At 45.0% G+C, this 60,948-nt stretch overlaps 1 long non-coding RNA gene across 1 annotated transcript; it reads right to left on the reverse strand.

The window, feature by feature from the left end:
- Positions 1-47,184: 47,184 nt before the first annotated feature.
- LOC146858331 (uncharacterized) lies at positions 47,185-58,635 on the reverse strand. Its single transcript, XR_014979679.1, has 2 exons — positions 58,565-58,635; positions 47,185-48,106 (listed from the first exon to the last, which is right to left on the reverse strand). It is a non-coding gene; the product is annotated as an uncharacterized LOC146858331 (long non-coding RNA).
- Positions 58,636-60,948: the final 2,313 nt, after the last annotated feature.

Below are 60,948 nucleotides of genomic sequence, written 5' to 3' on the forward strand. Positions count from 1 at the left end.
AGACCTGGCACCATTGGCGTGGATCTCCCTTCCATTTTTTGCTGTTGTGTCCTGTGTTTTTGCTATATGTTTTGCTGGTCTAGATGCTTTGGGCACTGTGCCACTGATATTCAGTGCCCCAGTGCAAGTGCTCCCTATTGTAAATTGTTGTAATGGATTAGTGACTCCATGATTGGCTTATTTGGTTTACTTGTCAGACCCTAATACAGTGCACTGTGTGTGCCCAGGGCTTGTAAAGCAAATGCTGCTGGTGGGCTAGCAGCACTGATTGTGCCACCCACCGGAGCAGCTTGTAACCTGTGGCTCAGGCCTGCCATTGCAGAGTCTGTGTGCAGCCTATCCTTGGATGCTACTATGGCATTCAACACAATCGAATGGCCTTACCTTTTTGCTGTCTTGGGAAAGTTGGGTTTCGGCCCTAATTTTACTAGTTGGATAAAGCTCCTATATATACGGACCCTCTGGCACAGGTAGTTGTAAACAATAAAAAATCAGCACTTTTCGCCCTTAAAAGAGGGACCAGACAGGGCTGTCCTCTGTCCCCATTGCTTTTCGCGTTGACACTGAAGCCCCTCGCAGCATGGATTCGGAAAGACCCCATTATACGAGGTTTGAGATGGTCGGAGGACTGGGAAGACTGCATCTCCCTTTACACCGACGATATTTTGTTGTACCTGGTGTCGCCTAGGGTCTCCCTACACAGAGTCCTAAACATATTTACAAACTTTGGCAAATACGCAGGATACATTATTAATTGGACTAAGTCGCTGATCTATGTACTTTAGGGAGAGACTCCCTCCCCTATCTAGATGATGCACAGTGGCTACCTACCTAGAGGATCCAAAGATGGCGTCAAATACCTAGGCATATACATCACCACCGATCTCAGGTTGAGCTATGATCGCAATCTCCAACCCCCGCTGCAGCGGTTAAAAAACGATGTAGAACATTGGAGGGCCCTACCCCTGTCATGGTTGGGTAGAGCCTCACTATTTAAAATGCCAAGTTTCTTATTTGTTTTACACAATTCCCCTAATCCTGTACCTGCAACATACTTTAAGGCTAAAGAAAGTGCTCAGAGAGAGCTACTCTTGGTGGGAGGGTGACCTCAAATATCGTTTCAGAAATTGGTGAGGGGGTGGTATGACAGGGGAGTGGGACTCCCGGACATCAGAAAGTGTACTGGGCTGCACACTTAACCGCCATCACCACTGAACATATCAGAATTTTCATTACCCAGGGTATAGAATGGACAGATGGCTCTTATTGGGTGGGAGTTATGTTCGGGCGCTCTACTCCAGGCCCACCACAAAGCCTGAGCTTACGGGACCCACGGCACACTCTGTCCAGGTGTGGCACACCGCCAATAAGAGTCTGGGCTGGGCAAAGAGAATTACGCAGGCCATTCCATTGTGGGATTCGGAGCAGTTGGGCACGCTAAGGAAGACAAGGGGCTTTGATCTCTGGGATATTATTGGAATATCCAGGGTGGGAGATCTATGGAAGAAGGGGGAGGTGATATCATTCCCCTTCCTCCAACAAGAATATGAAATGGCAGAGACAGAGAGATTTAGATACTTGCAGGTACGACATGCCCTACAGGGGCAAATCCTGAGGGGGGAGACTCCTCCAGAGGCCTCGCTGCTGGAAGATAGACTCCTAGACGGATATATACCCAAAAAAGCAATATCCCTGACCTACCAGAAGCTAATTAACCACACTCCTGACCCCCTTGCGTAACTCCGTAGCAACTGGGAAACGGATATATCGGAACTGGACGATGATGAATGGCAGGAAGCACTGACCTCTCCCAGAGAAGTTGCAATCTCTTCCAGACTTAAGCTGGTACAATTAAAAATACTCCACAGAATATATTTCACCGGGCCAGCAAAGGTCAAGATGGGCTACAGGGAAGATCCTGAGTTTGGGAGGCAGTGTGGCCAGGAGGGCACGTTTCTGCACATAATATGGGAGTGCGCCCACATCAGAGGGTACGGAAGGGAGGTACTCCATTGCATGGAGGAGGCTCTGGGGTTGAGGTTGGAGCTTGAAGTTAAAAGAAGCTTGTTGAATATTTGGGAACCCACAGACCTAAATAGCAAAGTAAAAGCACGGGAAACGTTGGGTATGATGGCCGTCAAATTAAATATTGCTAGAATGTGGGGGTCATGAGCGGTGCCAACGGTGAGTGCATGGAAGAAAGACATGGACTGGTGCATGATAAGGGAAAAAAACGTATAGGTAGCCAGAGGATGTCCGTGAAAGTGGTCACAAATATGGGGCAAATAGAATGTATATCAAGGGAACATCTGTATTCCACCCTTGCTCCCTCCCTCCACCTCACCTGTTGTACAGGGACTGTAGGACTGAGCTAACAAACACCATTGGCGTGGATCTCCCTTCCATTTTTTGCTGATGTGTCCTGTGTTTTTGTTATAAGTTTTGCTGGTATAGATGCTTTGGGCACTGTGCCACTGATATTCAGTGCCCCAGTGCAAGTGCTCCCTATTGTAAATTGTTGTAATGGATTAGTGACTCCATCATTGGCTTATTTGGTTTACTTGTCAGACCCTGATACAGTGCACCGTGTGTGCCCAGGGCTTGTAAAGCAAATGCTGCTGGTGGGCTAGCAGCACTGATTGTGCCACCCACCGGAGCAGCTTGTAACCTGTGGCTCAGGCCTGCCATTGCAGAGTCTGTGTGCAGCCTAGTACTGCCATGTTGACTTGGTAAGTGCACCCACTTGCCAGTCCCCAAACCTTTCCTTTTCTACATGTTAGGCACCCATAAAGTAGTCCCAAGGGCAGGGTGCATTGTATGCAAAAGGTAGGACATGCCCTGATGTGTGTGGCATGTCCTGATTGTGAATTACAGCCACTTTCGTTTTCCACTATTGCAAGGACACCTGCTCCCATAGGCCAGAATGGGCAGTTTGATTATAACATCTTATAATCCTAACTGACTCAGGGAACTAGGTAGAAATGTGAGTTTAGTATGCCTGAACTCAGAATGATAAAATACATTTTTTAGTGAAGTTAGTTTTAACATTCTGTGTTTGAAAATACCACTTTTAGAAAGTAGGTATTTTCTTGCCTAACCATTCAAGCCTGCCTCTGCTAGGTTGTGTATTGCATGTCTGGTTTGTGAGTGACAGGGGCTGGGGTGGCTCCAGGAGACACGGTGAGTCAGCACAAGGCTGAATAGACCTATCTGCATTGGGAGTGGTGGGAGGAGTAGCGCCTGGGCCTGAATAGGGTTGTGCCTGCCTTTCACAATGCTGGCTCCACCTACTGTGGTGCGTCTGATGACCCTGGCCCACACTGGCAAAGGAAGAAGTTGGGAACAGGCAGAATGCACCCTGAACTGGTTTGGACTAGGTACATACACTCTCTGCCTTCAGAGACAAAGGATTTGATGATATAAAAAGGGTGACCCAGACCCCAGAACTTTAGATCACTTCTGGGAATCAAGACTAACCTTTGATGAGGAGAAGAACCAGGAATCTGAAGGAGGAGACTACCCTTGTGCTGTGTATTTGGGGGTTGTAGTGGTTGCTTCATTGCCAAAGAAAGGAGAAGAGGACTGAGTGTGCTTTCATCATCTTGCAGAAGATCTCCAAGGGCTTGAACTTTGAGCTTGCCTCCTGCCTGAAATCACAGGGATACAAGACTTCACCACCTCCCCCCTGAATTTCCTTGCTGGGAATTGAAGTGCCTGCTGTTGTGCCGCCGCCGCTGCCTCCATTGCATCACCGAAGCACATCGAATCACCAGAGAAGCGTGCCGCCGCCGAAGAGGTCGCAGTCGCATCACCGAAGAAGCATGTGCAGGGCATGTCGTGGCTCAGAAGATCACCGAATCGCCGCACGGCCGTGCACGCATCACATCTACGTTGTCGCATCGTAACCAAGGCGCCATTTGTCGCATCACACTGGATCGTCCCCTGAGTGTAAGGAACCAACGCATCACCTTCCCTGCGACCCTTTTGTTTGTTTTGCGTTACGCATCCAAGGTACTTTGAGAGCCGCTCGTAGGCGCTACTGTTGCAGCTACTCACCTCCTGCTTGGTGCTTCATCGTAGAGGTTGTTCCCCAGCCACACCGGGACAATCACAATCATCGGACCAGCGCACCTTCCGGGACAGCGAGGACCAGGTAGCCCGGCGTCGAGCCGCCCGCCACACCTGAATCCTCTTCCCGGCTCCTCCTTGCCACGCGGCCCCCGCTTCGCGGGTGCCGCTCGTAGGCGCTACTGTTGCAGCTACTCACCTCCTGCTTGGTGCTTCATCGTAGAGGTTGTTCCCCAGCCACACCGGGACAATCACAATCATCGGACCAGCGCACCTTCCGGGACTGCGAGGACCAGGTAGCCCGGCGTCGAGCCGCCCGCCACACCTGAATCCTCTTCCCGGCTCCTCCCTGCCAGCTTATTGGAATATAACGTGGCCTCTCACTGAACGCGCCAGCGGTACGCGCGCGGAGCTCATCCCGGAGCGAAGACCGGGCAAAGAGCGGGCCCTCTGAGGCCCTCAGAGACACGAGGAGACCGGACCGGGGTAACCCCCTGCACTTTCCAGTAACCGTGAGTTGTGTGTTTGACATTGTTAGTATTACCATGGCCGAGACTGTACCTACCAATGCACCCATAACAAATGGTACTCCAATCAAAGGTACACTGGTCGACTATTTCAAAAAGGTTGCTGCGGCATCGGTCAAGGAGACTATGCTCTTTGAACGAAGGGCTGAGCGACGTCGCTCCATAGAGTGTATTAAAAATAGGATACCATTAGATAATATGTCTCCTATAACTCCGGCTCACATTGTGCTAAGTTCTCCTACTCTTACGCAGGAGGCATTAGCTATTGATAATGTCCCTGTGCTGCTTAGGACAATTGATCCTACATTTGACAACCTCAATTGTTCGCTTGGTGCAACTGATCTGCTTTCTTCCAGTTCTAGTATTCCTATTAAAGAAACTGACATTGTCACTATTCCCTCTCAACCTAAGGCAAAGGCCCCTAGCAAGAAGGTGGGGAGGGTGCTGAAGCCTAAAGCTCCAAGGCCCCCTCCCTCCAAAAGAAGAAAGAGGCTAGGTGATATCCCAAAAGATAAGATCAATCACACTGACTTTGGTAAGGGACCCATCCAAATTCCAGGTATAACATCTCTGACAAAGGTCCCACCCACGTTACCAATATCACACGCCAAGGCCACAACACCTTCTACCACTTTGGCATCCCCCCCTTCTGATCTGACTTGTCCTCCGTTGCCCCTACCCGATCTAGGCCCGATGCCACCATACCTTGAGGGCATTGAGCAATTGATAAGGTCATTTGTTCTACCCATCATCGAATGATTAAAAAACATAGAGCTACGCCTAGGGGACCTAGAATCTTTAATTATAAAACAGCCGGGGTTACGTAAAGATCTTGCTCACCCAGACTTGCCCCCTCCTGTAGTTTCAGCTCCACCTCCTACTTACATCAGGAAAAACGACATGGGTAGCTCTAATTGCCAGCACAGGGCCAAGTTCTCTCACACCATAGCTCATCAACACCATGGACAAAGTGATGTCGGTGAACAAATAAAGGAAGCAACAAACCCTATCACAGAAACGATTCCAAATGAGAGGGGTGGGAATCAGCATTTAGCTAGGGCAAGAGACCGACCTGGCCACCTAGTCGATCTACCCCCAGAGGCGGTTCCATACGTGGTAGTGCTCACAGAAGTCCCGCCTCTGGAAAAGGGCAAAACTGAAGGCTTCTACGAACTTAAAAATAAAACCATGCACTGGCTTAGGTCAAACAGACCCCTCCCTTATAACATCAATGGGGAGATACTGCATGTCCGGAGACTTACTTGGTTAGGGCGTAGAACCAAGGATCTCGAAGGGGATGTAATTATTATCAACTTCAGAGACCCCAGAGCAGTCAATTACATCTTAGACTACCCTTTGGGTAATACCTGTGGGTCCATAACTCCCCATGAATTGTCATACTTTTACCCAAGACGTGTAGTTTCTTACAACGTGTATCCCAGGGCCTCAGCACAAATGTCGTCAGATCCCCACACATTTTCTACAATCTCTGTTCCCCCTGCTAAATATTGTAATATCTATGCATCCACCTCTGCGACTTACGGAAACGCATCAAAATGGGTTACGATGCTCCCTGGGAGTCACAGATCTGGCCCATGGAAGGTGAACCATGGGCCACCTTTTACTCCCCTTGAAGTCGCAAATAGATTCGGGGCCTTATCAGGAGTCGATGATTGCGACTGACATAGGAGTTTTGTTGAGCACGGGCTTAGCACCTTGGTATCCCAGGTTGAGGACATGGATCCGATTCCCAAGCTGCAGATTTTTTGCCCACAATATGCCACCACTCCTGGGCTACCCCTGCCCCTGCCTGAGACTCATACAGCGTCCCATGAATATGCTCCGGCAGTCGCAGATGAAACAGCGGTAAAGGCGCAGGGTGGTTGTCTGTCAAGACAGATCATTTTGACACAGGGTTCCTTACCTAAGGTACGAGATGATGTGGGGGATTGTGCCCTTTCAAGGCCGCTAGAAAGCACTCTGTATGAGACTGTAACGACCGCACGTAGGGCTATGAGGTCATTGGAAATACTATCATGGAACGTGGCTGGCTTACCTAATAAGTTGGATAATAGTGACTGGGAAACTTTTATTAAAGAATATGACATATGCATGTTCCAAGAGACGTGGGCCAGAGAAAACCATTGTTACCCTGGGTTCGTAACTTTCAACGTCCCAGCCAGATGGGGTGGGAAGGGACGCCCGTCTGGAGGTTTATCAATATGGATCGCTTGCCATCTAGGCTGTATGGCTGAGATGGTAGAAACAAACTCATCCGACATCCTGTGTGTGGTCTTGCGTTGGCCCACTGGGATGGGCTTGACCTTGGTAAATATATATTCTAGACCAGTTGGAATTACGGCCACCTCAAGGACAATGGAGGACTTAGTGACTTTTCTTGATTCTCTCATTGGTTCAGAAACACTACTGGTTGGAGGGGATTTTAACATCCAGTTTGAACCACTCCCGATTCACCTAGATGGGATTAGTAGTGAGGAGGATGATCTCTGGGAAATCCCAAGCATTGTAGGACCGCCAGCTAGGTCATCATCACTTCTCTTACTGCAAGTTTTAACATTGTCTCTGGCAAATTCACTTAGAGCATGGAATGGTAGGTTCCAAGGGGACATTCCGCCGCAACCAACTTTTAACAGACCAGGCCAGGAGTCCCGGATAGATTATATAATGATCAAACTCCAGGATTGGAAACGGGTTCAAGATTTTAAAATAGTCCCTAGGTTAGACAGCGACCACAATGCCCTAATCCTTTCACTAGCCGCTGACGGTTTCCTAAATGGTGCTGCTCTAGGAAACAGACTATCTGCCCCCAGTCTCACCTTATCCAGTAATAGGCGAAGAATAAGGTGGGACAAACTGCTAGAGAAACCGACTTGCATAAGGAGCATATATGAGCAAGTGGCATCAGCCCTTGAAAAAGTGGAAAGTCTCCTCTCTCAAATGCACTCGCAAGATGGTTGTCTCCCCCTTGAGGACATTCACCAGACCCTCTGTGATAACCTTGCCGAGGTATTGAACCCTGTGGTCCGGGATAGGAAAGTGAGGAGAGAAAGAGCCTCATGGTTCAATGCTAGTTGCAGGGGAGCTAAGAAAGATCTCTTCCGAGCGTTTAAAAACAAGGAGGCCCCCTCGGTAATCAGGGAAAAGAGGGTTGCCTATAAGCACCTCCTTGAAAACGCTAAAATCGACTGCGACTGGGAGAATTGGGCAGAAATCACAACTGCACTTAAAACTAGAGACTCAAGGAAATTTTGGCATATAGTCAAACATGGCTCAGCCGAACCTGTTATGGCTATAGAGGGCAATATTGCGCCTGAAGTTTGGGAGGAACACTTCACATCGCTTTATAGTAGGACTGGGCTAGACCAAATAGGAATCCAGGCCGGGACCCCAGCCGCCCTAATCATTGATAATTCCTCTGAGATGGAAGATTTTAACTTGGAGGAATTGGAAATGGCAATTACTCGCCTTTCCACAGGAAAAGCGCCAGGCCTTGATAAGCTCCCAGGTGACCTCTTAAAGCATGAGGTAAAAATTTGGGCACCATACCTTTTGGTATTGTTTAATGCCATCATCCATGGGATGTCGGTCCCTCCAACTTGGCTCGGGGCGGAGATTGTGCCCATTTTTAAAAGGGGCTCACCTCTGCTCCCTGCCAATTACAGACCGATCAGTCTGATAGACGTCCCACAGAAGCTTTTCGCGAGGCTTCTGCTGGATCGACTCTTGGATTGGATCGAAGAGAGGGACATCCTGAGCCCCTTTCAGGCTGGGTTTCGTCAGAAGACCTCTACCATAGACCAGGTCTTTAGGCTGTCCCTTCTATACTGGAAAACAATACAGCTGGAGGGTGGCAGTCTCTATACTGTATTTGTGGACTTAAGGGCAGCCTTTGACCTGGTTCCACGCGGTAAGCTCTGGGAAGTGCTGGCGAATGTTGGGGTGCCAGCTGATCTCTTGACCATGATCATCCGCCTCCACACTAACACCTATGCTCGTGTGAGGTGTGGCAGACATGGAGCACTGTCAAATAAGTTTCCCGTTGACAGAGGGGTAAGACAGGGGTGCGTACTCGCACCAACCCTGTTCTGCCTCTTTGTCAACGGCGTTATCGATCACCTCAACGGGGTCCCCAATTCGGATGTCCCGAAGCTGGCGGGAAGGAGGGTTCCGGCAATTATGTTTGCGGACGACACCCTCCTTGTCACCGATGGGAATCCAGCGTGTGTTGGATGGATTTGGGGACTTCTGTAGGGAGCATGGATTGGAGATCAATACTCTGAAGACTAAATTTATGGCCTTCAATCCGCCACCCAGGTTCCACCGCATCCCACGTATAGGGAATAACATACTTGAACGAGTAAACACCTTTGAATACCTTGGTGTTACCCTCAACGAGGAATTGGGGTGGGGTCCACACCAGGAGAAAGCCAGGATGAAATTAGTGCAACATACCAGTGGAATACTAAGGATGATAGGGAAGAATAGGTCGACCCTCAAACCTATAGGCCCTCCCCTTCATATTTATAGGGTACAAGCCAGAGGGGCAGTCACATACGGTAGCGAACTATGGGGTCACAAAGTCTTGGATAGTCTGGGAAAGGAGGAGAACAGATTCCTTAGGTGTCTAGTAGCTCTTCCTCCGAGTACACCTCTAGTGCCTTTAAGACTTGACCTTGGCATTAGACCCCTGGAGGAAGAGTTGGCACTTCGCCCCGTGATCTATTGGCGTAGATTATGGACGGTGCCTGAACTGATCCATTATAGACAGGGTTTACAGGAAGTTCTTGGCTTCCCAAATTCGGGGAACATTGCCTGGCTCAAGTTTGTAAGGAATAGTTTGGTGAGCCTAGGTCTAGACGCACTTTGGAACGAACCTTGGAACGCCTGTTCCAAGCTTCCTAAAAAAGCTCTTACCAAAATGTATTACGATTCCAAGGCTCCTTCTCTTCGACCTTCAAAATCTTTAGGGTCTTTAACACACCAATTCCTTTACATGAAGACTACATATAGCTTTGAACTAGCCCTTGACAATGTCTACCCCGTAATAATCAGGAAGCTTTATTTGCAATGGAGGCACGGGTCATTGCCAATCCGTGCTCTCACCAGCCTTTGGTCGGTGCCGACACCGAGTATCTGCCCGGCATGTAGAGCAAGCGATGAAACCGAGCTGCATCTTATATTCTTTTGTCCGGGCTATACCGAGGCACGCAGAAAATGGATCATTCCCGCTTGCAGGAATCTGGGTTTTACCAGATGCCACGAGGCCTTTAGAATTCTTAAGAGCGAAATGGCTGTACACATTGTGTTTGCTGTGGCAAAATTTCTGGGGGCCTTATGGCACAAACGGAAGTGGTACTTAAAAATGTCACCATGATTTGTTTTGTACTGTGTTAAAAGGCACATGATTTTATGTAACTAGCAGGTATCTAGCCGTGCGGCTGCACCAATTTTTATCCATTCTTATCTATTGTTCTTAAATGTTTTTATATTCATTATATGTACTTTTATGGAGATTCTCCGAAATAAAGTTTTCTTGACTTGACTTGACTTTGAGAGTAAAGTGTCGCATCTGCAATCTAAAGTGAACTAAGCTATTTGCTACCATTTTAAAGTCTATTTTTTATTACAGTATTGTAGATTTTTGGCGTTCTGCCTTGTGTTAAGTCTAGTAAAGATTACTTATTTTTCTAAACCTGTGTGGTGTCCATCTGTAGTGTTTTCACTGTATTACTGTATGTGTTCACAAATGCTTTACACACTGCCTCTGAGATAAGCCTGCCTGCTCGTGCCAAGCTATCAAGGGGGTGAGCAGGGGTTATTTTAGGAGTGTAGCCCCTTACCCTGACTAGATGCAAGGGTCTTTATTCGGACAAAGGTGCAAACCATTGCCAACTAGAGACCCCCAAATTTAACACTGCTCTTTAATTCTTTTTTGCCTGGCATTCTGTGCTCGCAGTTCTGAGCTAAATGTAGAGTCCCGAAAGCACACTCTACTGCTGTGAGACTCCATACAACTTGTAGATACTCCATATCCTGACATTAGGCATGAGGTGAGACTGTTGCCCACACCATCTGCTCTGCCTCAGTCATTTTTTTAAGTTTAATGTTGACTGTAGGTTGAGGTGAGCCAGATATTTTGTTTAACTTGTCTAAACTAGCAAGTGGTCACTTATCTTAATCTTTTCCGAGCTGTTTGCCATAGGTTTTTTAAATGTTCAGAAACATAATCAAAATATTGCTGTTGCTTTCTCTCCAAAGAAGTTTGGGTAAATCTGGAAAGGGGTGATGCCCTTGACAACGTGCTCATTAATTTACTATTGACCAAAGACATAATGTGCCACCTGAATGCAACACACCTAGACGCAATCGTATAAAGACCATAGTGAATAAATAGTGCTAGGTAGAAAATAGTAAATAAATGCACTGATAAAGTAGTGGGGTATGGCCTCTCCTTGGATGTGTCCATAAAATTGACCTTTTGTCCTGAGTTTTGACCCTTTGTCCTAAATTTGTGTCCTAGTTGTTTACCCTTAGTTTTTTACAGTCCTGTCCAGAATTTGATTCCCTGTCGGGTGGTCACCCTATATTGTACCCGGGGACCCCCAAATTTTGCAACCCGCCTTGATCAGAGGGTAGTAACGGTGGCTCATTGATGGAGTGCTCACAGAATGGCCGCTCCAGCTCTCCTGGGGAAGGCTGGCAGAGCCCCCCGGGCCCCCACCACTGCTGGAGCTCCCCACGGCTGGTTATAATCATCTCCTGGTGCCAGGTGCGGATACATTCACAGCAGGCCCTCGGTGCTGCTGTCTCTGCAGACGGTGTCAGTGCAGGCAGGCTCCGCTGATGTGACGGATCAGAAGGGCACGAAATAATTAGGATCTGGGATTTCATGAAGCATTTAAATGTCAAGAAAGTTCAGAAGTTTTGAGAAACGCAGATGCGATCTCAGTCTCTGGACTGCTCTTTCTTCCCCTCCTCTCTATTCCTTTTGTTCCTCTCTTTACTCCTTTCTGCCACTCTTTCCATTCCTTCATCGCTCCATGTCTCTTTATCTACCTCTTTCTTTCACTTCATCTCCCTGTCATCTCGTTCCTTCCTTCGTGATTTTTTTATATCCACCTTCTTGTCATGTCTTGAGGTCCTCTTATCTACCCTCTTTTCTGTCCTTATTTCATTTTCCATCTCTCTCCTCTTGTAATTAAACGTTCTTTCCGTTAACGTGCTTTTCTCTTCCTTTCCATGTGTACACTTTGAACTCTTTCCCGCTCATTTCTTCTTTTTGAAATTCTTCTCCTCAATTATTTTCTCTCTCTCTATTTGCACAGATCTTTGTCTCCACCTTGCTTACTTTGTTTTTTTCTCCTCCTTACTGTAACTTTTTTTTCTCTTTCGCTCGTTCTCTGACTTTTGCTTCCTCTTGTGTCCTTTCACTTCCTCTCTTTTCCTTGTATTCCCTCTCTCTTCCTTTGTCTCCATCGTTTTCTTGATATACTAGCTCCTTCACTTCACTTCTACTCTGTTTGCTCTTTACTCCCATGTTTTTTCACTTGATCCTCTCGGGCTCCCTGACAAATCTTCTGTTCCCTCACTGTCATTGCACAGGACTTACTCACTGATGTCACAGATAGCAAGTAGATAGGGCTTAAAGGGGGCAGGTCTCTGGGGGAACTAAGCAAAGACATGGGCAGGTTAAACTGAGAGTCAACGAGCAGCACTGGAATAGCAGATGGAATCTCTTTAGCAACCCGGCGAAGATGCCAGCTGAGGCGAGTATAATGGAAAACAAAGGCGAGTGCCGGAGAGACGAAGAAGGCAGTGCGGGATTCGACAACAATAGTCCATCCACCCTGTTGAAAAAGTCTCCTGGCGTGGGACTGTGCATCTTTTATATAGGCCTGGGCCAAAATTCTGTTCCGTTCGCGGAAATTGCGATAATTTGGCATTTTCGCGATCCGCGGAAAGCTCGAAAATGTAAAAATTTCCACATTCTGCAGCTTAGCGATAATTTGTTTCTTGCTCGCGCTGTAAAATAATACATTATCGCGTGCGCGCGATCGCCTTACCTGAATCCCCGCATTCGCCGACAAGTTTTCCCGATCCGGTCGCGTTCTCCACGAGATGTTGGATTGTTGGTAGCCATTTGCGCTGTCTCACGACAGTTCGCACCCGCAGTAACATCATGCGTCGCGAGATCACGTCTTTCTTCTCGCAAACATGCACCGCGAGACAAGTGAAAACAAGATGGCCGCGCCCGCGGGCAACCGCATGGGTAAGTTGGCGAGCCGCGACCACGCAAAAAATACCGCGAACGGGCGGGAAAAAAACTTCCGCATCTTCGCGATATTTCCGCGTGTTTGCGGAGATTTTTAACATGTTGGTGCTTGGACGATGTCACGGGTGTACTTATCAAATGTGCACGAACAGTACTCAGAACTATCTGGAAGTATTTTGTACATAATTGTTAGAGACACGAGTTGCTCGCTGAAGGCGAGTGCATGCGCTGGTAGGTCCATTGATGGTGACATCCACCCACCCACCGAGGCCCTGGCAGTCATCCCCGCCTCACCTTCCTCTCGCTCAATTGCTTGTCTCCCCTGATTCCTATTGTCTCTTTCTCCCACTATCTCCTCATCACTGTATCCAGTCACCACCCTTCATCTCCTACTTTGCACATTCCCTTCTCAGGTTTTTTCTTTTTTATCCCAAACCTTATTCTATCACCCCCTCCCCCCCACCTCCCTTCGCCTCCCCCACCCTGTCCATCAATGTCTTTCTTTCTGTGTCACGTTGTACCTTTAAATCTCACCGTTTATCTGCTCCTCAGTCAATCTGTGTCTTACAGTCTCCGTCTTCTCCTCCCACCATCAAATGTCACCATTCCCCTCCTCTCCCTGTCCTTATGTATCGTCCCTACTCCCCCTACTCATCCTCCCACCTTTCAATCACCCGTTTTATTTAGTTCCCTCCTGTCCTTTTACTTCATCGCCCCCCACTTGCCTTTCACTCACCCACTATCTTCCATCCCCTCTCCCGTTCTCCGCTCGCTTCTAATTCAATTAAAAAGCAATTACAGACTGTAAAACACGCACTGAATGAGTCAGAATATATTTTGATTAACAGATTTAAATGGCGTGTTTTACGTCCCCTCGGGACGGGGAGGGCATCTTTCCAGCTCTTCTCTCCACTACTGCGAGCATTGCTCCGCTGGACATGCTGGTTTGGAGTCGAGCCCCGACCCCCTCCATCCTAGCTCACTTGGCACCTGCTCACACAGCATTGGACCCATGTGTTTCCATATTTCACTACTGTGATCATTGCTCCGGTGGACATGGTGGTTTGGAGTCGAGTCCCCGCCCCCTCCATCCTAGCTCACTTGTACCTGCTCACACAGCATTGGATCCATCTATTTCTATATTTCACTGACATTTTTAAAGACCAACCAGTGCAAGAGGGACTTTGGCACCTGCCCGCAGGGGCGGAATGCAACTTTTTCGAAGTCAGTGGCTACAAATCTCATTTCGCATAGATCTTGCCGTGCAAAAGTTGTTGCGAATGGCGCTGCTTCAGTGTGTGTGTGTGATCACACGAATGCATGTGTTTGTTTAAACTTTTGGATAAGCAAAATGCTATTTGTTGATGCTGTGGCACTGGTAAAAAAACAGAACGCACAAAGACGCGGATGCTACTGTCGGCCACGTCATTCTGTAGGTGCACGCGTGATGACGTATGCACACACAATTGAAAACATATTTCCCTAAGGGGTAGGGTAACAACCAAGGAGCAGATGGGAAGTGGGTGAAGGAGTAACAACGGGAGTACTTCTATTTGAGGGGGTGAAATAGCACAAACAAAGAACAGAAAACACATGCACAAGTAGTTCTCTAAATGTGAGTAATGGAAGGATATAAGTTAGCTACTCAAGAGGAAGTGAAAAAGGATATGCTCCAGAGGAGGGACAAACACAGGGAGAGGCCGGTAAGTCACTGAATAAGAAGCAAGCAAACCAGAGTGACAACACAGCCGACCAATTGTAAGCAATGGGCGGGCTCTAAGCAAACTGTAAGGGTTTGGTGTGGTCTTCCAGCTTCAGACATCTAAAAGCTGTTTGGTAGGTGAGGCATAAAAAATACCCCTTTTAAAGGATTAGCAACACCTCCAAACCAGGGAGACCTTGAATTGACATGAACACATGGTACCAGTGAGGGTAAACTTTTTGTAATGATAACTACAGTGGAAAGTTATATAATCGTTTCAGCTCCTTGTGAGGAGAACAGGTTATCAGATCTAAATAGGATTCTTCTATGGAATGGCTCTGGATGATGAGAGATTATCTCTGCCTTGTAATCCTGAAGTACATTTGATATCAATCTTTACCATTCCACAAAAATAATAATAAATAAATAATATTTGTAAAGCACAAACTAATCACCCATAAGGGTCTCAAGGAGCTGGGAAGATTAAGCAAGCTACTGCCCAGAGTCACATGGTGCTGGGCTGCCCTGCCGCAGGCACCAGGGATCGAACCGTGAGCCCCATGTTCTAGAGTCAGCCACCCTGTCTGCTGCACCACACCTCTTCCCTACCTGGAAAAGTGTCCTGCTTAATGTTAAAATCAGACAAGAACTCATTACCTGTCACTTAGAGTCACAACAAGAGACTGTCTCATGCAACCCGAGATTATGATTCCTAAGGATCCCACTTACTGTCCCATGGAATCAGTCGGGCATCGTCTCCTGCACAAAAGAGCAGTGCAAGAACTCTTTTGTCTGCCTTTGCATTTAGTCCAAGCCCCATTACCTCCTCATTAGTCTTCCTCGCCACATGACTTACAAAGTGAGCGTCAGCTCCACAACAGAACCCTCCAAAGCAAAGCAAAAAAACAAAGTCAGCATCCCATGCCTCCCATCCCTTCCCAATATGGCCGACCCAGTCACCCATGACCCCTATAAGAGGCGGGCCGGCCCAACCCAACAGCCTGTTTTTTTAGTTCTGCACTCTCTCCGGAGCGCTTCAGGTAAGTGGTGCCTGCTGTAGCAGGTGCGTGGGTCCATGGTTGGAGGTCCTGCTGTAGCGGACCCTAGGGGCTTGGACTTAGTTTATTCCCCCTGCCTGTTGCCCCCGGTGTATTTGGAATCTAGTGGGCTCTCTGGCCTACAAAAACTGCATTCTAAGGTTATTTTCTTGTGCCGGTCAGGCTCTGCTTTAGCGAGCCGTGGGTGTACAGGAGGCGGGGCGAGGGGGTCTGGGGCTTTTCCTCTCTGCGTTCTCCTGTCCCCTCGTCCGTGTGGGCTGAGTGTTTGTTTCACTCTTGCCGGGGCCCCCCTCTTACCCCCGAACCATGTGTTCCCGTTTCCCTGCTGGTCGTAGGTCAGCTTGGGTGTGTGGTGGGGTGCCGGCGGCCCGTTGTGCGGTCCCCGGGCGCGCCTCTGCTTTGTTGTTTGGGGTCCTCACTGTGACTGGGGCGCTGCAAGTCAGGGGGATTATTGGCGCCTCTGGCTCCTCTGTTGTTGTGCCTTGCTGTCCGATGCTGCACCTCCTGCTTGCGTCCGGCGAGGTTTGACCTTTCCTGCCCCGGAAACCGCGCGGCCTGTTTTACGCTGTTCTGCGCTGCGTTCCCTGGGGGCCGGCACTAGCAGCTGCGGGGCTCCGTTGTTGCCTGTTTTGGACAGTAGGACCGCCGCTGCGCTGTGCGATGCACGTGGAATACGACTTGCCTGGGGTTTCCGTTCGGCTTTCCCGGGACCGGGCGTGCGCTCCCTCCCGGGAGCCGCGCGCTGCTGTCTTTGCCTTTGGCGTTCCCGGTTCCGATGTTGCTGCACGCTCGCCCGTTTCTCGGTCCCGCGCATGCGCGCTCCGTTCTCTCTCGCACTGCAAGCCACTGGTTCGTGCTTTCCGGCTGTGTGCGTGTGTGCTGCCTGTCGCTTTCCGAGTGCCACGGGACCTGCGTCCTCTGGGTGAGTGTTCCTCGTTTTTTTTGCTTTCGGGCACATGTTGCTGGGGTGTTTGCCTGGCGGCTTTCGTGGTTTCCCCCATTTGGCCATATTGTGGTCAGTTCTGGCAGCTTGCATGTTTGTGCTTGATGTTTGTTGGGCTTTTGCGAGTCGGGCTGGCCTGCTGGTTGTACCCTTACTCTGCGTTTTGGTTGTTCTTCCGCTGGTCTTTCGGAGTCGCTGTCTGCTCGGTCTGAGGCGTTGGCAATGGTTTTCCCTTCTGTATTGTTGGGAATTATTTTAATTTGCGGGTTGGACCTCCCTGCTGGTCCGTTCGGCCTTTCATCCTACTGGGGGCGTTACGTGATGGATGCTTGCTCTTCCTCCTCCGGTTCTGTGTTGCTCCGCTGTCATCCTTCCTGCGCACAGGCAGTTTGTTGCCTTCTACTCTGCCCCGTTTGGTTGTGGGTGTCCCGGGTGGTGGCCCCGCCTTGTCGGGCTCACTTTCTCGTTCCCCCTCCTTCTGGCCCTCGCGGCCCTGCCCTGCGCTCCCGCCTCCCCCGCCGCCTTGTGCTTGATGCCCTGCTTTAGCGGGCTCTGGGGTTTGGGTTTTGGCGTTGGGCTCCCCCTCTCTGTGGGGGCGGCTGTGGGCTTCTCTGTACCTGTGTGCGTGTGGGTCTCTCGGCCCCCTCTGTTGTGGCTCCTTGCCCCCTCGCGGGCTTTAGTTGCCTTTCGGCTTGCCGACAGTGTCCGCTCTGTACCCCTGGTGCTTTCGTTCTGTGGGTTCCTGATCCCGCAGTTGTTTTGCAGGGTCTGTCCCTGTCTATTGCTGGTTGGCAGTCCTCCGGGGTTTTCCTGGGGCTGTGGGGCGTTCGGCATTGCCTCCCTGGCTGCACCTGGCCTAGTCTGCTTTCTGCGGATGTGCTGGGTCGGGACGGGTTGGTGCCCGGTTGGGGTGCCGCCTGGGCCTTCCAGGTGCTGTGGACTTTGGCCTGCTCCGTGTCTCGGAGGGTGGCTCTTGCTCCCCTTTTCGCCATGCTTCTCCTTGCCCCCTGGGGGTTGGGATTTTTATTTTTGTTGTGGTCCTTCTGCATGGTCCTGGTTTGTCGGGCCTGGGGTTCGGCGCCCTCCTCTGGTGGGGTGGGCGTTCTCTCCTTTTTCGGCTGGGTCGCTTTTTGCGGTCTTGCGGGTCCTTCTCTGGTCGGCTCCTGTCATGGGGGTTGATTTCTCCCCTGGTTTTTCCTGTTGGGGTTGTCTGACTGGTTTGGGCCTTCCTCGTTTTGGATGCTCACTGCGGCTACACGTATTCTCCGCCTGGTGCGGGTCTGTAGCGTTTGGCATGGTCCCTGCGCTGGGATTACGCGCACTTTCATGTGGCGTTCCATGCAGTCTTGTTGCCTGGCTGTTTTTTCTCCTTCCAGTTGTCTCTGGTCCTTCCTTGGGCCCTTCCCGCTTCTGTCCTGGTATGGCTGGGGGGTTTGGGTACTGGTGGCTCCCTGGTCTACTGCGTCTCCTGCAGGGGCCTATGTTCGACCTTTTGGTCGCTGGTTCTTTCCTGTTGAGTCCACTTTGCCTTTCATCCATTTGTGGTTGTTCTCTTGAGGGCCATTTTTGTTAGTTGTCGTCATCCTTATGCTGTTCAGCTCTGCCTTACCCGTATTGGTTGACGTGCACTTTCATGTTATGTGCTGGGTCTGTGGTTTTCCCTTTTCCCCTGCCTGGCTGGCTCTGCCTCGTGCTCCCGGGTGTTTGCTGGGTTTGGCCCTGTTTGTGGCTGCCTGTGTGGCGGGGTTCTTCTGGGTCCCTTGGTGCTGTTTGCTCCCTTTGGGTCTCCGGTGTTGGCTCTTCGGCCTTCTCGTTCCTTCTTCTGCCGGAGTTTCTGGCCCTTGTGGGCCGGACTTTTTGCCTGTTGGTGGTGCTCGCTTGGGCCTGCCCCTGTTGTCTTTTTTCACTTGCGGGTTTTTGTTTCCGAAGGTGCTGTTGGGGGTCCGGGGGTGATGGTACCTCCGGTTCTCTGCTCCTTGGCGGGCCCGTGCGCTTCCGGTGTGCCTTGTTTCCTCGTCTTTTATCCCTGGGCTTGGGGTTCTGGGGCCTGTTGGCTCTGGTGGCTCTCTGGGGGTTTTGACGTGGCTCGGGTTCGGTTTTCACCCTGCCCTTCTGTCCTTCTCACCTTTGGTGGGTGCTCGCTTCGGCGGCTCGCTTGGTCCCTGTGGGGGCGGGCTCGGTCCGTGGCGCTGCCATTTTCCCTGCCTTCTGTGCGTGGGTGATCTTTCGGGTTCTCCGCTTTCTGCGGTAGCCTGGTTGAGTTCCCTGGGTGGCTGGGTCTCTTCGGTCTCGCTGGACGAGGGTTCGTGTCTCACTTACGCTGTCAATGTGTCATTGGTTGGCGTCCTGTCTCACTCTTCTTTTATTGCGGCTCTTGCCGGTTTGCTTACGACTGGTTCCGCTGCCCCATTCCTCTGGTGGTTTCGGCTCTCTCGCGGGTGGTGTTCTCCCTTGCGGGGTTGCTGTGTTTGTCGCACTGCGTCTCCCTTTCGGCTGTGCCTTTTCTGTTGGGTCGCTGTGGCGGGGTTGCCCTCTGTTCCTTCGGTTTTCCTTCTTTTTCTGGAGGGGGTTTGTTGCCCTCTTTTCGGGATCTCCGTTGGCTGGTCCTGGTGTGTTGGTCCGGCGTACTTTCTGGGTCCTGTTTTCTGTGGCTTCTGGCTCCGTGCGGTCTGGTCCGGTGCTTTTCTCTGTCCCCCTTTGGCCTTTGCTGCGGCTGCTTCCTGCCGGCACCTCGTGTCTCTGGGGTCCGGGTTTTTGTTTTTCCTGGTGTCATTAGGTCCCGGGCTGTTTTTTCCTTCTCGTGGTTGCCTTTCCCCTGGGTGGTCCTTCCACTCGTTCTGGCCTGTTGGGTTTTGCCCTCTGGTCTGTTGGTGTCTTGTGAGTTCCATGAAGCCGTTTGGCTTTGGTATGTGCTCACTTTGTAAGTCATGTGGCGAGGAAGACTAACGAGGAGGTAATGCCCCGATTACTTACCGGTAATCTTCATTACTCCGAGTATGGTCTTCCTCGCCACATGACTTCCCATCCCTCCCTCCCTGTCTGGCTATCGGCTTCATGTTTTGCTTGGTAGTTTCAGGCTGTTGGGTTGGGCCGGCCCGCCTCTTATAGGGGTCATGGGTGACTGGGTCGGCCATATTGGGAAGGGATGGGAGGCATGGGATGCTGACTTTGTTTTTTTGCTTTGCTTTGGAGGGTTCTGTTGTGGAGCTGACGCTCACTTTGTAAGTCATGTGGCGAGGAAGACCATACTCAGAGTAATGAAGATTACCGGTAAGTAATCGGGGCATTATCCTCAGCTCTGAGCTCCTGCAGTAACTCTCTGAGCGATTCGGTATAATTGATTGCACGCCCTCTCCTGATCCCAGAGATCATGCAGAAAACCTCACCTCGGATGGTGTTCCTTGTTGTAGGGATGAAAGCCCAGGGCTGCCCGTCACATCCGTAACACCCTTCACTCTCGTTCCGTAAGTTGAGCCATCAGAGAAAAAGCAATGAACGTGCTCCATCTATCACCAGGGAGCATTGCCCCGGCAGACTATGAGTACCTGCCTGATTAGTAGAAGTGTGATATGATATCTGGGGTGCACCATAAGTCTTTACTCTTGGGAGTGAAACCTACCTGTGCAAAATCTAGCAGATTTGTCCCATGGTGCAATCCTTTCCCCCATGCAATAGGGGTGTGTGTGTACCTGTGTGTCCATGAGATAAAAACTAATATAATGCTTTTTGTTTAGATCCCTGCTAGTAAGAATTGCTGCATGAAAGCATGTTCTCTACTTGCAGTGCTACACCTCACCTGGAGTGTGTCTGTGTTGTGGATAGGTTGGCATCGATATACCGCCTGAAATCTGCAGGAATGTCTCCTTTATTCTTGTACCCTTTTGTAGTACACCAACATAATACTTGTTGCATGAGTTGTCGTTTTGCTGTCTGATTCAAAGCTGCAGCTCGGACTGATTCCCACTATTCTAACTAACAAAAGTCGACAAATTCATGAGAAAGAACAGGAAGGTTCTTAAGAGGACAATCGCAGATATACATATTTAGAAATCTTGTATACTAGGTATTAAATTGGAACTGCATAGAAAATTCTTCTGATGCAAGCACCATAAGAGAGGGAGGAACAACAACTGCCAGCTGTCCACGCCAAAGTACACCCACGGCCAGTTCTCCTGCCAGTACTGCCGCTAGACCTTCACCAACGCCTGCACCCCACAGCCGCCGCAACCACGCCGAACGCCAAAACCCCCGAAGCCCTTCGATGCATCCTCCTCAACGTGCGCTCCCTGCGCAGACACGCTGTAGAGATCTGGGACCACCTCGACACCCTCTCGCCAAACACCGCCTTCTACACAGAAACTTGGACCACCTCCGCCCCGACATCGCCACCGCCATCCCCGACGGATACAAGATCCAGCGGAGGGACAGCCCCAACCGCCCAGGTGGAGGACTTGCCATCGCACACAAGAGCTCCCTCCGACTCATGACTTCCAGCTCGAGCGACAACCCGCCCACCACCGAACACCTCCATTTCCAGATCCAGACCAGCCCCAGAACGACCCTAAGAGGCAACCTCACCTACTGACCTCCCGGACCTCGAACTACAATCACCGCCACCATCGTTGACCTCATCGTGCCATCGCCTCCATGGACTGCATACTCATTGGAGACCTCAACTTCCACCTCGAGAACCACAGCGGCCCCAACCCCGCCACTCTCCTGGACAACCTCACCAACGTCGGACTGTAACAACTCGTCACCACCCTCACGCACAAGGCAGGACACACCCTCGACCCCCATCGTCACGGGAGGTAACAACATCCACTTCAGCCACACTACGCAACCCTCCTGAATGGACCACCACTGAGTACACTTCCAGGTTGACAAACCCAAGTCACCCAAACCTGCATCCCGCCCCCCACGAAGAAACAGGAGCAAGATCACCAAGGAACAGCTCAACTCCGACGCCAACCTCGCAGCCAAAGAACTCTACAGACGGATCTCCAACTGTGCATACGAGCTCACACCCCTGTGTAACCCCGACAGAAAGCACCGCAGGAAGGCCACCTGGAACATCACCGACCTCCAAGAATCTAGCTACACCTGCAAATGTCTCGAGAAGAACTGGAGAAACAGCAAATCCTCAAAGGACTGCACCACCTACAACAACACAGTGTAAGAATACCACCAGCGCATCAGATCCATGAAAAGGACCTTCATCCAGAACAAGATCATCTCCAACTCCAGCAACACCAAGGAGCTCTTCAGCATCATCCAGCAATTCACCAAACGCCCCAGTGAAACCACAGACATCACCCCCTCCCAGGACCTCTGCAACAAGCTTGGCTCCTACTTTCATCTGAAGATCAAGGGCCTCTATGACAACTTCAACGACCAGACACCCGACTCCGAAACCACTCCACCCTCCACCCTCCAGCAATGCCAGCCAGCCCACCATCGCCGCCTGGACCCAGTCACCACCGAAGACACTGCATCAACCATGACAGGCATCCACTCATGAGCCGCCATGGACCCCTTCCCCCCGGCACATCTTCCACAGAACCGCCGCCGCCATCGCTCCGAACTACGACGCACCAGCAAAGCCACCTTCAAAACCAGCATCTTTCCTGATGACTGGAAATGTGCAGAAGTCATACCCCCACTCAAGAAGCTCTCAGCAGATCCCACAGATCTCAAGAACCACCGACCCATCTCCCTCCACCCCTTCACGGAAAGAGTCACAGAGAAGACCGTCAACATCCAACTAACAAAATTCATCGAAGATAACTCCATCATCGACCCCTCCCAATCCGGATTCTGCAGAAACCACAGCACTGAGACCACTCTACTTGCCGCCACAGACGACTTCCGCACCCTCCTTGACCATGGACAAACAGCAGCCTGATCATACTCTACCTCTGTGCAGCCTTCAACACCGTCTCCTACCGCACACTCACCGCCAGACTCCACAAAGCCGGCATACAGGGAACCGCCCAATTCTGGCTCCGCTCCTTCCTCGCCAGCAGAAGCCAAAGAATCAGACTTCCACCCTTCCTCTCCAAACCCACGAAAACCAACTGCAGAGTACCCCAAGGATCGTCACTCATCCCCACGCTCTTCAACATTTACATGGCCCCCCTTGCCGCCATCATGAGACGGCATGGACTCGGCATAGTATCCTATGCCTATGACACCCAGCTCATCCTCTCCCTCACCAAGGACCCCACCACCACCAGACTCAGCTCCCTGGAAGGAATAAAAGATGTTGCATCCTGGATGAGCAGCAACTGCCTGAAGTACAACTCAGAGAAGACAGAGGTCCTCGTCCTCAGACCCTCCCCCTCTGCATGAGTCATGGTGGCCCACTGCCCTCGGCAACCCCCACCCATGGATCATGCCCAAAACCTCGGCATCATACCCGACTCCTCCCTCTCCATGGCCCAACAGGTCAACGCCGTCGCCTCCACCTGCTTCAACACCCTCCGCATCCTCCGAAAGACCTTCAAATGGATCTGCTCGGAATCAAGGAATACCATCACCCACACACTCATAACCAGCAAACTGGACTATGGAAACGCCCTCTATGCCTGGATCAACAAGTCTCTGCTCCGCAAACTCCAGACCACACAGAACACCACAGCCAGACTCATCCTCGGCATCCCCCAAAACAAACACATTACCCAGCACCTATGCAACCTCCACTGGCTCCCTGTTGAGAAAAGAGTAACTTTCAAGATACTCACCCACGCCTACAAATGCCTCCACAACACCGGACCCCAATACCTCAACAACAAAATCTCCTTCCACGTACCCAAAAGGAACCTCAGATCTGCCAACTTTGCCCCCACGTATTTGCAGAGCAAGAACGGGTGGAAGAACCTTCTACATCGCAAACAAGGCCTGGAACGAGATGCACGTGTATCAGATTCCTGATACCTGTCAGCTTTTTTTAATGTTATCACGATTCCTAAGGTTGTACCTCCTTTCAGAATGATCCTGTTGAGGAGACCCACCCCTGGATGGGGATATTTTCTCTCTATTCTTTTTCTTTTTTATTGTTATTTTCCCATTTCGTCCTGAAAGAATCAGGTGCTTGCTTGGTGTTCTCTTTTTCAGAACCACCCATGAGTTGAGGTTTTGTTGCTCCAGCTCCTAAACTATCTCTACCTAATTCAGCAGAGGTGTCTTCAATAATTTTAGGTAATTCATGTTCTTCTTGGAAAGGAGTGAAATCCCTCAGGCGTTGGCGTATTGCCACTGCTACTGCCTCCCCTTTTATGTTTGCTACTATAATAACTGATACCTGGGCAAAATTACCTAACAGTTTCATCCCTAAGTTCAGTGTAGGTTCTGCTCCGTACTCATTCTGTATCTGTCTTAATACATCTGGTATTACTGCTAATGGAGGAATGTTTTCTGGTAAATAGTGCAGCGAAAACTGTACCCCAAGTGGTACAATCCTCTATCTGGGGAGCTATCCCCATTGGGAAGCAGATTGTTAACATTCTGTGATTTCTTGAGGGCTAGTGTGTCGAAATACTGCCTTTAGCTGTGTTATTTTTTGAGCTATCCAGAATGGCATTTGCTCTCGTTTAGTGGACAATTTACCCATAACTGCATGTAGCGTTTGTGGTGTTATTTTAGTTATAGATCCCTGAATTTGCCCTGCTTGTGTAGCCCTTGCTGGCTGAAGTGTGAGCGTTCTCATCATGAACTGTGTCAGGTTTCCGTAAAGATTTATTATTTCTTTATGAAGTGGACGTAAGTCTGCTACTGACATTGTGTCAATGTCTGGATGAGGTGTTTAGGCCGCTAGGACTGGCAAGTTCCTCCATCTCTTCCGAGCGGACAGAGTCTCACTTTTCCTTTTGTGTGTAGGAGGGCACCTTTAAACCAGTTTATGTGCTCCTGGTAAGTGAGCAGAACTTCAATGTCCTAATATTGACAGTATTTATCTGGTGTTTCATCTTCAGAGTAAGAAAGAAATGCATTTGAATATGCATCTGCTTGTGGGAATTTAACCCATGAAGAGAATACCTCGGTTCTATATGATTTGTGTGCCTCAATCACAAAAGTTACAGTCCCACCCCTAGCTGTGACTCCGTAATCTGCTAGTTTTAGAGTAAGGGCAGTTCTGACATTTTCTGAAATGTTGATTTCCCCTTCCTGTTCTTCCTCCCTAGCAGCAGCACGTTGTGCTGGATCAACGACAACTTTGTCAGCCATTATTTTTGAAAAAGAAGAAGTTTCAAAGAAACTGAGATAAGATTTTATGCACAATAGGAACTATTTGTCCTTCAAGCTTGATAAACCTACAGCCAACACATAGGATATGTCTGCTCAGCTGTGGCAGATAGTTCCCTTCCTATTCCAGATGTCTCTGGAGAAATGTGAGTAGGGGTCTCTGAGAATAGCACAACTGAACTACTCAGATTTGAATGTTAAATAAGTACCAAACCAACGTTGGCGGCACCATGTCGTGTAGTTCCTATAAACGTATATAGGATCTGTGCGATTAGACAACATAAACTGTGGGATTGGTGTACAGACTGATTCCTGTCACCCCCACCGAGTATGTTCCCCTGTATACCGGCTAGCTCACAGTGCCACTAGAAACCCCTCTAACCAAGGAGAGAATAGTGCTTGGCAACTATCGATCATGACAACTCTGTCCCATCAGGGGCCGTGGAATCAGTGTGATACTTTTCGCTCAGTCACTCGTGCTCACTTTATCTCAGACAGATACACAGAATAAACGGTTGGGATGTTTTCAATAAACATTTATTGAAGCAGCGTCATTCTAGTGTAAAATAGGTGTGCGGAAACAACCATTAGACAGAAACAGATATAAATGATTATAAGCACAAACAGAGAAAAAGGATGGTAGATTTCTACCATAGTGCTAAAACGATGAATACAAGCAAATAAAAAAATACATGACAATAAAATGCGTACTCCTACGATGCAACCCTAACTAGATGTACCTAAGTGTACCTAGCATGTATGCAGGTGTATTACCAAGAATCCCTCTAGGGTAAAGTCAACCCCATTACCTGAAGTGAGAGACAGTAGGACCCCGTCTTGGTCTCGAGATAGACACCCCGCGAGTGATGTCAGACCACTGCGACCTGGAGTGTCTGCATGCAGGAACCTCAGCATCTCACGTCAGTGTGTCAGCATGGAAGTCCTTTTTCTCCTCTCCCTGCCTCAGCAAAGATATGGTGTACATATACCCAAAGTGGTACCCTCAGGAGTTCTACCTTGCTGTGTCATGTTGGACTTAGGATGGCGGAAGGAATGACCCTTATACATAGCTATTATGCAGGAGATGGTAGTCCTGCTGAGTTTCCAAGAATCCTCATACATAATGGATGAAGCTAGTTTTCAGGGAAAACACCACGTCCTGTAAGCAGTGCCGTAATTAGGTACAAGGTCAGTCCCAAGAACCATTATGTAGTGTAATGGTAGGGGAGAATATAGGTGAAAGGTTGGGTGGCTCACTGAACCTAGATTGGGGTACCTATGTGAAACATAACATTTTCGGCTTATCAATGCAAGCCAGTGTCCATAAAATAACACATTTTGCAAAATGCTCTCTAAATAATATATATTATGGATAACCCCAAATTCAAAGAATTAAATATAACCACTATTTCTAAGATCAGTATAATTGGCAAAGTTAAAAAAGGCATAGGTTTCTTTCATGCCCATTTTTCATTCATTAGATTTGGCCATAGGAATTTCTGCATGGTCGGTACACAATAACATTTCTTTAAAAGCTTCAGCTCAGTTGCTGGCTCTGCATATTGTGTTTTCCAAACGTTACATTTTCCTGTGACCCGAAGGGTCTGATGGACATAATACTACATTGTCAAGATAACTCTTGTGATTAATGTAGCTGCCGAAATACCTACTGAGAGATCCGAGTTTTATCTAGCTGCAGTTTTGACTAATCATAAAGTAGCATAGAGTGTTAATGTGTGTGTTGCAAAGCACGTGTAACATGCTAATTACAGAATTGCATTTTACGTAGATAGCTCAGTGGGTTACTGATTTTGTCACAGAAATCCTTTTGTTACTTTTAGCTCATAAGTTACAATCCTTCTAAAGTAGCACAGTGAGCTATGAACTTGCACCAAAGAGCTACATGCAAACTGCAAGGCATAAGTTACAGCCATATATTTTTCCCCGGTCTTTTGTCGCTAAAAATGGTTAGTTTTGATAGAAATAAATTCTTATTAATGGAGTCAACCCCAACCACTGTTTTACGTTTTAAATCCTGAGTTTGTGCTTCTCTAGACCAAGCATTCTTTAAAAACTAAGGGCCAGATCTACAAAGCATTTTTCCGGTTGCAAACAGCTCAATTTGTAGAATTGGGCTGTTTGCGACCAGAAAAATGTTTTTTCTAATGCACAAATTGCAAAATGCCATTAAGTAGCTTGTCACTGAACCGCGTTTTGCTTTTGTGATTCTGTATTTGGAAGGGGCGTGTCTAGAGTGTCCCTTCCAAATACCGAATCGGTCTGGTATGTATTACTGTTTTGCGACCGAATTCCATTCGCAAAACAGTAATACTTTACCACCAGTTTAAAACTGGTGGTAACCCATTCACAAAGGGGATGGGGTCCGCAAAGGACACTTCCCCTTTGAGAATGTATATAATATTTTTTAAGAGCAAGCAATTGTCCCCCACTAAAAAGATTGCTTTATTAAAAAGCAATCACAGACATGGTATTCTGCTGACCTCAGCAGGCCATTAACACTGCGATGGCTACTATTCCTAATGGTTCGCAAATTGGGGCCTACCTCATTAATATGTATGAGGTAGGTCTATTTGTGACCCACTAGGAATCACTAATGAAACTCAAAAGAGTTTCATACATTAGGAATGCTCATTTCCTAATTGCGATTCGGAGAGAATAGCTATTAGGAAATCAGTATTCCTAAAGCTAAGACATCTGGCCCGTACTGCCTGCAAATATGATGATATGTGAACTCCAACACCTTGTAGTACTCTTTTTCTTATGCAACATTACTTATACATTCATTTACACACCTGTATGATTTTTTGTCTCTGTATAATGTGTGTGGGATATAAAGTGCTCTGGCACCCTACATTGGCATGCGTAGTGCTACAAAAGGCATTAAATACGCATGAGAGTGGGGCTATGGGGATGAGAGGCACCCTTTGTGGGTGGCACTAAGTGAATCCTTGGAGAAGGTCATTGATGGGTGCCAACAAAGATTGTTACACCCAGCGCCACCAGTGCTAAAGCTGGCCCTGCTCCCTGAGGGGGATTTTCCCACGTGAACGTTTCAAAGAATAGGACCAAAAATACCATTTTACAGTGCAAATTTGATAGACATTTTTAAGTGGAATTAGTGAAATATTTCACTACTTTCATGGTGGAGCAAGCAAGGAAGCTTGATTCATTCTGGGAGGTATGTAGGTTCAACTGTCGCCAACAGTTCTGAGAAAATTGTGGCATAGTAGTTGAGTTTTCAGCACAATGTCCTTACAAACTGTTCACTGTGTGTGACAAATCCAGTTCAGAAAATGCTGTTTCACATTAATTATCATTTTTACAGAAACTATCTACCCGTCTGCAATTCACTTCCTTTCATTTCTCTAATCTCCCCCCTTTCAAATAGATTTACAATAATGTGTTATGAGAAAGAATCTTCTTGGAAAAAGCAAGGTGGAAAAACTAACAATTAAACGAAATTGGCGATCGGAGTCTGTACACAGCAAATTTTACAGGCTCAGTGGTGTGTCGCTCAGTTTACAGAGAACTTACAGGTTGGACAGCACCAACCTTACAGACTAGATTCACATAAAACAGTAGTTATTATTACCCAAATTTAGGGCCCGATTCACAGAATTAACTTAAGACTAAATCCTAAACTTACTACTCTGTGGTATTCACAGAATGCACAGAATGCACTTACTACTTTTGGTATTCACAGAATCCCCAACTCCGGGCCGAATCCCCAGGCGGGCCGGAAGCTCCGCCTCCGGCCCGGAAGCCCCGCCTCCGGGTCAGAAGCCCCGCCTCCGGGCCGGAATTTCCGGCCCGAATGCGGGCGTAAAGTTAGTAGTCGGAAATCCATTCTGTGAATACCATAAGTAGTAAGTGCATTCTGTGAATACCAAAAGTAGTAAGTGCATTCTGTGAATACCACAAAGTAGTAAGTTTAGGATTTAGTCTTAAGTTAATTCTGTGAATCGGGCCCATTAACTTTAGAAATGCATTTGGAAATACAAATTATTTATCCCTAAACGTCAGCTTGTTAGTTCAGGAAAATGTACCCATTTTGCTCTCATATACAAGCTTCTCATTTTGGAAAAATAGACACAGTTCCCTCAAACAAAAAAGTATATCATTGTCATTTAGGAAACATGTTTGTCCTCAAATACAAGCTTTCTATTTTTTTTTCTGTTTCTTTTTGTTATTTATTTTTCTTAAGCAGTCAGAAAAAGCCAACACATGTACTTATTTCTCTTATAGAAAGCTGAATAGTGATGGAGATGTATGACTTTTTGCAAGAAAAAAAGACGCAAAAATAACAAGAGACAAGGAAAATCATAAGGTAAATAAGATGAGAAATTCTTGCCCAAGAAGAGTGCTTAGCGAAATAAAGTTTATGGATAGCAGGATAAAATGTGGGTATAAAGGAATTGGCACCGAATTTTAGTGTCAATGGAAAATACACAAACTTATGAGGTAGTGCCTAGCGAAATAAATGTTTATGTATAGGAGGATAAAATGTGGGAACAGCACAGAAATTCTAGATGTGATGTATAATACACAAATTAATGGGGTAAGGCAACTGTGTGGCACCACTAAGATAATGTACTCTCTGTAGCCCCAATAGAGTGAAAAGAACTAAGATATTTTTGTAAAACATTGTGCGTGGATGGAATCCACATGTGTGTTGTTAAATAGATCTATTATGTTGATGATTATTATTGTATGTAAGTTTTAGATTCTAATTGTATTATTCTATGTTTGTAAACAGCCCTGAAGAAGCGCAGTGAAGCGCGAAACACGTGCTGGCTTTTTCTTTACTTTAAAGGAAGTTTATTTGATATAAACATAAGATATAAACAAAAATTGCATTTTTATATAGGATATCAGTGTAAAAACAGAAAGGAGAAAGAGAAAGATAAAGAAAGAAAAAACAGAGGGGGAGAAAGGTAGAAAATAAGAGAAAAGGGGGAGAAACATCCATTTTATGCTTGATATATCAAAAAAGCAACAATTATGCATAAAAACTCCTACAAACATTGAAATATTCTCATGACTATAAGATAAACTTTTAAATAAAACAACAGTAAGCATAAATTCAAGAGGGTTTGGGTACATCTTCAATGCAGGGGTTATGCAATGGTACATTTTTAGCGGAAGTTTTTAAGAATTCAGTAACGGGCATCCAAGAGCCTCTCTTTTAATAGCAAGTGAGATTGGGTGAACATAAGCTCTGTCTAACCTGTGATTGTAGCAATGGGTGGCGTGTGCTCATGATGGCGCAGTTCCGTCATGCAGCTGCCGCTCCGCCCACGCGGCATTAATTCCCGCCTGTGCGGGCTAATTAATGAGCGGGCGGGGTCATGACAGAACCATGCTGTCATGAGCACACGCCGCCCATGACTCATGACAGCGTGGTTCTGTCATGAGCACCGCAGCGCCGTGCTCAACCCCTGGACCCCCCCCGCGCCACGGCGAAATTCGCGCCGCGGCGAAGGGGTTAATGAAACCACATTGTTCCTTTCCAGGCAAAAAAGAATCTAATCGAAGGGCAAGGATTTTTGCAAAGATTTTGTAGTCTTAAATTAATTAAAGAAATGGGCCTGTAATTCTTACAGAGTGTGTGATCCTTGTTTTCTTTTGGGAGTGGGCAAATCAGCGCTTCTTGAAAAGATACTTATGATTTTTTAATGGAAATTAAATATGTGAATAACTGATGTCATTTGGGAAGAAGAAAGGGGGAGAAATACAAATAAAATTCAATGGTAGACCCATGCGGGCCAGGAGCTTTGCCTTTCTTAATAGCTTGCCTAGCAGTAAGAATGTCAGTAGTTTGAATATCATCATCCAAAGAGGAAAAATCTACATTGCGGGATGAAGGTGGAGGGATAGAGGATAGATAACGAAAAATATCAGCCTGCTGAGAAGGAGATTCAGGGGTATTAAGATGTTGATAAAAATTGGAAAATTCTAAAAGAATGTCTTCATTTTTGTGGACTGTAGTGTTGGTTGAAGTTAAAACAGATTCAATCTTATTGCGCTCTTTTTTGATTTTAAGATAATTGGCAAAAGATTGCCAGCTTTATTTTGTGCGCTATAATATTTAGCACTAGATTTAAGTAAATGTAGATTGGCAGATTCAGTAGAGAGTTTGTTAAAGGTAAACTTGGCTTTGATAAGTTCAGCCAAGTCAGATGGGTTTTTTGTGACATAATAAGAGTGCTCTAGTTGTTTAATATGTGAAGTAAGCAAATTCATGGCTTGGGCGGATGTTTTCCTCTTTTTAGATAAAATGAAATAATGAAATCTCTAGAAGCAGCTTTGAAGGTGTCCCAGATGAGAGGGGGAGAGGTAAGAGGAGATTCATTTTCTAAAAAGAAAGTGTCTGCGAAGTTCTGGAAAGCAGAAGTCAATTTAGGGTCTAATAGAAGGGCACTATTAAATCTCCATCTCCTAGTACTTGCAGTGGGAGGGAGTAAATCTAAATCTAAGGTTATAGGAGCATGATCTGAGATTAATATAGATCCTATGTCGGAGTAATAAATATGTTGAGTAAGGGCTTTTGAGATAAATAAATTGTCTATACGAGATTGTGAGGAATGAACGGGTGAAAAAAATGAGTATTCTTGGAGAGTAGGGGGACATAACCTCCGTGAATCAAGTAGGGATCTTTGAGATATAGTAGACGTAAATTGAGTATGCATGGAAGAGGGTATACATTTAGATTTGGGGTGTCTATCTAGAAAGGGGTCCACAACCATATTACAATCTCCACCCAATACTAAGTAATCATCAGTACATAACATCAATTTAGATAACATCTGAGGCCAGAAGAGATTGTCTGGGGTGATAGGTGCATATACATTAAAAATAGTTAGAGGGATTTTATTCACAAGTAACAAAACTAAAACCCATCTGCCTTGAGAATCAGCCTCTTGATGCAAAAGTTGAATATCGAAAAGCTTATGACAAAGAATAGCTACACCATTCCGTTTACCTGAACCCGGTGATGCATAAACATGACAGACCCATTGACGGCAAAGCTTGGAAATTTCTTTGCTTGTTACATGAATTTCTTGTAGTAAAACTATATCACCTTTTAGACCAGCAATATGTGCTAAAACCCGCTGATGCTTGATGGGGGACCCCAAACCTTTAACATTCCAGGATATAACTTTTAACGACATTTATACAAGCAAAAACTTTAAATACAACTTAATATGTAGTGAAACTAGTAAAATAACATAGCACATCATAAATACATGTCCAAGAAGAATAATTCAAGAAGAAAAGTACTATGCATAGGAGAGATACAAAGTAGGAAAGAATATCATAGTGAATCAAAAAATGAGTACTGATGAGAAGAGAAGGAGAAGACCAGCAAATAAAACGGTGAGAGAGAAATGGGTGAGAGGGAGAGTGTAGAAACTGTGTGAAAACGAAAGATAGAAAAGTAAGGAGAAAAGAAGAACATGATAGTAGGAAAAAGAACCAGGAGATAAATATATAGACAAAAAGAAAGACCAAGAGAGGATAGGAAGAAGGAAAAATAAAATAAAAAGGCATACCACGAACATACAATGAGAAATGGGGGCGGTGGAGCCACATAAGGAAGACGGCACAGCCACTCGAAAAACTCCAGGATGAGGACGGGGAAAGGAGGCAGACAACTAGACTGGAGAATGGGGACAAAATCAGGGGACCATGGGGATCATACCTGGTGATATAAAAGAAAAAGAGTACATTATAATAACCATATAATCCGAAACATATAACAACTAGAAGGAAACAAATGACAACATGTTAAAACAGAACAATGAGATCCAAGGAAAAGGAACTAGTAAAACAGCTTAATCACATCATCTACAAACAAGTAGACTAGAAAGATTTGAAAAGTAGGGGAGAGAAATTAAAACAATGAAATCAACGCAACAACATTCAAGGCAATGAAGAGCGAGGAATGTCCATATCTTCTTATCTGCAAGTATCCAAAAAGTGTTGTAGTAGAGCAGGATCTTCCTAGTTAGTAGTTTTGTTTTTATAAGTCACCTTAAAGAGGCAAGGATGAAACAAACCATATCTGGCATTCAAAGTTCGAAGTGCAGGCCTCATATCCAGAAACTGCTTCCGACGATCTGCTGTCGCTTTTGCATAATCCTGAGCAAAAAACAGATTCGACCCTTGCCAAGAAATTTTTCCTGTAAGCTTGGCTGCCTGTAAGAAAAATCAGTATATTCCAAAAAGTACAACATAAAGCCTCTTGGTCTAGATGATGAGGAAGAATTTTGCGAGACACGACCCAGACGGTGTGCTCTTTGGATATTCAACGGTGGAGAATCTGAAATATTTAGAAGTTTTGGGAGAAAATACCGAAAGAAAACAGGAGGGTTAGAGCCTTCAATACCTTCCACAAGGCCATAAATGCATAAGTTATTATGCCTGTTTCTATTTTCCAAGTTTCCCACTTGTTGTTTTAGACGTGAGATTTCCTGATGCATGGAAGGTACCTGGTTAACAATCTTTTGAATAGAATCAACTCTATTTTCCAAATGAATAACTTTTTGATTGGTATGGGACCAATTATCTTCGATACTTTGGAGACAAGTATTTGTTTCTGTCATATAGGGCTTGAGAGCACTAATTTCATCCAAAAGTAGTTCCATGGATATAGAAGTTGGAGAGCTGGAAGGAGAAGGGGGATCTTTCTTGACCCGTTTCCACGTTGCTGATGATGATGCAGATGGTAGCTGAGAGACTGTTTAGGCACAATTCGGGAACTAACAGGAGTAGTTAAATTTATGGCTGAGGAAACTAAGGTGGAATCAGACTCTTCCATGTTGACTTGTAGAATATTTAAAGGATTGTAATCCACCAAAGTAGCAGGATCGAGGGAAGAGGATGCACCACGGGTGACTCGTGCCTTTGCCATAAAAATCATACTCCAAGAATATCAACACCTCGTAAAAAACGTTGATATATAATGTTGAGTTGTTTGAAAAAGAGTTGGATGATGCCACAAAGGGAGAAGTAACTTTTGGTTAAAAGTTAAACAGAACAGCGAAAGTCCCAAAACATCCAAATATGCAGACTAGCTTCATACAGTACACAAGTGTTGAGCATAGAACAGCGTTCAAAGAAAGAAGTCCCATTTAAAAAGATGGAGCAAGATCATCGCTGTTCACAGTGTAGCATCCCAAACTGTCATGTGTGAGGAACACCAGACTGAAAAAATAAAGTCACTCTTTCTCAAGGAAAAATATCAAAAGTCCAATATTGCAAGTATAACTCATCACCTTTATGGGAAAGTATATGAACTTACACATTGAGGCACAATTAATATGTCCAGGACTCCAAAAGCATAGTTTATGTTGCAAAACTTCCAGAAACAGCCAAAAAGGAGCCAAAAATGTGAAAAAAAGGCAAGGAGGAGCAAAAGCCAGCCATTAAATAAGGGGAGCGCACATTCTTCAAAATTAGCAAAACCGCCAGGCTTTAAAACCAAGAGTCGAGTGATAACAGCGCTCAAACTGTAAAACAAAATGGCGGCCGCAAGCTGAGCTGACTGGAGCAAAGTCAACTCGAAAAGAAGGCAAAACGCTCACCCACGATAGTCTGGATCGTCGCAATGAAATGAGGACAGCTTCATGTCAACTCGCTGTCATTATGGCAGCAAATCAGCAAGCTGCGACGGCCGAAAATTGCCTCTGTTCACCGCGTCGCCACGGAGCCTCAGGGAACGGCGGCCATCTTCTCAGGCATCGAAGCCACGCCCCCCAAGCTTTCTATTTTTAGTAAATACACATTTAGTGTACAAACAACAGTTTCTCATTTTCAACAAGTACTTACGTTTTGCTGCCAGAGTAGGGCAGACTCTGCCTCAAAGGTCATGGACCACTATTCATGTCCGCAATGTGATTATAAGCACTATAAGCATACCAGTATCAACATTTCATGATGGGGTGGGCACCATAAGGCCTTGGTAGGCCACAAAAGGCCAAGACTTACCCACCATTATGCCAGGGCCAGCATGATACGAAGGTTGGGCACAATATCCATATATTCCTAAATATGTGCACACTTTTACACTTGCAAACAGTCACACACAGATATCCACATGCAATCAATCTCATGTAGACACACACAGCATTAATTAAATGTATCAGTACTTACCTTCTGCTGATGACCTGATATCCCAGCTCCTGCTCTGGCTGCCACAGCTTTCCGCTCATCGCATGCTCCCATTGCTCCCACTATTTCCCTTCACATTGAAGGTACTGTATCACATGTGCAGTGTGATTTACAGCGTACTATGCGAATGGAACGTGCGTTGACAGCCACACTGTTGGTAAGACACTGGGCCTACCATTGGCTTTGGAGTGCTGACACACATGTCCTAAAGTTCTTTAAAAATATTGTGATCATGTTGTAAACCCACTCATCCTGAGCATACCTAATAGGCAGAGCATGCAACGTGGGCATTAGTGTTGCAAATTTTGAATTTTTATACCTCTCATTTCAATGGTCTCTTGAACTGTGGAGCAGATGCAGTGCTGCAAAGCCTCGGAGTCGAAGTCATGGGGGGGGGTGGGGAGGTGATCGGTACCACTCAAATACTCAATTAGTGAGCCACTCCTGCTTCCATGCCATGCCAATCCAAAATTAACAAACAGATGGGCAGCCATTCGAAAAAAGGCTGCACTTATCCAAGTAGATTAGAAGCATTAAGAGAACATTAAGAGAATGAAGACGCTCCTCCTTAGCAGATGTAGTGGAAGTGAAAAATGCATATACAAATAATTCCTGTGCTCTGTGGAGTCTAGATGCCCCTTGAGCAAGAACAGCATGTCAGGGCCAAAACAAATCCTATCTGAAAAAGTCTGCAAAATTGGAGCCTGGCATGAAAGAGGCCACTGCTCAATAATTCTTTGAGGAGAAGTCACCAGTGGGGGCTCCTCCGCTAAGGCAGAGGAGTGTCAACCCACTGATTTCAGCAATGGAAATAAAGGGAAAATAAAATGATAATAACTTGTTGTTATTATCATTTTATTTGTTCCTGCTGCTGCGTCTTTGCTCAAGAACCGACTAAAAGCGGGTGAGCTATGAAGTCCATTGCAATAACAATAAGTGTGAGTAAGCACAAACCATCATGATTCAAGAAATCATAATATAACCATAAAGTTTCTATGATTCTAATAATAGTGGAGAGAGCTGGAAAGTCGTGCTAAAGTGGGGAAATACGCCGAAAAACAAAGCTAATCCTATTTGTGAATGGCAAAACCCACGTGAACATAGTCGTGGTGTGACGTGGCGGGTTCGATTCACTATATTTAAGACTATACGGTGTGCGTCTCCATATGTGCTCATGTGAAGAACGTATTTGTGCCATATATCGGTGAAGAAAAACGTGAACGTAAGACTGAAAGTCATCCGGTCATAGCTACCTATTCTTGGCTTGGTAAAGTTTTTCTGGAAAAATGAACATATCTATATTTAGTTCTCGTGTAAAAGACTCTGAGAAACCAAAACCGATTATACACATGGGCAGTATTTGTTAAAGTAAAAACACCTACTTATTAGGTGGTGATAATTCCAAACCACCTATGGTTTCTGCAGTAATGGCATCACTTTCCTCATGAGTTAGTGTTCTTTGATCAGGTTCAATAATTTTTCAGTACTGTGAAAAATAAGTTAAACGAGTTAATTTACCTACATCTCAGACTATAAACTATTTATGCTGATTGTGGTACGGGGTAATGTGCTAATGGGGCAAAATGCTGAGCGTGGTTTAAAAACTCTGTATTTTACTATGAGCAGGATTAGTCAGATGTTATTGAAATCCGACGTGCAGCTATGATAAAATTTAACATTTGTCATGTTTCGAGTAACTATAACTATAACATAATGACGCGCGTTTATAAGTGCAGGCTCGTATTAAATAGAAAACGTCCCTGGCTATAGGTCTGTTATCAATATACACCATTGTATGCTCATCATCCTATTGCAATAATGGTGTGATTTATAAAAAATAGTCGAGTGTAGCCACATGTAAAAAATGTAGATGCGGAATACAACCATGACGAAATCTCTGTCACCAATCTGAACTGATCCTGTGTATATGCCAAAACAGCGTAAACCACCAGTCTGTGCTAAACAGCCCTGTTATTTCAGCGTGACACGACTCATAAAAATAATCAGAAATGAAAACCTAAATCCAAAATAATGGAAAGTGTTTCTCAACTATCCTCTCTGTTATCTGGGTAAACAGTCCTACTATACTACGACTCGTAACGTGCTCGAGCAGCGCTTACCTTATATAACTGAAAGTGGAGCCGACGTGATGCCCGTCTCTGGTTTCCCGGTTTGGAGTGTTTGCATGCGAGTGGCTTTCCTTGTGATTATATTTCCGGTTTGGAGACGTGAAGCGTAATCACGTGACTAGTTCTATCACGTGCCTCTTCCCATGCCGTGAATAGAAAAAGGACTAGGGCGAATTTGCAAATACGGCGGCCATTTTAAAGCTAATTCATTGTATCATAGTGTTAGTGGTAATACCTATTATATAGGTCTCTCCAACTATTAGAAACAGTACAAGGATTTTAAAGTAATATCGTGAAACGAAAATTAGACAGTGTGAGCTAAAGACATGTTGTAAAACATCAGTACCATAAGTGTCCATACAGTTATTAGACATAATGTGTTAAACAACTGTGAATTAACAGAAAAGTTGCAAATTGGAAAAACATTCTTTTCTCCTGTAGTATTGACATAAGAATATAAATATATCTGTCATCTGTATCACATTAGCATTAGAATTTCTTATTGAGCAAACACATGTGTAGTAGTATTGTAGGTAGAGTAATCCCATAGCCCATTGTGTGTTAGATCTTGGCAATACGGAACTCTTGAATAAGTCTGTGGTTGTGGTAACTTGAATTCAGATACTAGGGGTCTCACCTTCCTAGAAAGTAGTGTAATTCATGGTCAATGTTAAGACCATGTTCCACACTACGCATTTTTAAAATCCATTGTGCCTCTCTTTGTCTCAGTGTAAGTTCTCTGTTCCCTCCTCTAGGACTACTTGGGACATGTTCTATTCCATAGAATTTAAATGTGCGGTTAACTGTGTGAGCAGGGCAAATAGACATGTGCGCCGCTAATGGGTATCTCATGTCTCCCTGTTTAATTGCCCTGGTGTGTTCTCCTATGCGGTCCTGCAAGGGTCTGATTGTGCTACCAATGTAGTATTTTTCACATTTGCATTGTATTATATATACTACAAATTTAGTTAGGCAATTGATATTGGAGTTTATTTTGTATTTCCTTTCTCCTGGTCCCAAGAATTCAGTCTTACGATCATCAGCCCATTTGCACGAGCTACAATGACCGCGTGTGTAGAAGCCACATGAATATTGGCTAAACCAATTGGTTGTGGTGATTGTTTTTGGGTAGCTTGGACTCAGTAGGTTCCTCAATGAGACCCCCCTCCTGTACGTTATGTTGGGTTTGTCTGTAATGAACTCCCTGAGAGTATTGTCTGCCTTTAGTAAGTGCCAATGTCTATTAAGGCTCCTTTTTAAAACTACCGACCTCCCTACTACCTTTGGGGCTCATTGGGTGCCAAATATAACGACTCTATTCTATTTTGGGGTCGTTACATAGACGACTGTATTATGATCTGGACAGGAACGAATTCTAAACTCTTAAGTTTTTTTGAATTTCTTAACAACAATGAATGCAACATAAAATTCACCATGGAATACAGCAAAACGCACATATCATTTCTAGATGTGGAACTGTATATACACAACAGTAAAATTGAAAGTAGACTGTACCGTAAGGCAACAGCTTGCAATTCCCTTTTACATGCGAGTAGTGCACATCCCTTTCACCAAATACGCTCTATCCCATTTGGAGAACTGACTAGAACCAGACGTAATTGCAGTAGGGATGATGAATTTCAGACTCAGAAAAAAGGAATACTAACCAGATTCAAAAGGAGGGGTTACAGTAAATCTTTACTGAAGAAAGCAGAAGAAAGAATAGAAAAAAATAACCCAACTTGAAACACTGAGGGACAAACCCAAACAGAAAGATAACAATCAAAAAATCAGACTGATTACCGGTTACAACAATTGGTCGGTAGTTTTAAAAAGGAGCCTTAATAGACATTGGCACTTACTAAAGGCAGACAATACTCTCAGGGAGTTCATTACAGACAAACCCAACATAACGTACAGGAGGGGGGTCTCATTGAGGAACCTACTGAGTCCAAGCTACCCAAAAACAATCACCACAACCAATTGGTTTAGCCAATATTCATGTGGCTTCTACACATGCGGTCATTGTAGCTCGTGCAAATGGGCTGATGATCGTAAGACTGAATTCTTGGGACCAGGAGAAAGGAAATACAAAATAAACTCCAATATCAATTGCCTAACTAAATTTGTAGTATATATAATACAATGCAAATGTGAAAAATACTACATTGGTAGCACAATCAGACCCTTGCGGGACCGCATAGGAGAACACACCAGGGCAATTAAACAGGGAGACATGAGATACCCATTAGCGGCGCACATGTCTATTTGCCCTGCTCAAACAGTTAACCGCACATTTAAATTCTATGGAATAGAACATGTCCCAAGTAGTCCTAGAGGAGGGAACAGAGAACTTACACTGAGACAAAGAGAGGCACAATGGATTTTAAAAATGCGTAGTGTGGAACATGGTCTTAACATTGACCATGAATTACACTACTTTCTAGGAAGGAGAGACCCCTAGTATCTGAATTCAAGTTACCGCAACCACAGACTTATTCAAGAGTTCCGTATTGCCAAGATCTAACACACAATGGGCTATGGGATTACTCTACCTACAATACTACTACACATGTGTTTGCTCAATAAGAAATTCTAATGCTAATGTGATACAGATGACAGATCTATTTATATTCTTATGTCAATACTACAGGAGAAAAGAATGTTTTTCCAATTTGCAACTTTTCTGTTAATTCACAGTTGTTTAACACATTATGTCTAATAACTGTATGGACACTTATGGTACTGATGTTTTACAACATGTCTTTAGCTCACACTGTCTAATTTTCGTTTCACGATATTACTTTAAAATCCTTGTACTGTTTCTAATAGTTGGAGAGACCTATATAATAGGTATTACCACTAACACTATGATACAATGAATTAGCTTTAAAATGGCCGCCGTATTTGCAAATTCGCCCTAGTCCTTTTTCTATTCACGGCATGGGAAGAGGCACGTGATAGAACTAGTCACGTGATTACGCTTCACGTCTCCAAACCGGAAATATAATCACAAGGAAAGCCACTCGCATGCAAACACTCCAAACCGGGAAACCAGAGACGGGCATCACGTCGGCTCCACTTTCAGTTATATAAGGTAAGCGCTGCTCGAGCACGTTACGAGTCGTAGTATAGTAGGACTGTTTACCCAGATAACAGAGAGGATAGTTGAGAAACACTTTCCATTATTTTGGATTTAGGATTTCATTTCTGATTATTTTTATGAGTCGTGTCACGCTGAAATAACAGGGCTGTTTAGCACAGACTGGTGGTTTACGCTGTTTTGGCATATACACAGGATCAGTTCAGATTGGTGACAGATAGAGATTTCGTCATGGTTGTATTCCGCATCTACATTTTTTACATGTGGCTACACTCGACTATTTTTTATAAATCACACCATTATTGCAATAGGATGATGAGCAGACAATGGTGTATATTGATAACAGACCTATAGCCAGGGACGTTTTCTATTTAATACGAGCCTGCACTTATAAACGCGCATCATTATGTTATAGTTATAGTTACTCGAAACATGACAAATGTTAAATTTTATCATAGCTGCACGTCGGATTTCAATAACATCTGACTAATCCTGCTCATAGTAAAATACAGAGTTTTTAAACCACGCTCAGCATTTTGCCCCATTAGCACATTACCCCGTACCACAATCAGCATAAATAGTTTATAGTCTGAGATGTAGGTAAATTAACTCGTTTAACTTATTTTTCACAGTACTGAAAAATTATTGAACCTGATCAAAGAACACTAACTCATGAGGAAAGTGATGCCATTACTGCAGAAACCATAGGTGGTTTGGAATTATCACCACCTAATAAGTAGGTGTTTTTACTTTAACAAATACTGCCCATGTGTATAATCGGTTTTGGTTTCTCAGAGTCTTTTTCACGAGAACTAAATATAGATATGTTCATTTTTCCAGAAAAACGTTACCAAGCCAAGAATAGGTAGCTATGACCGGATGACTTTCAGTCTTACGTTCACGTTTTTCTTCACCGATATATGGCACAAATACGTTCTTCACATGAGCACATATGGAGACGCACACCGTATAGTCTTAAATATAGTGAATCGAACCCGCCACGTCACACCACGACTATGTTCACGTGGGTTTTGCCATTCACAAATAGGATTAGCTTTGTTTTTCGGCGTATTTCCCCACTTTAGCACGACTTTCCAGCTCTCTCCACTATTATTAGAATCATAGAAACTTTATGGTTATATTATGATTTCTTGAATCATGATGGTTTGTGCTTACTCACACTTATTGTTATTGCAATGGACTTCATAGCTCACCCGCTTTTAGTCGGTTCTTGAGTTTCACCACCATGTTGCTTTGACATTACCATTGAGTACATGTTTTCAAGTTATGTACTATATAGGTTTTCAATTTCTTTTGTAATACAGCCTTGAAAAAGTCGCGGGACTACATTCCCTTGTTGCGACGAAACACGTGTTGGCTGGCTGTTGTGTACCGTACTGAAGACACCTAATGAATAAAGAACCACCCATAAGAGGAGACTAACTTATTTCTTCTGCCAACTGATATGTACTGTAAATGTGAAAACACGAAATAATTTTATTTTTGACAAGAGGGCGTGTGCTAAGGACTGATTGCACAACTGTTTAGAGCTAAGGCTCTTATTTCTGGGAAGTCAGGCGGTACTTCCCACCTTATAGCACCGTCATACTACTTAGCAAGTAAAACAGATAACGTATGTGAAGTTTCCCTGTGGCGCCGTTACCTAAACCCAAAACCCCAGTGACAGCATTTTTACTTTGCATGTTCTCCACCCCGGCTGCATTGCAGCCTGGTTGGAGAACATTCATAGGTTCCCATTCCTTGGCTGAGTGCTGAACCACGGCGCTCAGACCAATCACAGCGCTGTAATGCAGCATTGTGATTGGTCAAGCAAACCTGGATGTGCTCCTTGTTCCTGGCTGGGAGAGACGCAGAAAGAAGACGGAGGAGAGATGCGGTGAGGAGGTACGTTTTTTTTCCATTATTTTTTACACTCCTCTCCCCCCCACTACCTGCCCCCCGCCCTCCACCCACAATCCATGCCGGCCACCACTGGAGGTCACCAGCAGCAAGAACGCCACCCAAAATGCAAGTTTCAAGTTGGCCACGTCAGCCGAACTTTGGGGCAAAAACAAAGAAAAACTTTTGAAAGGCCTCGCAGTCAATGCCTCGTCATTGTCCAAACACCCTGAGGGGCCACGAAAAGCTTAAATTATACTATTACTAATCAAGTCCCTAAAGAACTGCAGGACTGACCCAAAACCACACATCATAGGAGAAAGGGTTGCCCTGAACCTGGAGTAAGACGGTGGACATATGGGAGGATGGGCGAACCACTAAATAGCGTCATCTAAGTGTCTAGGCATATTTGTTTTGCAAACCACGGTCTCTTAATTTCTACACTGGCAGGCACAGTCTTCTGGGAGCAAAGGGGAAATGGGAGCAGAGGACACCTCCACGTGGGCAAGATCAACAAAGCTTTAAGAACTGGAGACCAAGGCCTGCAGGCCAGGAACGGACCACCACTATAATCACCACATTCTCCTCCACATCGTGTTTCGTAATCTATTTATGTATGTATGTATGTATGCATGCATGTAGTATTTTACAGCATGGACCTAGCTAAAAGGCAGTGAAGACCTATACACAGTCAAAGACTAGCAAAAAGTCAACAAGTTCCAGGATAGGCAGCAGGGTTATGGACTATTAATGCTTTGTGATGTAGTGTTCTTTAAAGAGGTGCATCTTCAACTATTTCCTAAACTAGAGGAGTGTTCAGACAGTCCTGATGGTGACAGTGATGCTGTTGCAGATTCTGGTTGCATAGGTGAAAAAGGCCCACTGTGCTGTTTTTTTCTTTTACGCCCTGTTTAGCCCGCAGTCCAATGGTGTCCTGTCTGTTGGTACGCTGAGAACCACCAGAGATGGTGAGCTTGTAGGCACGATAGGCGGGGGTGCTGGTTGTGATGGCTTTGTAAATGATGCAGCTGGATTTGACAATGGTGCAGTCTGGCAATGGGAGCCGTTAGAGTTTCCTCAGGATGAGGGTCCTGTGATCATATTTGTTCAGGCCTCGGATGAGATGTGCTGCGGCGCTTGGATGCCCTTATTGGGTGCCAATGTAGAGTCTGGGAAGCCATGGAGCAGAGAGTTACCTATATATAAACATGATAGTATGATGGCTTGAACAGCGGTTCTGAAGTCACATTCTAGAAGAAACTGTTTCACTTTCTTTAGAACAGAGCTGGTACCAGGCCATGTTTGTTTTTTAGGTAATGTGTTCTTTGAGGGTAAGGTTAAGTCAAGGGCAATGGGGTAAAAGCCTGCAGAAGATCCCAAAGCCAATCAAGTAAACAATGGATCCACTCCCATGCCCCTGGCTTCAGAAACTGTGTGTAAAAGTGAGTAAATTGTTTTCTTAAGAGGGAAGCAACAGATACAAGAATAGCATCTCATCCTAAGTCAACTCTGTAACAGACACTGCAGCATAGGAACATAGCATGAGATCTGATGAAGTCTCAATCTAAACAGTCCACCTGGCATTGACCAGAAACTTCATGTGCATGGCGTACAATGGAGGAGGGGGAGTTCTTTCAAATAACCTCAGCTAGAAAGTCACTAACCTGTTTGTTGATATATCCGATGCCGAGATTCATTTCTGTTTTCATTAGTATGTGATGGCCTGCATCAGAGGTCAAAAGTGACAAGAAACTCTGAGAGCAATTCGAGGATCTTCACAACCGCCAATGCTCTAGTTAAAAAATCTGAGTTGATGTGCAGTATCTAGACTATCTGAGTCTTCACAAGGCCTACAGGTTTTATGTAAGGCAATTGATAAAACCTTCACAAGATAAGAATTCAAAGTCAAAACCATAAACATTTATTGGATCCTCGCAGAAAGCAAAAAGATCTTTAGCCAAAGCATGGGGAATAAGCATAATAAGTCAACATTAAATAATGCAAGAGGATAAACACCAGGCCTACTTCAAAGTAAGTAAATAGCAGTAACCAAAGTATAGTTAAACAAGAGAACTGATATAGAGTCTGCCTCAACAGAAAATCAGGAAATGCCTTGGTATAAGTCAAATGACAGACTAGCAAAGAATCTGCTTCCTAAAAAGGCCAGGAAAGATCTAGCACATTGTCAAAATACATTCTGTTTTATAGGATTTCAGGCAAAAAAGCCACAAACTCAACATGGTGTAAAATGATATGAGAGTGCTGGATTAACAAAGATACATGTAAAAGCACCAGTTACTACTCGAGTATACGATGATACATGAAATAAAAAACATTTGGGAACACCTACTCTGTGGCATAATAATAAACTAAACAAGAGGAGATGATTGTGTATTTCATAACACAAATGCAATAACACGTTTAAATAAATGAATGACTCATTGCAAGAGCCTCGAGCAAATTGCCTTGAAACTGTTACAGAGACAAGAACATCCCAGACACAGCTTCCTTGTGAACAAGGCTCATTAAGACATTTGTGTTTTATCTGCAAACAGGCATTTGTAGAGAGGTTCTATTGTGCTTGTTTTTCTAAAATGGAAAATCAGACAGCAACATGCACGTAGAAAGGTTAGTTCATTGTAAAATGTAGTGTATACCTTTTTTCCTGAATAGATGTCAATGCAAGGCGATCACAGCCCTGTCATTGATTGAGGCCTACCTATGCTAACTTGAAAACATCTGATTTAAGCATCAATAGTAAGAACGAGAAAAATATTTTCCAAAAACATTATTTTAACACATCCAGCTTACTTTCAAATTATGGAAGCACTCTAACCCTTTCATCTGCAGGTGAAGCTGAAATCCAAAGGCTTTTGGTCTGAAAATTAGAATTTATAAAAATTACTTTTCAACTTTGGTTGAGAAAAAGTGGATGTCAAAGCGTGTTCTCGGTGTGGATAGGTTTTTATTTTGTTAGTTTATACTTATTTTGCTTCTAATGTTGACATATCGGAAGACCGACTGCTTGTCAAAATGTTAGCCACATTATTTTAGCCCGTGGATGGCCAGATCTGCATGGAATGCTGATGCGCAGATGAACAAGTACCTTCCACACTGGAATTGACCTCCTATACACCCCTTCCCCACACCCAATAATAGGAAGATTAAAGAAAAGCAAAGGAAAGCAGTTTATGCTGAAGAAAAAACACCAAGGTGAGCTGGAACTCTTACACAGTGAAAGTTTCTAGCTCAGTTGTGGCGGCCCTGCTTTAAAAAACATACATGCCGGTTTTCCTATGTTTCTAGGACTTGGGAGGCAGCTTTTGATGGTGGAGTAGTGGAGAGTGCATGTGGTCCAATGCAGCATGTAAAAGCACTAGCCTAAGTCATCTAGCGGTTTTCCTCCATTTGGCGTGACATTGGCCTGGGATAGCGGACTCTTGGAAACCGAGTCTGCACATCGTTTACAAAATAACAGACTTGCAGACAACTAGGACATCCCTGGTGGCCCTGTTGGGCTACGTAAAATGATAATTCAGCTGGAGTGTGCAACCTTACCCCTTGTAGTATCTTAAGACTATGAGTGCCAGGACCTCACGATTCTGGGCGGACTCAACAAGAGAATTACGTAACCATTTGGGGAGGTGTTAAGGTGTGGTCATTAACGGCTAGGAGATAATGAGAAGTTCAGTTGAATGTTGTGCGCTGGTGAATAAAGACATCAGTTATGAGCTCTGTGAGTGTAGTGTTCATTTTGGATGCTTCTGAGCTAGGGAGGACGCTACAACTAGTGGCGAGTGCGGGATATGTGTTCCGAAGAAACAAGACTGCTCTCCCTGAGAGTTTGCAATTCTATAGCAAACTGCTTGTGTGTGCCACTTGTGCCTCTTTTATGAGAAGCAGTTCGATGTTGGCTTGTGGGGAATCGAAGCCGCACTCCAGCCCATATACGGCACTCAAAGAAGTCGAAGGCCCAGCAGAGGAGTATCCTCGAAAGCCCACCAGAAACTCACGGGGCTGGGGAGCATGCTCCACCACTCTCCTGCTCCTGGTCATCAAGCGCGGAGTGTCTATGTGGTGTGATTGTGTCCCAGTACCCCTTGTAAAGACTGGCTGCAGGATGCTGCCTACTTCCAGGAGCAAATGGACGAATTTTGGATGATGACTCCCCCTCAGCAGCGACCTAAAGACATCCGGGGACCTTTGAGGCCCTACTTGGCTTTCCACAGTGAGGATGAGCGATTGGAACTGGGAACCCGGTCATACGACGGAGCTTTTCTGTCACCTGAGAGGCAGGAAGATATGAATGACTCTCCCTGGTGGAGGCACAGGTGAATAAACTGATGAAATGATTACTGCTAATGCACTGGCATGCCTTACCACGTGTTAATGCTGTTACATGCTTCGTTGGACTACAAGCTGGAAGGGCTAATGCAGGTGGGGGGCAAATGGCTAAGTCTATGTGTGTAACTCCCAGCAGGAACTTCCACCTTTCTGTCCAGTGGCATATATATGCAGATGTATTGGCTTGGAAGTTGTATCTTGATTTCAATTCAATAAAAATAATTAAAGAAGATACCCACTCCAGTTAACTGCTCTTGGGGTACCAAAGATCCTAAGCCCTCTCCCTCTCCAGTCCCCAACCCCCTAGGCAATCCCGCTCCCTGAAGCACATGGTTAAAATAATTCAGAGATTGTAGATCTGTTGAAGTTTCACAGTGAGCCTTTCAATAAACTGACAGTGTTAACTGAGAAGGTACATTCTCCAGACCAGAATGTATTCATAAAAGGAATAGAAATAAGTGGCTGTAGTTGTGAAAATAGATTACCGCGGAACATCAAGTTTCCATATTATTGCAGCCAAGCTATCAAGGACAAAACACACACATATATATATACATACACACACAAACACAGCATTCCCCGATACTGGAGCCCCCGACCCTTCAGGGCGGCCTCACGAAAATGAGCTCGGAGTAGCCCATCAACACACCATCAAGTGTAGCACAGAATGTGAGGCCCAATACTGGAAATGAGGCTTCTTTTATTCAGGCATTCAGCAGCACAACATGCTTCCATTTTCTAACTTTTCGGCGATAATGGCCTTGATCACAGCTGGAAGTAGAGACACTTGAATTGCAAAGTGCGTTCGTGTCACATGACATATATATATATATATATATATCACAACGTGGAGAGACATTCTTTTATTTAGTGCAGAATCGAAAGTGCAAGTGCATGAATCAACAAGCTAGTGCCCAGCCTGACGCGTTTCGACTGCTCGACGGCAGTCTTGATCACATGACGCGCTGGACCAATCAGTGCATATATATAGTGTATCCAATAAATAAAGGCACAGACTACCATTTAAATGCAGTTCAAACAAAGACATAGGACTGTAAATAATTTAAGCATAGTTATCACAGTTGCTTCTGCATATTTGTTTGCATCTTATTATATTTGTTGATTAGTTTTCGTTTATATTATGCATAACAATATGTGTTCTTTATTTCTTGTTGTTGCTTGTGAATCCAAGTACAATAATAAGAACCTAGTGTTCCTTAATTTGCGTTTCACAAACACAGATAATCCAAATATGCATAGTATGCTTTTAGTGTACATTGACCTCCAATGCTTAGCATGGTGCTACTAGTCGATGTAAACTAACTAAAATATGCTATAAGAGTTGGCCTGATAAACACATCTTTCACATTCCTATTTGAATCATTAACTGCATCAGTTGGCATTTCTGAAATCGTGCAAAATAGTGCAAAAAAGTGCTGACATTACAGTGCATAGTCATATATAACATATATAAAAAATGAAATTCATAGCAGCTTATAGTAGACGTCTCTTATGTATTCTCATGTTCCAATCTCTTTGCCGGTATAATAGTTGTATAAGGTATACACGTCCCAATTTTCAAAGTGTTCAGGTTTGTAGCATCTATTGAGACAAAAAATGTATGTGTATCATTGGTATTGTGGCAAACCCTAGGTGTTGTACTTGATAACAAAGCTAGTTGGCAAACAATAACTTAAAACATTTACGTGCTAAATAGGAAATAACTGTGGAGCAAAGTCCTACAGTTTAGTGTATATCAAACTAGCGTTTAAAAACCGGCAACAGCCCAGTAACACTCGGCAAACTTGAGGGCAACCCCCCTCAATAAAACCCAGTAAAATCACAGCCTCACCAGGTAAACAAACGCCTCCACAACACCTCATAATAGCAGTTAAGCCTCAATAAAACCATATATGTTAGCAGCCATTGGATTAAAGTGCAGAAATCTTTATAAATTGATGTTGGCAAAATCAGTAAAATCCCAGAACTTAACACCAGCAGTGTAGTCCCCTAAAACCAGATAAAACCTAGAAGAACCAGATAAAATCTAGCTGAAGCAGGAATAAAAAACCAATATAAAAGCAAGCTGAGATCCCTCCAAAATTACCATCACCAATATTAAAATTTATAAAAAATTGTGCAAATCATCGCTGTTGTTAAGGCCATTTGGCATTTTGGTGTCGAGTAACATGATATATTCTGATTCCACTTGTCTCAATCTTTTTTCCCTGTTTCCCCCTCTGATGTTTTTGGGTACTGAGCTGATAACATAGTATCTGAGGTCAATAAGATTATTGTTGTGTACTAGTTTCAAATGTCGCGCCACAGGATAGTTGGGATCTGAATTAACCACCGCTCTAAGATGTTGTAAGATCCTGTTAAAAACTTGCAGTTTAGTGCTACCAACGTATAATAACTGGCAAGAGCACTCTAAGATATAGATTGCATACTCAGTTCTGCAAGTGTAATGAGCTTGTATTTTGACAGGATTGGGGCTAAAAGCTGTAACATATTCAGAAACATTTTTCCCAAATTTGCAAGCGCGACGTGAACTACACTTGAAAAAACCTGGTCTCGCTGTTAGCCAGGTATTAGAAGTGTTCACCTCAGGGCTGTTTCTTACAAGAGCATCCCTCATCGAGGGCGCCCTTCTGAATGTTAACATAGGAAGTTCTGGCAAAATTCGTGACATAGTAATGTCCGACCTAATTATTGGCCAATTTTTGTATAGAATTTTGCGTATCTGTCTTTTCCTGTTTGCAATAGTTGGTTATCAGTCTAATGTTGTCAATTGATTCAGAGATAATGGTATCAGTATCATTGTTAATCTGCCTTATTGGTTTTTTAATCTCAGATGTTATAAGCTGCTGTGTATCACTGCTGATACTATTGGCCTTATCTCGAGCTATTTTGAGATCAGTGGCCAAATATCCTCTATTTAAAAATCTTTCAAATGTTTCTGCCTGGCAAACTTCAAGATCATCTTTATGGCTACAGATACGTTTTATCCTGAGAAATTCTCCATAGGGGATACTACGAATAAGATGGTGAGGATGTGAACTGCTTGCATGAAGCACAGAATTCCCAGCTGTTGATTTTCTGTGCAGTCTGGCATGTATAGTATCTTCCCTTGTGTAGATTTCAACATCCAAGAATTGTACTTTCATATTGCTTATCTCAGATGTGAATTTGAGATTCAATGTATTTTCGTTAATTGCCTCTACAAAGTTGTTGGCTGATTCAATAGTACCCTTCCAAATCAGACAAATATCGTCAATGAATCTCCACCAGTGGAGAACATGCTGTTCAAAGATAACTTTGTGAGTACCTTCAGGACATGCTCCTCCCACCAGCCCACGTGTAAACACGCGTAGCTGGGGGAGAAGCATGCTCCCATAGCCACACCGCGCAGTTGTTGGAAAACTTCCTTATTAAATAAGAAATAGTTGTGGGTCAAACACATATTGATCATTTTTACAATCATTTTGTTATGTTCATACATATGTATACTCCTTTTGTCCAGATAGTAACGGACTGCATTTATACCATCACTGTGGTTAATACTGGTATACAACTAACTGATGTCCATCACTATTAGATAGCAGTCTTTCTCCCATTTGACATTCTTTAATTTACTCAAGAAATGTCCAGTATCCCTAATGTAAGAAGGCAGACTTTCAACAGATTCATGTAAGAAATAATCTACATACTTTGACATAGCTTCCAGTAAACGTTTGTGTGCCGATATAATTGGTCTGCCTGGAACTGGTATTATGTTTTTATGCACTTTAGGAATAAAGTATAGAATGGGAGTCATAGGATGGTCATTTTTTTTTAAAACTGTATTCGTTTTTAGTTAGAAGACCCACACGTTTCCATTGTGATAGTTTGGCAAATACATTCTCTTTGTTTTGTCGTAGTTCTTGGAAGCGGGCTTTTCTGTAGCAGCTGGTATCATTGAGATGATGCCAGGCTTCTTCCATGTATAATGTTTTTGGCCACAGTACAATATTGCCGCCCTTATCAGCCTTGTTAATAATAACTTCTGTATGCTTTTGCAATTTCTGGATGAGTTTAGTGTATTGGATTTCTGAATAGTTACGATGTCTGTTGTGTTTCATAACATTGCAGTTCAGTTTTTTTAGATCTTCAATAATACAATCACTAACCACATCTATCGCGTCTCTTGGCATCATGGGAATAAACGTAGAGGGAGGCTTAAATGGGCTGATGGCTGGGGTGTTGCAAATAATACCTGCTTCATGAAGTTCTTCCTGAGTGGAGTTACCTACTAGATCATTATCATTAGCCAGGGAGTGTGCTGCTAACATGGTATCTACATCTGCAGCTTGTAGGTTTAAACCAAGTCCTTGGGCAGGTTTAGTTTGCGATGCAATATTCGCTGCATTTTTTAATTGGAAATGTTTTCTCAATTTCATTTTGCGAATAAATTTAAAAACATCCACTCTCGTTTGCGTATATTTGAAACAATTGGTCGGACAGTATGATAAACCTAAAGCCAACAGTTGTTGTTCTGCAGTTGATAATGTTATTTCTGATAGGTTAATTACAGTATTATCCACAACTTCCTTATTTACCTCATTTATTCCTTGTTGCTGAAATTTTTCTTGCCTCTCCCTCTGTAGTTTGATTTTCCGCCTCTGTTTCCTACGTTGATTCTTTCTGCTCCTTGTTTCTGTGCTTGGTTGCGTGGTCTCAGAGTTTGCCGGCGGTCTTCCACTAAAAAAGTAAGCTCTTCTCCTGGCGCAAAATTGGTAGGGATTTGAGATGTCTTACGTCTTATACTGTCAACGGACACAATGCTACTATCCACACTACTTAATTCAACTGAGGAAAAATTATCATCTTCTTGCATGGAAGATGTTGATGCGCTGTTTGTATTACTGTCATCATTAACTAGCGCTCTGAGTTTTATATTGTCAAACTTCTTTGAGAAAGTGAACACGCGTCCGGTCTCATAGTCTCTTTTATCCCTTGCAAATGTATAGATTTTTCTTTCTTTTATAGTTTCCTCATGTTTTTTTAGTCTGGATTGTATTTCTTCCCGTCCTTTCTTTATTTGTTCTTTGTGCTCATTACTTTCCAACACAGCATTAATTTCTTCTATTTCTTTTAATATACTGTCCCGGTCAATCTCAGCATACTTTATCAGTATTGACACCATATTCATTGAGGCGTCTAAGTTGTTTTTAGCCCATTCTTTCAGCATCATGGGGTTTGGATTTTCAAATGAGGGTGCGATCATTACCCTTAATCCTCGCAGGACTCTCCCAACCTCTTTATATTTTTCTAGCGATTTCCTTTCCCACCATTTGGTCATTTCGGTACGATGGAGCTTTTCTAGTTTTTTAAGCAGAGTCTTAGCATCATTGTTATAACTAGGGTTAGTACTCTGAATGGCTCGTGTATCCTCAACTGCTGAAACATTAGAGAACAAGACATCTGCTGCTGCTTCACGTTCCTTGAGCGCGTCTGCTGTCGATAACATAGTTAATCAGATAATCTGCATTAGTTCATAATATTTCCAAACAACTCTTCTGTTGGATCTACATAGTCACTTCCACTATCCCTACCACCTGCTGTATCAAACTTATCAGCCCGTCGAGCTGCTTACCGTACGGACCAACGATCCCGGTACCTTCAGCGTCCTCCGACTCCTCGGGTCCTTGCGTTAAGTCCTCTCGGCAAAGCTCAGCTCCGACTCTCAGCGTGAATGTTGCAGGGGGCTGGTCTTGGCAAATACCCGTTCCGAGTTACACAACTAATCACTTCCGTGACACCGACTGTATACCTGCCAGCCACAACATGGAGGGAGGGTCCGTAGTAACGAAGACAGCCGTACTTCGTTAGATTCACACGGTAGCCAAAATCCTGGAACGATCCCTGGTTAGATCCAAAGCAGGTACGGACCACAACGTGGAGAGAAATTATTTTATTTAGTGCAGAATCGAAAGTGCAAATGCATGAATCAACAAGCTAGTGCCCAGCCTGACGCGTTTCGACTGCCCGACGGCAGTCTTGATCACATGACGCGCTGGACCAATCAGTGCATATATATAGTGTATCTAATAAATAAAGGCACAGACAACCATTTAAATGCAGTTCAAACAAAGACATAGGACTGTAAATAATTTAAGCATAGTTAGCACAGTTGCTTCTGCATATTTGTTCGCATCTTATTATATTTGTTGATTAGTTTTCGTTTATATTATGCATAACAATATGTGTTCTTTATTTCTTGTTGTTGCTTGTGAATCCAAGTACAATAATAACACATTTTCCTATATATACATATATATAGGAAAATGTGTTTTGGGACTCCCCTTTTTTCTCAGCCCCCGCTTGACGAATCACCCCGAAACTTTCAAGAAAGGAGCTGACCTGAGCGGGCCATTAGCTTTGAAAATTTCACGAAGATTCATCAAACGGCGCCAAAGATATTAGCAAAAGAAAAAACGCTTTTTGTATTTCAAAGTATTTTATTGGTTTTATAAGGAAGTACATTAGCATTTTTGTTACAAGGTTAGCCAAACGTAGTTTGTAGGGCAGTGTTTACAATCACCTTGAATATATGTTTAGCTACTCCCCTCTGACTTGTCTTGATGGAAATTAGGCAACAGGTGATAGAAAGAAGCAGAAGAGAAAGGGGTGAAAGGAGGATACAAGATAGGTTCTGTAGTAATGAGACTAATGAGACTTGTAATCGCGTGACAATACCGTCACCACGCTGGGTTGCTTGTGACGAGGTTGGTAGATGGGTCGGCCGGCCCGTCCCCCCGTAGTGCCTTGGTGGTAGTCGCCCATCTACACGCCCCACCGCCCATTGAGGGGGGCGTGTCGCCGAGGGGAAATGATTTCAAGGGGGTTCGTAAGAGTCTAGGTACGTGTCGAGTGATTTCCACATCCCTCTGGTTGCGGGTCTCCAGGGTGAGTTCTGTAGTAATGAGACTAATGAGACTTGTAATCGCGTGACAATACCGTCACCACGCTGGGTTGCTTGTGACGAGGTTGGTAGATGGGTCGGCCAGCCCGTCCCCCCGTAGTGCCTTGGTGGTAGTCGCCCATCTACACGCCCCACCGCCCATTGAGGGGGGCGTGTCGCCGAGGGGAAATGATTTCAAGGGGGTTCGTAAGAGTCTAGGTACGTGTCGAGTGATTTCCACATCCCTCTGGTTGCTGGTCTCCAGGGTGAGTTCTGTAATGCAATTTTATCTGCCCCTCTGCGGGTATGTAACCCAGTTAACCCAGCCTCTATATGATGTTTTACTTGTGTCCTTCCAGTTGGCCAGGACCATTTGTACTGCCGCGGTCAGTAGCAGGTCTAACAGGTCTTTGTTCTGCTCTGATCTTAGTTCTGTGTTTATGAATGCGGTGGCGAGAGAGGAAAATTCAGGTGTTAGTGTGCAGCTCAGTGCTTTATTTATGAAATCAAAAATTTTCTCCCAGAATGTTTTGAGAGTTGGGCAATGGTAGATAAGGTGAGTAAGGTCCCCCTTTTCTTTGCTGCAGTTCCAACATAGTACATCTTCTCTGAGGCCTAGTGAGAATAAGCATGCCGGGGTCCAGAACACCTTCTAGAGTAGCCAGAATTTAGTTTGTGAGAGTACCGGGGAGATTTTGTTTCATGAGGCAGAAGTCCATAATATAGCCAGTTCACGTTCATTAAGTGTGCTATTGCTTTGTTTTACCCAGTAGTTGATAGTCGTCTCGTTAAGTTTGGTGGATTTTGGGCGTAGCAAAAAATCCACCAAAGATTTGATCCACCATAGAAAAAACGCTTTTTGAATAGAAACAAGGTCCTAACTATAACTACCTACTGGCAGTGCTTTAAAGGGCTGGTACTCACTGGTACTGAGTACCGGCACTTCTTATTTTTATCCCTTCAAATACCGGCACTTCTCCCACGCCAAGGAGAGTACCGGTACTCATGTCTGATACACTGTTTATTGCTAATTCTGCGGAGGCAGGGTGGAGCCTGCCTCTAGAATACTCGGACAGCCAAAGTGCCCCTGTAGCCCTGTGCTGAGCCCCTGCGGAACCATTCAACAGCAGCTCAGTTGAACTATGTCTTGGACGTGTGGGTGGTGAGAATTTCACCTTCACACTCAGCTTGACAGAGCAGTGTCCATACCATTCAGACACTGCTCTGTCAATCACATTTACACTATGCTGTGCATTTTTGCATACCCTGGAACCCAGGCAACCAACCGAGAGCGGCAATTAAGGAACCCACGGGAGGTAAGGAGGTAAAAATGTCCTGTGTGAGCCTTTTGTGTGAGTGTTTGACTGATTGTGAGTGTATAACCACTTGTGTGTGTGTTTACGTGTAGAGAAAAGATGATGATATAGAATCTAGTTTGTCTACGAATGTGTTTTAAAGAAAGTGTGCAGACTGCTTTGTATGTGCATGTGTGCTCGGGCCTGTGTGAGTGTGTCCGCACATGAGAATTTGTGTGCTAAGCCCAGTGCAAATAAATAATATTAATCAGAGACACTGTAATTATGCGACAGGGTTGATTAAAGAAAAGGCAACTTATGCTGCGTAATGCAGAATAGTTCCTGATTGTATTACTTCGTTATTTTGTAATTTGTATACTTGTTCACAATATCTGGGCATAGGTTGCACATCAGTTGAGACATAGGAATAAGCAACAGAAAGGTGAGAAGTCGACCGTTGGAAAGGACCTTCCACTGTGCAGCAGCACGTGTTGCTACGATTTTACTAACTTTTGAACTGTTTGAGGTAGAAACAATTTTTTTGTTAAAATCTGCAGATTATGCATCAGATGATGATGCAACTGCGGCAGATCCATAATTTATCTGAAATCGAATCGCATGATTCCACTTTCCTGACAATAACAGTGTGGCATCAAGAAGCAGCACTGGATAAACAAGTATTGGCTAAGGCCATTAGGAGTTTTCTTGGTAACGCTGGTGCAATTGTTAATTCAAAAAAGATTATTGTGAGGGGACGTGGCCAACTGCCGATGGGAATGGCCGCACGGTAGCCGTGCTCCGCTGCGCCACTCCCGAAATATCTGTTTAAACTCATCTGCCGCAGCCAAGTCTCCGTTCCGAGGGAAGTACTGAGGTCTACAGCTGTTGCCCCGATAACACACGAGCCTTGAGGGAAATCGGAGGGTCCCCAGTGTTCTGCGGCCGTCGCCTGCATCGCCTGTCGCGGCTGTGCTAGAGGAGAGAGTTGACCCCCGGCTGAGAAGTACTACGTGACACCGCGGCTGCGGCCTGGGCAGCGGACAGACACAGAAGAGGCGGACGGGCGGCGCTCACAGGCCAGTGGAATTTAACGCACAGGAGGCACCCGGCGGGGCGGCCCAGCAGGTTGGTGGACATCGAGGGGGTGAGAGAGCCGGCTCCGGCCGAGGCCGATCACCCGAATAGCCGCCACGGCCTATAGTTAGACGGGACAGTGATGAGAGAGACAGGCCTACCCACGACCCCAGACACTACCATGGTCCCGGTCCCATCCGCCCCAGCTCACCCAGACATAGAGTGGCGGGCCGCCATCACAACCGTGTAATACTGTTGAGCGGATCCTGAGCAAGGGGCCGTGACCACGTGGGAACCCCCGGAGGGAGGAGAAGAGCTGGAAGCAGCGCACATCGGCCCTCATGGTGCGATGGACATCCCGAGGGGTCTATTCCTCCTGCTTGCAGCCCGACGAGTGTAAGCGGCCTCTGTGTGTGTAAATGAGAGGGCCGGCGGCATTGTGACATCTTCCCTCGGTCGAGGGTGGCAAAGAAGGCTGCAGAGGCTGAGCGTCGAGAGGCAGTAGCGGATTGGTGCTCCTGTTGGCAGCTGATCCGGGTGCTGGTCCTGACAGGGAGTCAGCTTGACCACCCGAAGGTGGATTAGTCGCATTAAGACCTACTGTATGAAGAGGAGCCAGGGCCTCCAAATACCACGGTGAGCAACCAGCCCTCTTTACATTGCTAAGGGGGGCCACATAGCAGTGCATTGGCTTGGGGATCGGGGGGCTGTTTGCCAAAACCGACAGGCCGGGTGGGGGGCCCTACTGAAGGCGGCGGTGAGTAGAGGGCGTGTCCCGACACCCCATTGCACCCCCATTGGTGGAGCACAAACTGCCATGCAGGCCAAATTAGACAAATATGTGTGGCAGAAAACTCAAGAGGAAGGTCAGGGCACCGCCACAACCCAGAGAGAGAGTCCAGAGCCCACGAATAAAGATATTTTAGCTGCAATAACCAATGTACGGAACTCCCTCAAAAACCGGATCGACACAGTGGCCATGGAGGTTGCCTTGATTAGGGAAGACATGAGGAAAATGGCGGTTCGATGGAGTTCTGTCGAGAACTCCACTAAAGAATTAGTGCATGACTCGGCCCTCCTTAAAAAACAGGTGGCCGAACTGCAAATTTCCCACGAGTCACTGACCTTACAACTGGACGACTATGAAGGTCGAATGAGGCACAACAACGTTCAGATTCTTGGCATTCCGGAACAAGCGGGGGGGCAGGCGGCTGACCTATTCGTTGAAGAACTGATCCTACAATTACTTCAGCCACGAGGACTATCCAAGTGTTTCTCTATTGAACGAGCTCACCATGTGCCTGGGGGTAGGCCGAGACCGGGAGCTCCCCCCGACCACTTCTTGCCCGAGTGTTTAATTTTCGAGACCGTGATGTTATCCTCCAAACTGCGCGGGTGACCCCCCCGATGACATTCGAAAACAATGAGTTCCAAAATATTTCGATATAGTGGGCATGCTACAATGCAACTCACTGCTTAAAAATGTATACTCTTGGGTTTTACACAGCGGCAGTGTCGCGAAATGTTTCTTGATTTTTGCTAATGCCCTAAATGCACTCTCAGACTCGTAAGATAACATGTTTAACCTGGAATGTCCGGTGTCTCAATGACCATAGGAAATTGCGGAAAGTCCTGGCTTCTCTCACTAGGCGCAGTGTAGATGTTGCTCTCTTGCAGGAGTCACACTTGCCCTTCTATAGTGCACAGTTGCAACACAAAGGGTTGCGGGGTAGCATACATGCTGCGGGGTTCACTTCTCATGCCCGGGGAGTACTAACGTGGGGAATCCCAGGTCGGACCTTCACTTGGAAGCACTGGAGACTGATCCCGAGGGTCGCTTTGAGGTATCGAGATGCTGTGGGAAAGGGTTTGAACTGGTGATAGTCAATACCTATGGCCCTAACTTTGATAACTTCAATGAATGCACTGCATGATGGCAGAATGCACACCATGTTTTTTTCAATTTACTCCATGTTTGTCATTTTATTCCATTCTTGCGTGCCGTCTGGAACCGTACCTTGCCTCAAAGCACGTCTATGCAACTCCAAAACACTTGCAGCAACATTGTGCTGCATTCCAATCGCACAGCAACACCAAAATTATTACAACTCTTCCACTTGTTCAAAAAATCCAAATTTATTCCATGTTTTCCATAATTCATCAACTTTTGCTGTCCGTCATCCCAATTTTTTCAAATGACGCAGTTATGCCAGTCCAGGCCTTTTACTACATCACGTGGGGAACTCAATTCATATTAGGCAGCTAAAGTTATCATAATGTCCCAATGCATTTCAGGCTTTTTTGCGCCCTTCGTGAGGGGTTAGCTGTTAAATTGAAACGAAAACCTCTATTAGTCTTACATGTCAGAAAACTGCACAATTTTCTCACAAATACATACAACAATTCAATCATATTCCAGTGAAAAAACTTATAATTCCAGTAACTGAACCCTTTTAACCGAACTGCATCCATGCATTCATTGTGCTACAACCTAAAATGAGTAATCACTGAACGCGGTGACCTCCCCCTCAACCATCCACGTTCACATACCTGCCTTTAAAACCGCGCTGCTCAGCTAATTCTCAACTGCCCGATGTTCTCTATGTAAACTGTCCCCCTTGTGTGTGTCTATCCCCCCACCCAACTACCACCAAAACTTCAACTCACTAGTGTGTATCTATTTTCCCAGCCACATAAACTCACTGCTTTGCGCTACAACTTGCCCCCAACTTGTTCTAAACCACATACCTGCTCTTCCTCCATTGTTAATCCGGACACCTCCTTCCTTCGTAGCCGTTCCACCCATCACAGGCTCAAACACCTAACTCCTCCCCACGCTCTCAATGTAAGCTCTTCCCAGCACCTGGGCTTCACCGAACACCTGATCCTAATTACCTTCGCTCTGTTTGAACTACGTGACCCACTGTCCCTTGTATGTGAATTCTAAATCCACCCTCCTCGTTCCGACTCAAACTATTCTTTCGACATGGCTCAAACCCGTCACAATATTCAAATTGCCCTTAAACTCAATTGCCCCAGTACAACGTGACCCACTGTCCCTAAAAACAGAAACCTTCACCCCCGTCATCAAAATACTGTCTCGTGTGACTGTTAGATTCATGCAAAATCAACCATCTTTTAAAGGAGCAACACTGTATTATTAAAAACAAACAAATGTCCGAAAAATATCTGCATATTGGTTCCACTATTTTTATCAGACACAGACTCTAGAAGGCTATCCACAGGTAACGTTGAATTTCCTTGTCATGAATTATAACAGCCTCATTCGTGATTATGTTGCTTTGTAAGTTCTCTGAATGTCCAAATTCTTCGGGCCCGATTCACAGACCTAATTTAAGACAAAATCCTAAACTGACTACCATTTTGGTATTCACAGAAGGCACTTACTAATTTTGGTATTCACAGAAGACACTTACTCGCTTCGGTATTCACAGAAGTTACGAGTCCTAACTTTAGGACTCCTAAATGCCTTCTGTGAATACCGAAAGTCTTAAAATTAGGATTCTTCTCAGTTTAGGAGTCCTAAAGTTAGGACTTCTAACTTTACTGCTACTAAACTGAGAAAAATCCTAATTTTAAGACTTTCGGTATTCACAGAAGGCATTTAGGAGTCCTAAAGTTAGGAGTCCTAACTATACTACTACTAAACTGAGAAAAATCCTAATTTTAAGGCTTTCGGTATTCACAGAAGGCATTTAGGAGTCCTAAAGTTAGGAGTCCTAACTTTACTACTACTAAATTGAGAAAAATCCTAATTTTAAGACTTTCGGTATTCACAGAAGGCATTTAGGAGTCCCAAAGTTAGGAGTCCTAACTATACTACTACTAAACTGAGAAAATTCCTAATTTTAAGACTTTCGGTATTTACAGAAGGCATTTAGGAGTCCTAAAGTTAGGACTCCTAACTTCTGTGAATACCGAAATGAGTAAGTGTCTTCTGTGAATACCAAAATGAGTAAGTGCCTTCTGTGAATACCAAAATGGTAGTAAGTTTAGTATTTACTTCATGTTTGTCATTTTATTCCATTCTTGCGTGCTGACTGGAACCGTACCTTGCCTCAAAGCACGTCTATGCAACTCCAAAACACTTGCAGCAACATTGTGCTGCATTCCAATCGCACAGCAACACCAAAATTATTACAACTCTTCCACTTGTTCAAAAAATCCAAATTTATTCCATGTTTTCCATAATTCATCAACTTTTGCTCTACTATTCACGATAGGGCTGTCCGTCATCCCACTTTTTTCAAATGATGCAGTTATGCCAGTCCAGGCCTTTTACTACATCACGTGGGCGAACTCAATTCATATTAGGCAGCTAAAGTTATAATGTCCCAATGCATTTCAGGCTTTTTTGCGCCCTTCGTGAGGGGTTAGCTGTTAAATTGAAATGAAAACCTCTATTAGTCTTACATGTCAGAAAACTGCACAATTTTCACACAAATACATACAATAATTCAATCATATTCCAGTGACAAAACTTATAATTCCAGTAACTGAACCCTTTTAACCGAACTACATCCATGTATTCATTGTGCTACAACCTAAAATGAGTATTCACTGAACGCGGTGACCTCCCCCTCAACCATTCACGTTCACATACCTGCCTTTAAAACCGCGTTACTCAGCGAATTCTCAACTGCCCGATGTTCTCTATGTAAACTGTCCCCCTTGTGTGTGTCTACCCCCCCACCCAACTACCACCAAAACTTCAACTCACTAGTGTGTATCTATTATCCCAGTCACATAAACTCACTGCTTCGCGTTATAACTTGCCCCCAACTTGTTCTAAACCACATACCTGCTCTTCCACCATTGTTAATCCGGACACCTCCTTCCTTTGTAGCCGTTCCACCCATCACAGGCTCAAACACCTAACTCCTCCCCACGCTCTCAATGTAAGCTCTTCCCAGCACATGGGCTTCACCGAACACCTGATCCTAATTACCTTCGCTCTGTTTGAACTACGTGACCCACTGTCCCTTGTATGTGAATTCTAAATCCACCCTCCTCGTTCCGACTCAAACTATTCCTTCGACATGGCTCAAACCCGTCACTATATTCAAATTGCCTTAAACTCAATTACCCCAGTACAACGTGACCCACTGTCC

The sequence above is a fragment of the Triturus cristatus genome, chromosome 3_2 (assembly GCF_964204655.1).
Source record: "Triturus cristatus chromosome 3_2, aTriCri1.1, whole genome shotgun sequence".
Taxonomy (NCBI): domain Eukaryota; kingdom Metazoa; phylum Chordata; class Amphibia; order Caudata; family Salamandridae; genus Triturus; species Triturus cristatus.